Raw genomic sequence first — 72,089 nt, forward strand, 5'->3', positions numbered from 1 at the left:
TCAATGTTTCACATCTGCTCACTGTACTATGTATCAGTTCATAGAAGTTTTCTTATCTTTCTCTGAATCCATACCTTTAATAACTTCTCATAGCACAATAATTTCTCATTGCTTTCATATAACATAATTTGATAACTTGATAACCCATTATTCAAATGATGGACACCGTGTTTCCAATCTTTTTCTGTAATAGAAATTGCTGCTACAAATATTCTCATAAATAAAGGTCTCTTCCTTCATTCTCTGATTTCTCTGGCACTATAGATAAAGCATTGGTTAATCCAGTTCAACTATATTAATGACATGGTGACTTTGGGGTTATAATTCTATGTTGTTTATTCTGGAATGGTGAGAGATCTTCATAGTTCTATTAAAATTGCATCAATTATTCTCTCCTCTCCTCCCATAGTCCTTTAATAATTGTAATTTTCTTTTCTTTTTTATGATCTTTGCCAACTAAATGTGTATGTAGTGAAATTTAAAGCTTTTTCAGAGGAGAGAATTCTGGGAAGATAGCTAAATCAAAAAATTCAAAGCAATCAAAATTGTCCCCATAAAAGATGTGAAATAACTCCTCAGGGTGAATATTGAGTGGTACAAAAAGTAATAATAAGAGCAGGGAAAGAACAAGGGTCCTCCTGGGAGAATCTGAGAATATCTAAAGAAAAGGCTTAGGATGAGGTCTGGTCCCTTTGAAGAGTAAACACCTCCAGTATAGGTCCTAGGTCCACTTAAACTTGAAGCTGCAAGCCCTGGGATTAGCTGGGTTGGGAGTTTGCCTTAGCTCCACATGCAGGAACTTTTACCCCCAAAAGAGTGAAGGATGTTGGTTTTCTGAGCTAGGGAATATTGAGGGAACCTCTGTGGACAAGGAACAACAGACCCAGCTGTGCTGCAGATTTGCAGAGAGGGTTAGAAGGAACTAGCACAAGCCTGGTGAGTACAGAAGCAGTGGGGCAGGGATACCACTGGCTCTGGGAACTTACAAGAGGTTGGAGGATTGGTTCCAATTCCAGAACAGAGAGGAGAACTGAAGTAGGATCTGAGGCCAGAGGTACCAGCCTCCCCCCCATACTTTAGGATAGAAGTGATCATAGAAATTAAGCTATTGCAAATTTAAAAAAAATGGACAGGCAAAGGAGAAAGCATCCAACCATAGAGAGTAACTATGGGAATAGAGAAGACCAGGGTTCATCTTCAGAGGAGGACACTGAAGCAAAGAAACACTCTTCTACCCCAAAGAGTAATGTGAAATGGTCACCTGCTCAAAAAGAACTTATAGAAGAACTTTTAAGAGAATGTCAAACATCTCAAGAGAAAAACAACTGATCTGGAGAACAGATCAAGAAGAAAAAAACATAAGAATAATGAGACTGCCTGAAAGCTATGATCAAAAAAAAGAATCTTGATGAAATAATATAAAGAATAAATAAAGAAAATTATGCTGAAGCATTAGAAGAAGAGGGGAAAGTAGAAATAGAAAAAGTCCACTGATTGCCATCTAAAAGAGATCCTATGGAGGAATACCCATAGGAATACTATAGTCAAATTCCAAAACCCTCATCTCAAAGATAAAATATGAGCAAAAAGAAGAAAAACCAACAATTTAAATATGATGGTGCCACAATTAGAATTATACAAGACCTAGCAGCCGTGACATTAAAGAAAACAGATCTTGTAAAATTAAATATTGAAGAGCAAATGAACTCGGAATCTGGCTGAAAGTATCATGCTAGCAAAGCTAAGCACAATCCTGAATGAAAAGAAAAATGGACATTTAATGAACTGTCAGACTTTCAGGACATTGTTAAAAACAAAACAAAACAAAAAAATACCAACCTGAACTTCATAGAATATTTGACATAAAGAGCCAAGAAAAATGTAAGGTACATGCCAAAGACTAATTCTAATGGACTCAATAAAGACAGATTGTTTATCTTTTATGTAGGTAAAATGTAAAATATGTCTCCATTTATTAATAGTAATTGGGTAGTTCATAAGAAAGATTGGAGTAGATGAGTATGATATGACTTTAAAAAATAAAACCACTTGGAACAGCAAAAAAGAGTAATTATTTCATACAAATGAGGTGTAAGAGTAAGAGCGAACCCAGGGGGCTTAGATGGGGGGAGGAGGGCTGTTACTTCTGGAAACCTATTTTCATCAGGAATGGGTTTAAGAGGGAATAACACACACATATCTATCTATCTATCTATCTATCTATCTATCTATCTATCTATAAGAATATAAAAGTTTTCTAAAGTCAGAAAAAATAATACAATACTAAGGGTATAGGAGGGGAGGAGAGGATAAGGAAGGGCTCTCTAGAGGAAAAGGTGAGGGAATAGGTTAAAGCAGGGTATAAAAGGTTGTTTAGATTAATGGGAATACGAGGATAAGTGAGGGATCTTTGGAGGGGGGTAGATTAAGTGATAGGAGGGCAAGGTAGTGGGCAATAGTAAAGTAGATTTAAAAGGGTAGGAAAGAAGAGATACGTATAAACAAAAACAAAGTTCAGAAGTAGAATTTGTTAAGGAAAGTATATGTCTATATATGTATGTATATATGGGTATATATGTGTATCTATATATAAATATATCCATATATTTATCTATATATATTTATCCATATATATATATATATATATATATATCTATATAATATATCCATACTTAATTGCAGCCTTTTGGGGGTGGGGGGAGGAAGAGGAAGAAAAGGACAAAGTAAAAAGTGCACAGTGAAGAACCAAACAAAACTAACAAGGAAGCCAAGAAAACATGGGCAACTTTCAACACAACACATGTTATTTATTATATAGGCTTTCTTGAAATGGAAATTTATTGTTATATAATTGAATACTCTCTTATATTCTGCTGTGTACATGATATGCCTTTTTCTCCTTTTATTATTTTGTATTTGTTTCAATATTTAGTTTATGTTTCTTTCCTTATCGTGCATTTAAGTTGCAGTTATGAAAAATGAAAAAAACAGATTTTATTTGCATTGCTCTTAATATTAGTGATTTAGGGTAATTTTGAGAATTGCCTATTCACATTCCCTGTCCCTTCCTTCCTTCCTTTCTTTCTTCCTTCCTTCCTTCCTTCCTTCCTTCCTTCCTTTCTTTTTTGTCATCATATTTCTGATGTCATGGTCCTCTGCAAAAATGAAGGATAAGCACAACTCTTCATATGTTGAGAAAAATGCACAACTGCGTTTTTGTTCTTTTAAATTTCCAGTGTTTAGCTCTATGCCTGGCTTGTAAGTGATGAATAGATGAAGGTTAACTATTTAAATCAATTTTCTATATTTCTTGGATTCAATAACTATCAGAAAAATTTGTTGCAAACATGTTTTTTCTTCTCCAGTCAGCTATTGTTCTAACTACCTTCATTTATTAGTTTTTACAACAGCTCTTCAATTTTTACACAATCAAAATTATGTCTTTTAAATCCTGTGATTTTCTTTTCCTTGTTTTGCTAAAAATTCTTCACCTTGCAATAGGTATGAAAAGTATTTTCTTCTGTCTTCTAGGTCATATTTCCATTTTGAGCTTAGTGTGTGATATTGTGTGATACGTTGATCTAAACCTAAACTGTACCTATGCACTTTTTAATTTTCCAAATATATTCTGTTTAATAGTGAGTTGGTGATGTTGAACATTACTTTTGGTAGCCTTAAGGAGACACCCTTTTAACCCATTACAACAGTAAATTGATCATGGCAAGGACCACGTACTACAAACAAGGGAGTGACTTTGTTTATATAGTCACATAATTCCTTTGTGTAATATAGTAGGTTGATGCATAGATAGTTTACATATTCTGTAGTTATTTTCAGTGAAATTTCTTTTTTTAATAATTTTCTGGACTCATTTTTAATCATGCTACTTTCCTGAAGATGCTAATTATTTGTATTAATTTTTAGTTGAATTAGTTGAATCTCTAAGTCTGTAAAGTGAATCATCCTATTATCCTCAAAAGTGGTCATTTAAAAAAATCTTTATTTATCCTTATTTCATTAATTTCCTATTTTTTGCTTTATTTCTACAACTAATTCCATGCATTTGGAAAGACTTCTAGTTTTTTTTATTACTACAGTTAGTGTTAGGTATGGGGTTTCATAGTTATTGTTGACCAGCTCAAAAAACGGTCCATTTATCCCTACACTTTTCAATTGGCTTCAATAAAATACTGATACATTTCTTCAAAAGTTTTTCTATATCTTTTGAAAAAAAACAAGATTTTTATTAGTTTTGCTATTAATAAGTTCCACCATGTTTCTAGTTTTCCTAATATTGAACCAATCAAAAAAGAAAGCTCCAAATGGGGTCACAAAGTGTTGACATGACTGGAAACAACTGAACCATGACACTCGACTAATTTACTCAAGGCAGTAACTTGTCTTTGTGGCAAAGGCTTTCTAATTTTCCTGGGCACTAGCTGTTATTTACCATGGAGCTACTCTCCTCTGAATTTTCTTTGGGGTCATCTATTTATATTTCTTTATGGTCATATGATTATATTTCTTTATTTTTTCAAAGTCTTCTATTTATTCCTATCTCCAAGCTCAATTTCAGATTTGGGACTTTGTACCAAGGTTAGTTTCCTTCAGTCTTTCTTTTTTCCTTTTAATTGTTTTATTATTTAATATTTTTTAGTTTTCAAAATTGATTTCCACAAGATTTTGATTTACAAACTTTCTCACCATTTCTACCACCCCCCACCCCAAGATGGCATATATTCTGATTGCCTTTTTCCCCAATGTGCCCTCCTTTCTGTCATGCCACTCCTGCCATCCCCTTTCCCTTTACTTTCTTGTAAGGCAAGATAGAAATCTATACCCCATTACTTGGACATCTTATTTCCCAGTTGCATGTAAAAACAACTTTTTTTTTAGCAATTTTTTTCCATTTTTTTCTTTTACCACCCTAATTTGTTTTTTTAAAATCCTCCTTTAGTTCTTCCAGGAATGCTTGAGACCAGTTCACATTCCCTTTTGAGGTATCAGATGTGGGTATAGTGTCAATGCTGTCCTCTTCTGAATTGGTATTTTGATCTTTCCTGTCTTCATAAAAATAAACAATGGTCCTCGGTTTTTTCATGTTCTTCTTCATGTTGGTTAGCTTTTTCCTGGTTTTACAATGCATTTCTGCTTTTGGGGCTCAGGGAACTCTGTCCCAGGTTTCTTGTTCTGGGAATTTTGAGCCTAGAAAACTGGCTTTGTGTATTCTAGCCTTCAGTTTCCTGAGGTGTGGGGGAGGGGTTGTCTGGCTACTGGAAGTCTCCTCTTCCTCTGGGTCTGCTCTCCAGCACCGGGGGTCTCAGCTGTTGTCTGTGCTGGTGTCTGCCACTTCCCCTGGCTGTGCAAAGGCATATCTGGGCTCCTGGTGTTGACCCTTGCTGGCTCAAGCTTTCTGGGACTCAGGAATTCCCACTGTTTGGCTACTGAAGCCCCAGTTCTGTCTCCTCCTTCCAGCATTTTTTCTGAGGAATTCTCTAAGTCTGTGAAGGGGGGAGGGAGGAGAGCCATTTCCCTGGCCATTATGTCTCTGGAAGTTCAAGAATGCCAGTTTCAAACCTTTGGACTGCAAGCCTCAGGAGTAGATATCTCACAGCTGCAGGTGCTGTGTTGCTGCTGCCTCCCCTCACTTCAACAGACTCCTGTTCTGTGCTGGGAGGCCTGGGGATCTCCATTGGCTTCAGGCAATCAGTTTTCTCCCAGACTGAATTTCTGGCTGGTTTCTGCAGCTGCTTCCACTTTGGTGCTGTCTAATGTAGCTCCGCCCACCAGGCACTCTCACAGCCTACAGATCTGTCCCATTGACCTTTTGGACTCCCTTGGCTTGGAAATTTGCCCCACTCAGCCTATTAGTGGCTTCTAACTCTCTCAGATCTGCTCAGATTCACTTTTTTGGGATATCTGACAGAACTTGTGAGAGAGCTCCAGTAAAATGCTATTTTCATGCAGCCATCTTGGCTCTGCCCCCTTGAGCATTTGTTTGAGAAGTTTGAGTTCCAAATTTTCTCCCTTCTTCCCTCCCCACCCATTCTCCTTGAGAAGGCAAGCAATTCAACATAGGCCACACATGTATCATTATGCAAAACACTTCAATAACAGTCATGTTGTAAAAGACTACCTGTATTTCCCTCCAACCTATACTTGTGCCCCTTTATTCAGTTTTCTTCCTTGAGCCTGTCCCTTTTCAAAAGTGTTTCCTTTTTATTACCTCCACCACCTCACCCCTCCACCCCGCCATCTCTTCTATGAAACCCCTCTCTTATCCCCTTCCCCCCTACTTTCCTGTAGGGTGAGATACCCAATTGAATGTGTATATTATTCTCTCCTTAAGTCAAATCTGAGGAGAGTAAAATTCATTCATTCCCTTTCACCTACTGTATTAAGAGGGAAGAGTTTATAATCTCAAAGAGGATCATATATATGTCTGAAAGGTTCGGAACCGCTGGATATAAGAAACTCTCAAAGTAGGAGGTAGAAGAATCAAAGCACATATTTAGGCTCCACAGTAACCAACCCATGAACCAGCATCCCCATTTTGATATATTGATCAAAAGCTTCCAGGCCCAATAAGTACGCCTCACAAGAGGAACCAGGAGGCTACAGAGAAGCATGATGGTGTAAAGCAAAATCATGCTTCCCTCTCTATGGTAAAAAGGTTACCCACTGGCCTCAAGTCCTTGTTCAGCTTCCTCCTGCAGTTCAGCTCTGCTACTGGCAGCTCCTGCTTCAGCTTCGGCTGCGGCTGTAGCTGTAGCAGCCTCTGGCTCCAACAGAAGCTGTTTTTAACCATCTGGCTTCTGCGGGGGGTAAGGTACGCCGGGGAAAGCACAGGTTCTTTCAATCAGCATAAGCAAGGTGAAGGGGTTGACCGGGAAAGCACAGGTTCTTTCGATCAGCCTAAGCAAGGGAAGCAAGGTGAAGGGGCCGACAAGCTTACTCCAATCCAACGTACAAACAGTATTCAGTTCAGGGGAAAAAGCCAAACTAGTCAAGGGCACTTGTTGACTAAGTGCTAAGGACTCCATTTTTGGTTACCAACACACCTACCCCTCTTCCCTTCCAATAAAACTGCTTTTTCTTGTGACTTTTATGTGAGATAGTTTACCCCTTTCTATCACTCCCTTTCTCTTTCTCCCAATATATTCCTCTCTCACCCCTTAATTCTATTCATTCATTCATTTATTGCTTTGTCTATCAATTTACTTATATATTTAATGATTTACTTTTTCACTTATTTATTTATTAATAAATATCATCCCTTCATATTCAACTCACCCTGTGCCCTTTGTCTACACATATGTATATTCCCTTCAACTACCCTAATACTGAGAAAGTTTTCATGAATTACAAATATCATCTTTCCATGTAGGAATATTAACAAAACAGTTCATCTTTAGTAAGTCCCTTATGATTTCTCTTTCCTGTTTACCTTTTCATACTTCTCTTGATTTTTGTATTTGAAAGTCAAATTTTCTATTAAGCTCTGGTCTTTTCTTCATGAAACTGTAAAAGTCCTCCATTTTATTGAAAGTTCATATTTTGCCCAGGAGTATAATACTCAGTTTTGCTGGGAAGGTGATTCTTTCTAAAAGCAATCCTAGCTCCTTTGACCTCCAAAATATTATATTCCAAGTGCTTCAATCCCTTAACATAGAAGCTGCTAGATGTTGTATTATCCTGATTGTGTTTCCACAATACTCTAATTGTTTCTTTCTGGCTGCTTGCAGTATTTTCTCCTTGATCTGGGAGCTCCTGAATTTGGTGACAATGTTCCTAGGAGTTTTCTTTTTAAGATCTTTTTCAAGAGGCATTCATTGGATTCTTTCAATTTCTATTTTACCCTTTGGTTCTAGACTATCAGGGCAGTTCTCCTAGATAACTTCTTGAAAGATGATGTCTAGGCTCTTTTTTTTGAGTATACTTTTCAGGTAGTCTAATAATTTTTAAATTATCTCTCCTGGACCTATTCTCCAGGTCAGTGGTTTTTCCAATGAAACATTTCACATTATCTTCTATTTTTTCATTCTTTTGGTTCCGTTTTATAATTTCTTGATTTCTCATAAAGTCATTAGCTTCCACTTGCTCCAATATAATTTTTAAGGTAGTATTTTCTTCAGTGGTCTTTTGGACCTCTTTTTCCATTTTGCTAATTTTGCCTTTTAAGGCATTCTTCTCATTGGCTTTTTGGAGGTCTTTTGTCATTTGGGTTAGTCTATTATTTAAGGTATTATTTTCTTCAGTATTTTTTGGGTCTCCTTTAGCAAGTCATTGACTTCTTCTTCATCATTTTCTTGCATCACTTTCATTTCTCTTACCAACTTTTTCTCTACTTCTCTTTCTCACTTTTACAAATCCTTTTTGACCTCTTCCATGGCCTGAGACCAATTCATATTTTCTTAAAAGCTTTTGATGTGGGCTCTTTGACTTTCATGACTTCCTCTAATTGTTTGTTTTGATCTTCTTTGTCAACAAAAAAAGATTCTGTAGTCTGAGTCCTTTTATGCTGCTTGTTCATGTTCCCAGCCAACTACTTGGCCCTTGAGCTTTTTGTCAGGGTATGACTTCCTTCAGAGTGGCAAGTGCTTTGTCCCAAGCTTCAGGCGTCTTACACTGCTGTTTTCAGAGTGCCTTCTGAACAGCAAGCTCTGCCACACCAGCACTCCTCCTCCTCCAAGAACTGCCAACCAAGACCATGACCCAGATCCAAGCAGGGCAAAGCAAGAGAACCCTGCCTCTGTGCCTGCAAAGAGTTCCCTGCATCCCTATTTTGATTCCCTGCTTGATTCCTCCCACCAGGTGGTCCTGGGGTGGGAAGCAGCTGCAGCTGTAGCTCTGGAAGCTGCCTCAGGAGCTTCCTGCTGTTGCCACTGGGGCTAGGGCCAGACCACACACTTCTCTCACCCAGATCCAGCAGTTTTTCCACTGACCTGCTAAGTTGTCTTTGGCATTTGTGGGTTGAGAAGTCTGGGAACTGCTACAGCTCAGTGATGCATGGCCCAAAGGCCTGCTCTGCTGGATCTATTCATTCCTGGGTGATCCATGCTGGGCTGCTCTCTACTCCCTGTAAGGTGGGATAGACCCTTCCCAGTGACCATCCAGGCAGTCCTGGGCTGGAGATCTGCTTCCTTCTGTTATTTTGTGTGTTCTGTAGTTCTAGAATTTGTTCAGAGCCATTTTACAGGTGTTTGGAGTTATTTGGGGGAGAGCTTAAGTAAGTCCCTGTTTTCCAGCTGCCATGTTGGCTCCGCCCCCAGGCTCCTTCAGTCTTGAAAAAGATCACACCTTGCTTAGTTTTGACCTCCATTTCTTAGTTCATTATTATTGTTCATTTCTCCTGCTGTGTCTGGTCTCAGAATTCTGGCCAACAGTGTCCCTTTTCAAAGATCTGCAGTTAATTGTTTCTAATCAGGATACTTTTGCAGCATTTTGTCATCCCTCAAGCTTTTGTAGTTGGGGCACTGCCATAAGTCTTTGAAACCACATTCCCTTCCCTTCTTTGTATCTCCAGTGAAGGAACTTTTTGGGGTCTCCCAACCTCTTTGGGTATTCCTGATGAAGGTTCTATACTTTAGTTTTGTACTATTCACTTGAGCTAGTTCTGATTTCCTGGTGGGGACTTCTAGGGAATGTAGCTTCTGAATGTATTTAGTAATCTCCACACATTCCAGAAATGCAAAACTGTTTGTCTTTTCATTCATTGATCATATTTTAATCTACTGGTCTTTACAGGGAGCTGGAGAATTTCTGAAAGGGATGACTTCTATGCCTTTTCATGTGACAATTTGGAAGATCTGGGTCATTTTGCTTGCCTCACTTTTTCATCCATAATAAAGTTATAATAATATACTTACTTCCCAAGGTGTTATGAAGATAAGAGATAGTTCTTTGAAAACCCCAAAGTGCTACAATAATGTTACATAGTGGAATATCATGGAGCTTTTTCCAACAGTATATTTACTTCAGAAAGTACATTCAAAGCATGCAAACTTACTCCTCTAATGGGTAGGAGGTATTAATTTCTTCCTTTCTGGACCACCTCAATGTCCAGATGATTATATTCATAGCTTACCATAGTTTCTATAAAGCACATTCCAAGTTACAAGTCCAAAACTCATCTCTGGCTAGAGTTTCATGAATCCTGGCTTCTCAGGGTTTCCATGACAGCTGTACTGGCTGTACCACCCTGCCTGAAATCCTGGCTTCAAGGTCATCATGGCTTTAACTTCCAGTCACTGCAGAATTGCCTCCTGTACCTGAAACTGTGACTAAATAACATGAAGGAGAAACAAATAACTCTACGCTCATTTCTCTGATGAAGTGGGGTGGTAAAAGGGAGGTAGACAGAAAAAGAGATTCCTCTCCATTTGGTTCAGTTCATGGTATCCATAGTAGGTGCCACTAGGAGTGGCAGAAAAGAGAGCATCTGAAAAGGTGGCAAAAATGGGACAATCAGCTGAGTCTCATTACTTTAAAGACACAGAAGAAAACCAAGAAATCTACCACACTCCATCTTAGCCAAGCTAAACATACTCAAAGGAACATAGAATACAATTGTATTTGGAAGAGGAGTGACAATAGTTGTACAATTATTATTGACTTTTATTGCTTAAGTAATTTGATAGTGTAGACAGAAATCAGATATGACACGGAAAAACCAATATGAATAATAAGAAAAAAACTTGAGGACTTAACAACTAAAAAGATGAAGTTTTTTTTTTTACTTTTCATAACTCTAAGGGTAAATACATATGTGAAAACAATTGACTCTGTTGTTATTGGATGTACACTTTAAATAGATTAACACAGCATAATTATATCAAAAGTTGAATATCATTGGTATTTGTGATTCATCAAGAAAAAGTTTTCTAAAATATCCTTATAAAAAGCTGGTATTTTTTTAATAAATAAGCAGTTCATTTCATTTTTTCTCTTTTGTTCTTATTCTTTAGTAGGAGACTAGAATTTTACTCTCTATACTTTAAGAAGATATTCAGAACTTTTTTAATGTTGAAAGATCAGATAGAAAACAAATATAGAGTTCCTTAGCTCTGTTAATTTCAATTCTATTGGGAGTCTAACGGTAATAATTGTAATAGTAATAAGACTTAGTCCTTATATGCTGCAGCATCTCTATGTTTTCCTCACAATAATTAATTAATGTAGCCATGTTCTATTCTCTGACCAGGATTGCAGAGTTTCATGAATCCCTTTCTGGGAGAACATAAGGAATATGTGATTGGGCATATCAGAGCTCTCTTCTGTCTCTTGCTCTATGAAGAGATACAATATTAATGTTTCATGGATAAAAACAACAACAAAAGACAATTCAATTATGTGTTTGATTCATGACTCAAAGAGGCATATGCTCATTTCAATGCATGAGGTTTTTGATGCAGAACTCTAATTAAATCTAATGGGAGATATGTGGCCTAAATGAGAATATCCTTCTTAAAAGAGTGTGTGTTTCAAATGCTGAGAACTCCACCACAGATTGTTGTGCTAATTTGGTGCACCATATGAATAATGGGTGTAGATGGGGGTGTGAGTAAGATATAATAAAGACCTTTACTCACTGGGGTATGGTAGAAATTTTATTTGGGACTGGAAGAAAAACATTACTTTCATTTTCTTTTTCCTGGAAAATAAATATTCAGGAGGATGATAAGACAATATCCAATGAAGAAAAGCCACCTGCATTAAAAGTTGGAAAGCTGTGGCACTAAAGCTCTTATCTATATGCACAGATAAAATTTCAGGATCATAATTGCTATTTGGATAATTTGAACAAAAATAATCTAATCCCAAACCAGTCTCTATGAGTTGCACAATTTTAATTGAAATTGTTAATTTCCTGTATTATATTAATATATATTAATATATTATAATACTATATACTATAATATATTAATATTCCTATATTCCTCTTCATTGTACATTTATTCTGCCTCTATAGATATGACTACATATTACTTTGATTTCTGCCTTCCTGGAATTAAGTCAAGGAGAAATGCATCAATTATTTGACTAAACTGCTCAACACATGCAATCAAATATAATAGTTTAAGTGAAAAAAAATTTGGGGCAGGTTATGTTATTTCAAGAACTACAATAATTTGGTTGGATAATAGATTTATTTCCTAATGTCTTGTGTTTTAAAGCTAAGTAGTTAATCTTTTATTTAACATCATTTTTCTTTTAAAATTTATGTCATTTAAATAATTGTCCAATGAAAATCCAACTGCAATGCCTCATCATGATAGACAGGTGATTCTAGGTTGAAGAAGTTTTATAGGAACATAGTGTAAGTTCTAATAGGCACTGTTAAACTATTTGGTAATATACCTGAAGATCTCATACTTGAGTCATAGCAGGAAAGCGTAGATTAAATATACCATATATACATTGATTAAGAGGGAGAACATTGTAGCCTATCCTTTAGAATATGCATGGTTAGCCTGAGTGGTAAGAGGTGGAGAGCTTCCGGATCACCTAAATCTTTGACATAGGTTAAGGATCGGGAAAGAAAATTAGTCTGAGAGTTTGAAATGAATCTTCTGAGTGGCTATGAACTTTATTGCGATGGCACTGTTTCCTTCTGGGCCTTGATACAATTAGCATAGCATTATCTACAAATAATAGGATTCAAAGATTCTTACCCGCAGAAAATAATTTTTCCATTTGAAACCTGTACAGGTCATCCATCATGACAGTAGCTAGTAACTGAAGAGCATACATTTTCACTTTTATGCCTAGCTGCAGGCTGTTACTTGGAGGATAGTTGAACTATGTTATCCCAGCAGTTGTGTGTATAAAAGAATCTCGCATATTTTGGAATATACATGAGAGACACTTCAGCTGAAGAAAATCTATAGACCATTGTATTGCTTTACTGACAATATTTTAATCATATAATAATGATATCATGGAACCATAATGTTGACTGCATTATTTCATGCAGAAAATAATTTCTGAAAGCCCCATATTTTATTAAAAAAATACTCATGGCCTATAAGTAGATTACTCTGGTGAAGATTTTATGGAAGATAAGAAAGTAGGCTTAGAAATTAGTGTTTGATGATGTCACTATCATTGCTTTTTTTTCTAAGTATAATACCATCTATTATTTTCCCCATAATCTATTGGTCAGATTGGAAAATTTGGAAAATCAATTCCTTAGTACTTTCAAAATTATTTAGTCTCTCACAAAAATTTCTTTTGTATATTTTTTTATTTGACCCAACTGCTCATCCTGGCTTCATCTTCTTGGGGATACTTTCAATTTCCTCACAGCACTGAAATGCTATGTGTTTCATCTCCCCCTCCTCCCTTCACTGGTCTTTGTTAATTTGTAATGTCACATAGTATCTCTGTCTCTCTGTCTCTCTGTCTCTCTCTGTCTCTGTCTCTGTCTCTCTGTCTCTCTCTGTCTCTCTGTCTCCTTGTCTCTCTCTCTCTCTCTCTCTCTCTCTCTCTCTCTCTCTCTCTCTCCCTCCCTCTCTCTTTCTCACCCACAGACACACATATTTTTATTGATGTCTTTCATCTTTTGAATCATTACAATTTCCCCAAATATCACTCTTCCTTCTCCTCCCAGAGGGTAACTACCTATAAGAAATAGTATTTTTTAAAGAGCAAAAAATAAAATAAAAGTGTAAGAAACAGCACAAATTATCAGTTCCTCAAAAATTTGGAAAATATATGCAATGCACAAAGACTGTGGACCTTCTACCTTTGCACAGAACGGGGATATCTTTTCAAATCTCTTCCTTTGAGAAATGCAAGTTCTTCATATTTGGAAAGATTACATTTTGATTTTTTAATGGTTGTTCTTTTCATTCTCATTGCTGAAATAATTTTGCATACTATTTTCCCCTCTAATTTATTCTGCATCAGTTTATGAAAATCTTTCCATGCTTATCTGTATTCATCACATTTGTCGCTTTTGAGAGAAAAGTAATATTACATTACATTCATGTGGTACAATTTTTAGCCATTCCTTAATCAATAGGTATCTAATTTATTTTCAATTAGTTTCTATCACAAAAAAGATTTGCTATAGATATATTTATTTATATGGGGACTTCTTATCAAAGGATCCTTTGGGATTTAAGATTAGTGGTGGAATCTCTGAGTCAAAATGCATAGATATTATAATCACTTTATTTGCATAATTCCCATTTGTTTTCCAAAATGATTGTATATATTTACATCTCCGCCAACAATGCACTAGTGTGCCTATCTTACCACAATCCCTTAAACATCGAACATTTACATCTTTTGAAATTTTTGCCAATTTACATGGTGTGAGATGACTCCATAATGCTTTATAAATGAATTTGTTTACTAAGTCCTTAAGAGCCATGCCTATTTTCTTGGCAAGCAGATCATGTAAAATGTTTTGCTGGTTTAATCTTTTGTTCTTATGACTTTTCTATGATAAATGCTTTATCATTTTTTAAAAAGATTTTATCAGTAACAAATATTAAAATGTTTATAAGCCAACTTTTTAATTATATAAAATGTTTATTTTTAGAATCTGTGTCTTATTTAAATAGGCCAACTTGGAGATGTTATGCCTTATCTTTATTTCTTCAAAAATCTGTTTTAATTTTGAATTTTTCTCTAATCAGTTGATGATGTGATCTCATTTAGAGTATCAGTAATCTGTTATTTCCTATCTCTAATCTTTAATGAATTCCTTCCTTCCTTTTTCTTTATACAATTTGTATATACTTTACTAATTTCTATTCTTGCTATATTATCTAAGAGAATGTGATTTCCCTGAGGGCAGAAACTCTTTTCCTTCTTGTCTTTCTATCCCCAATGCCTATCACAGTATTTGGCATGTATTTGGCATGTAATAAATATTTGTCTAATTTAAATTATTTACCAGAATGGTATTAGAATCTCAAGGTTAAAATGATAGGCCTTAATTTTAGAGAAAATTTTCTGTATTACATTTGGGAAATTGCATGGTATTTTTTATTGTATTACTTGATTTTCACCCAAAATTATAAATGCAGTTTGAAATATACATACACATTTACAAACTTCATTGGCAAATACACATATGCATATGTACAAATATCAATGTAACTAGAAAAAATTACAGAAAAAAATCTGTAAACTATTTCAATACTCAAAAAAATAGAATTATAAGCAATATCTTATAGCTTAATGAATAGGACAAAGAAGATAGAAACTACACATGGTAAAATCCTTAATAACATTTTAAAATAAATTATTTCTCTTTCCTTCTCAAGGAACCATAAAAAATGTTCAGTAAAAATAATGATCATATTTAAAAATACAATTAAATGTACTATCACACATCCATGGTCCCTCATGTCTGCTAAGAAGCAAGGAGGAAACGGAGAATCTCATGATATTTATTCTTGGGGTCATGTTTGGTCACTCTCACTTTTGCATTGTTCAGTTTCCATTATGCGATTATTTGTAAATTTCTTTACTTTATAATTTTCTGGTGACTAATCATTGTATACATTGTTTTCTTAGCTCCACTTCACTTTGCAACAGATAGTATGTCTTCCAATTCTATTTATTCATCATAATCATTGTTTCTGATAGGACACTGATATTCCATTAAAGGGTAACAAAACTGCATACTTTTTAAAAAAATATTTATTTTTAGTTTTCAACATTCACCTCCACAAGATTTTGAGTTCCAAATTTTCTCCCCATTTCTCCCCTCCACCCACCACAAGACATTGTGCGTTATGATTACTAAATTGATTTTCAAACTCATTTTTGAGCTCTTTCTTGGACTGTGAGTAATTTATGTTTTTCTTAGAGGCTTTGGATGTAGCAGCTTTGACTTTGTTGTCTTCTGGTTGTATGTTTTGATCTTCCTTGTCACCAAAGTAAGATTCTATACTTTAGGTTTTTTTTCTGCTATTTGCTCATTTTCCCAGCCAATTACTTAACTTTTTAGCTCTTTCTTAAGTTCTCTGCTTCCAGCATTGAGAGTGTACTGTCACAGGCTTCAGGGATTTTGTGTAGCTGTTTTCAGATATATTTCCCCAGGGACCTATACATTTTCAGTTTACTTCTCTCCTCATCTGTGCTCTGGTCTGTGGTTGACCACAAGCATTTTTTTCTGCCATGGAAGTGGGAGGAGGATTCCCTCTTTGCCACCACCACAAGCTCCTCCATGCCAGGGCTCCTCCTTGCCCCATGACCACCACCTAGAATTGTGATGTAATTGTAATGCCAGCAAAGAAATCATGGCAATCCCATTCTGATTGGCCATTTGATACCTCCTCTGCCTGCAGATTGAGAAATCTAGAAGCAGCTGCTGCCACTGCTGCTACTCCAGGGCTGGGGCCAGATCATGCTCCTCTCTCAAGCAGGTTGCAAGTTGACCTTGCAAGTTGTCCTGCCAGTGATTCAGTCCCTTGAGGCCTCCTCCAGCCCTGTCTGTGGTGCACAGCACATGTTGATCTGTGCTCTTCTCACAGATTGGTGAAACATACCTTTCCTGTTGACCTTCCATGTTGTCTTGGCCTGTAAATTTCTTTCATTGTCATTTTGTGGGTTCTGCTACTCTAGAATTTGTTTAAATCATTTTTACAGGTATTTAGAGGGGTTTGTAAGAGAGCTCAAGCAAGTCCCTGCTTTTACTCTGACATCTTGACTCTGCCCCTGTGCATACCTTTTTACCCAGTAATAGCACTACTAGGTCTATATCCCAAAGAGATCATAAAAAAGGGGAAAAGACTCACATGTACAAAAATATTTATAGCAGGTCTTCTTGTGATGGCAAAGAATTGCAAATTGATTGGATGCCTGCTAGCTGGGGAATGGCTGAACAGATTATGGCATACGGATGAAATGGAATACTATTGTGCTATAAGAAAGGATGAGCTGGCAGATTTCAGGAAAAAAAAACCTGCAAAGACTAATATGAACTGATGCTGAGTGAAATATGCAGAACTGGGAAAACCTCGTACACAGCAACAGCAACATAGTGAGATGATTACCCATGATAGACTTAGTTCTTCTCAGCAATACAATGATCAAAGACAGTTCGAAAAGGCTCATGATGGAAAATGTTAACTTTATCCAAAGAAGATCACTGGAATCAGAATGCAGATTTAAACATCCTATTTTCACTTTCTTTTTTCTTCTTTCTTGTGGTTTTTCTTTTTTTCTTTTTTTGTTTTGATTCTTCTTTTACAACATAACTAATGTGGAAATATGTTTAATATTATTGCACATATATAATCTATATCAGATTGTTTACTGTCTTGGGGAGGAGAAAGAGGAGAAAAGGAGGAAAACATTTGGAGCTCAAAATTTTACAAAAATGAATGCTTAAAACTATATCTATATGTAATTGAAAAAAATACTATTGAGGAAGAAAAAAAGAAAAACATTCCAATTCACTAATAAAATTAAAAAGAGAAATTTAAAAAAATTCTGATCTTTCAACCCATGTCTAGAAAATTGAAAATAGTTAATATTAGAAGGATGGTTTAAAAATGGGTACATGGAAACAGTTTTTTTTGGGGGGGGGATTTCATGACATATTTCAATGATGAGAGCTGACACAATTATATGAAGACAAGAACCATTACCCATTATTTTAGTGGTCAAAGAATCAGAATAGGAAGTTCTAAAATGAAGACATGCTTTCTATGGACAGCTATATTAAAACTCAAATCACTCTGGTTCTCATTAATTGGCCAACCATAGGTCCCAGCCCAAGCCTCACTTAGTCATTGTTTGTAGTCTGGTGGCTCAGAGTGAGTGTAAATAACAATTGTTTCTGTTTTGACCTAAGGGTCTTTCTCTCTCAGATTGATATTTTTTTCTAACAAGGTAAAAGAGGCCATTCTTTGCCTCATTTTTCATCTAGCTTTAATCACTGAATTGGTTTTGCCTCAGAGACTTGGGAAAGATCTTAGCTTAAAAAGGCCGAGGTCCCTCACTGAATCCATGGCCACTTGCAGTGTTCCTGATCCATCTTTCCACTAGACTCAGATGGCTAGAGAGGAGAAGATGAGGCTGATGACTTTTCCTAGCCCTGTCTCAGTTTAATCTAACTCACTTGAAAGTCATAACATCATCTTCCTGATGTTGAGAAGGAAGTACAAACAACAATCTGTGAGTAGTAGAAGTTGCCCCAATGGGGACCCAATTGTCCAATTCCAGTTACGCAACACAGCTCCTTACTTCCCTCCCTCCCACTTCTTTCCTTCCTTCCTTCCTTCCTTCCCTTCTTACCTCCTTCTCTCCCTCTCTCTTCTCTCTCTGCCCACATAGAGAATCATACCATTACCTGTGGATGCTTTGCCCAAAGGAATATTAATTCTGATAGCTGAAACCTTGCAAGATATCTTGGTGTCAGGGAGAATCCCGGGAAGATGGCTGAGTAGGTCAGAGAATCCCAAGCTCTTCAGATTTCCCCCACAAATAAGACAAAATAGTGCCTCAGGATGAACATAGAGCAGTAAAAATATATTATAGTTGGGGCAGAACATTTGTCCCCCTGAGACAAGCAGAGAAGATCCAAGATTTGGTCCCTGTGAAGTATAAATGCCTCCAGGCTAGTTCTGCTAAAACAGCAAATAGTGATTCTGGTGGTTAGCCGGGTTGGGAGGTAACCTCAGCTCTAGCCACAGGAATTTTGAACTCCTGGACAGTGTGGGGAGCCAGGCATCTTTGCATGAGAAGATTGAGGGAACCTCTACTGAGCTCCAACTGTACTGTGGAGATGTGGCCTTGGGTGAGAAGGAAGCAGCACATGCCTAGTGAGTGCAGCAGCAGTGGGGTAGGGATGCTATTGGCTGTGGGCACTTTCAGGAGGGCAGAGCTCTAGGTTTTAGTTCTAGGCCAGAAGGGATAACTGAAAGAGGATCTGAGGCCATAGACATTATCACCCATGCCCCAGGATCAAAGATTATTACAATAAGAAGATCCTATAAATTAAAGAAAGGAGAAAGAACCAAATCATAAAAATTTACTATAAAAATAAAGAAGAGCAGGGTTTGTCTTCAGAGTAGGATATTGAAGTGAAAAAATCCTCTCCAACCCAAAAGAGTAATGTCAAATGGTCACCTGGCCAAAAATAATTCACAGAAGAACTTTTAAAAGACTTTAAAAATCAAATGAGAGAGATTGAGGAAAAATTTAAAAAATGAAAACAATCCAAGAAAAATAAGATTATGAAAACAAAGTCAAGGAAAGATCCAGAATGTTAAGGAAGAAAATTATTCCTTGAAAATTAGAATTGGGCAAGGGGAAGTCAGGGAAGTTATAAGAGACAAGAAATAGCAAAACAAAATATAAAGTCAGAAAGAAGTAAAAGAAATAAAAGACTAAAGGGATCTGGAGGGGGGAGAGGATAAGGGAGCAATTTTAGCATGGGGAGAAAAGATAAGGGAGGGATCCTTGGTAGGGGGGGGGTTAGGTTAAGTAGTAGGAGAGCAAGGTAAGTAAAGTAGAGAAGTTAGGAGGGATAGGAAGTAGGAAATACACACAGATATAAAAAAAAGATCAGGAATATAATTTACGAGGGGAAAAAGCCAGGGTAATAATCATGATTTCAGACAAAGTTAGAGCTAAATTAGATTTAATAAAAAGAAGAAAGTAGGGAAACTACTCTGTATGTCAGCCATATCAATCAATATTTTTTTAGACTATTTAAAATAACTAGACAATATAAAGTTGGGATAAAGATGTGATACAGGAAATGATGAGTCGACAGACTTGGAACAATATGGAAAGACTTAGACCTATGAAGGGAGACATTATCTACCTTCAGAGAAACAGAGAACAAACAAGTATAGGGCAGTCTTACATAGATTCATATGAATGTGCATATGCATATATATATATATATATATATATATATGTATGTGTGATTATAGGTATCTAAGTATATGCATGTGTATGTATGTGTACACACATGTATATATCTTTGTGTATATGTGCATGTGTATATATGGATATTTGTGTGTATGTATGTATGTCTCTAGGTGTATGATTGTGTGCGTGTGTGTATCTGCACTTGATTGTAGCCTTCTTGTGGGAGGGGAATGCGGCTTAGCAGAAGGAAAAGAACAAAGTAAGTAATGCACAGCAGAGAACAAAAGAAAACTAACAAAGAAACAAAGATGGACATCTCAGAAAACAATGTGTAGCATTTATTATCTAGGCTTTCTGGACATGGAAATTTATTGTTGTATATTTCGAATCTTCTCTTATGTTCTTCTGTTCACATGGCAATGTTTTGTTTTTGAGGTGGGGAAGGCAGGGCAACTGGGGTTAAGTGACTTGCCCAAGGTCACACAGCTACGAAGTGTGTCAAGTGCCTGAGGCCGGATTTGAGCTCAAGTCCTCCTGACTCCACGGCAGGTCCTCCACTCACTGCACCACCTAGCTGCCCCACTTTTTTTTTCTTTTACTTTGTATTTAAATTTTAGTACTTATTCTTATTGTGTATTTGTTTTAGTATTTATGTTTAAAATATTTTTTTAAAAGATACCTTGTGGTTTATGGGCTAGATTTCTTTTTCAGGAGCATGCCTTAAACACAAATCACTCTGCTTTTATTGATTGGCCAACAATAGGACGCAGTTCAAGCCTCACTTAGGGGACGTGACCGCAGCGGCGACAGAGGCATCCATCCCTAGGACTGAAAAGCGGCGTCACGCGCGGGGGAGGGGCCAGGGCCGCAGGCGGCGGGTTGACCCCGGCCCTGATGCTGTGTGACCCCGAGTCGGCCAATACCCTCCCTGGGCCTCAGGTGTGTCCTCTGTACGATGGCAAGGGGCCCCCGATGGCGTCCGCAGCTCCTTCCTGGCCCGCCTGGATGACTCCCACATGGAGGGAGCCGGGCCCAGGGCGGGTCTGGAGCTGGAGCTGGAGCTGCAGCTGGTGCACGGTCAGGGTCTCCAGAGGGACCCTCCTCAGTCTGGAGGACAAGGTCTGACTGATCGGGAGCCCGCCCTCGCCCCAGCGGCTGGACTTTGGGCCCTCCCCACCAATCTTTCTGCTGAACATGTACCAGTGGAGGTCAAAGACAGAAGAAAGGCTTCATATATGAAAAAAAAAAGGTTAAGAACAGCACTTTTGGTGATAGCAAAGAACTGGAAACAAAGTTGGTACCCATCTGTTGGGGACTGGGTGAACAGACTGGTTTGTTAACATAATGGAATGTTACTGAGCCATGAGAAATGGCAAACATATCCAGATAATCAGAAAGATCTGTATGGAATCCTACAGAAGGAAAAGTGCCAAGAGAACAACATACATATCGATCACAACAGTAATATAAGAGGTTAAACCCAGCAATGTAAATTGAACACTAAAACACAGCTGAAATCTTTCTAAGTAGTTGTTCAAACGAATCTTGGTCTCAGAAAAGATAAGGAAGCATCAGAGAGGGAGCTGACCATGGATTTAGAGGTTTGCACACATTGTCCTAGGTTTCTTAACTTCCTATGTTTGTTCCAAGAAGAAGGTTTAATTTTCAGTTTGAAAGAAGCAGAGCAGAGGAATATCCAGAAATGACTGTTATCTAAAAAAATAAATAAATAAAAAAGGATAAATAAAACCTTTTTTTTTAAAATTTCTTAGATATTCTTTTACCTGTATATTTGCCATATTTCCCCCAATTTATTTTTTTCTATTTTATTGTTTTTCTCTGCAGAGGTTTTTCATTTTTAAGAAAACTGGCACATCTACCTATAATTACTTCTATTTGTTTAATGACTAAATGTGTATCTCCTCTGTACATTTTAGAGAAATTTATTATTCTGTTATTCTCTATGTATTATTATAGTTTTTCTGTTGGTACTTGATCCTGATTTTAATATGACTTATATTGTGAGGTTTGGATCTAAATTAAAAAAAATACTTTATCCCTTTATTAATTTTCAAAAATAAAAAAGCCTCAGTCATTGTTTGGGCTCTGGTGGCTCAAAGTGAGTATAAATAGCAATTGTTTCTGCTTTGGCCAGAAACCCTGAGGGTCTTCCCCTTCCAGACTGATTTTTTTGACAAGGTAAAAGAGGCCATTTTTTGCCTCATTTCTTACCTGGCCTTAACCACTGAATTGGTATTGCCTCAGACAGACAGAGACCTGGGTCAGAGCTTAGCTTGAAAAGGCCAGTGTCTCCTATTGCATCCAGGGCCATCTCCAGTCTTCCTGATCTATATCTTTTCACTAGACCCAGATGGGTCCAGAGGAGAGAGTGATGCTCGTGGCTTTGCTCAGCTCTGCCTTGCTTAAATCCAATTCACTTACAAGTACTGATATTACCTTCCTGACACCCGGGTGCTCTTTGGGAACAAAAGATATGCAACAACAATATTACATATTCTTTCTATCACTTATAAAATGCAAATACAAAGAGCTCTACCTTTCCACCTTATGCCTATCAGATTGAGAAAGATGAAAAAGAGGATAATAGCAAGTTTTGGAGAAGTCCTAGGAGTACAGGGGAAGTAGAACACTCGATGGAGCTTATATGAACTGGCACAGAGTGATTTATATGAACTGGGGCAGACATATAAATTAGTACAGAGTAAATTGGGCAGAAGTGAGAGAACCATTTATATAGTAACCATAATAATGTGAAGGAAAACAACTTTGAAAGATCTTAGAACTTTGAAATAGTCACTAATTGTGGTCCCAAAAGAGATTTTATATAAAATTATGTATTTTATATCCCATGTTAGAGAGGTTATGGTCTAGACATTGAAGACAGCATGGTCATCTACTTCATCCTGGGCCGTTTCCAATGATCTTAATTTTTTTTCTTGCCCCTGAACTTTGATGACTCTGGAAGAGAGGATGAGGCTGATGATTTTGTGCAAGTCTGCCTCACTTAAATCCAATTCATGAATCAAGACATCACCCCATGAAGCCATTGATCCTCTCAAAAAATGAAGGCTAAACACCTACAAGAAGAATATGGTCTAGAGGGAATGAAGCAGAAATGCATTTTCAAATATTTAGGACATCTGGATTTTCTTTGGTTAGCTATTCAGATTTGTTATAAAGGAGTGCTCTTGCTTGGGGAAAAGGAAAAAAAAGGATTGGTAGACAAAAATAGATTTGGGAGGAAAAGAGCATCAATAAAGCATGTTGAAAGTTCAAGAGGGAAGGCAGGTGGCATGCAGAAGGAATTAAACAAAACACTGAGTGTGTTAGAAGCTCACCATTTTCCCCAGTGTCCTCTTCTTTGTTTTTAAAGTCTTGAGACATTTGTAATTGTTGACAATTGTTCATCATCATAATTTTTAAAGCAGTAGAAACAAAAAAGAAAGATGCACATATTAATATTTTGTAGATTGAATTATTAATATGTCCTAGATAATGATTTGGAATTATACTAACAAAGTGACTAAAACATCCATACAACTTGACCTAGAGATCTCATTTCCAGTAAAACACCACAGTCAACAAATATTTATTAAGTACCTATTATATGTTAGCCTTTCTGTTAAGTGCCAGAGAGAGAAAGAATGACAAAAGCAATCCCTGCTTTCAAGGAGCTTATAGACTAAAAGGGGAGTTAAGTAAACCACTATGTACAGCCACAACACATACAGGACAAATTAGAAATAATCTTAGAGGGAAGGCACTTGCGTTGTGGAAGATTGGGAAGTGAAATGGCAAGCAAAATGGATTTTTGTTATCTTTGTTTTGGAGTGCTTCTCAGCACTAAGGCAAGCATATGTCTTTGATTGAGTCTTGCCTTTGTAGGAAGGCCCACATTCTTTTGTTAGTTAGGTCATGAGAGGTGTGAAACCCTCAAGAGGTGTGAGGCCCTCCAGAGGTGTGAAGCACTCTGACCCTGAAGAAGTGTATATATACTCTGAGGTTAGCATTTTGTTTAGGGCTCACTCATTGGAAGAGTGTTGGTGTGGAGAATCTGTGTAGCTGGGTAGCTGTTAAGGAACCCTCTGGCTTTGAAAACCCAGCTATTGGTGCTTCTTATATATATATGTATATATGTACAGAGAGAGAGAGAGAAAGAGAGAGAGAGAGACAGAGAGGGAGAGAGAGAGAGAGAGAGACACATAGCTTTGGTCAGACAGCTAGAAGCCTGTCTGTTGATTTATGCTATTTGCTCCGCTTATATTTTCTCTGTTTGTCATTTCTCTTTGTATTTGATTTGAAGTTCAGGGTGCTGACTTTTCCCCCTGAACTAAGTGATTGATGTATATGTTTGATTAAAGTGAGATTGTTAGCCCCTTAAAGTTGCTTTCCTTAGAAAAGCAGATCAAAGAACCTGTGCTAGCAGCCCTGCTGTGTGCTGGTGTTATTGGTCTTACACAGCCATAATAGTGGCAAGCAGCATTGTTGTTGCAGGAAGATATTTGGATTTTTTTAACTGAGATATGAAGGAAGCTAGGCAAGTCAAGATATAAAAATGAAGAAGAAGAGAGTTCTAAGCATGAGTGACAGTTAATAAAAATGGTTGAAGGTGGGAGATGGATTGTCTTGTGTGAGGAAGAACAAAGAAGCCAGTGTCACTAGATTGTGCAATACATGGAAGGAAGGAAGGAATGGGTAAGAAGACTGAATAGATCAGAGAGGGCCAGGTTGTGAAGGGCTCTAAATACCCAATAGAGGATTTTATATTTATACTAGAAGTAATAGGGGGAACCTGAACTTATTGAATAAAGGATGACATGATCATTTACTTAGTCCACAAATATTTATTGTCTCCTCTTGCCAAGTCCACAGCCAAATGCTAAGGATACAATAGAGGCAAAAGATAGTTTCCACTCTCAAGGAGCTCACAATCTAATAATGGTGGAAATAATAAAACAGGAAGCTGAAAAGTGTGTGCGGAATTGTTTGAGGGGCAGTGGTAGAAAAGGGTCTTGATTTAATATATGGGGGGCCCTCGGGAGGGCATAATTTTGTGCAAAGAAGTGCATTCTGATAGAAAATGAGGAATTTTTCACTTTAAGAAGATCAATTTGACAACTCAGTGGAGGATGGACTGCAGTGGGAAGACATTTGAGACAATTGATCAACCAAGAAACTATTGTAATAGTGTATTCATGAGGTGATGATGGACTAAAGTGTAAGAGGAAAGAAAAGGATGTACGTGAGCGATATCACCAAGATAAAACCAATATAAAAAGCCTTGTCAACTGAATGTATGTGGTCGGGGAGTAGGATGGTGAAAGAAAGTTAGCATTTAAATATGATACACAGGTTAAGAGCCTGAGTGAATTGGAGGAAGATGATGCATTCAGTGGTAACAGGGAAGTTCAGAAAAGAAAATTCTGATGGAAAGATAATGAGTCCAATTTTGGACATGCTGAGTTTGGGATCTCTATGAAACATCCAGTTCAAGATATTCTATAGGCACTTGCATGTGTACCAAAATATTCATAATCATCATTTCAAATTAGGAAAGAATTGGAAGTACAGTATTTTCCCATACATTGGAAAATAAACAAGTTGAGGTACATTAATGAATCTGAATATTATTGTATTAGAAGAAATAATTAAAGTGATGAACATAGAAAATATATAGAACTTTTGGGAAAGTATATGAACTAACATGCAATGAGAAAGCAAATGTAAACAGAATTATGAAAACAATATGCACAGCAACAATATAAATAGAAAGAATAACAAAAACATAGTATCTGAAACTGAATGCTGGGAAATTATAATAACTAGGATCATGGGCATGGGCCAGTGCACGTAATGTCACATATTTTCTCTTATTTGGATGGACTTTTGTTTTTCTTATTTCTTATTGAAGGGTATTTATCTCTGAAAGGGGAAATGAGAAGAATGAACTTGGAAATACACACACACACACACACACACACACACACACACACACACACACACATATATATGATGTAGAAACTACATATGGCCATAAAATATCAAAGAAAAATCCGTTCTTGCTTATTTTCTAAAACAAGGTATGTGTGAGGGAGTAAATAGTGGATTCACTGATCAATTTGCAGAGTTCCTTGATAAACCATAGGCCACTGTTTGGAGGAAATGGAAAGGGATTTCCTCATGAAATATATGGATGTCCACTGCTGTTATACTGATTAGGTTTCAGAGAGTGGAGTTGCCTCTAGTTTATATCTTGAGAATTGAGTCTACAAGGACAGGTTCTTTCTTTGGTTCATTGCCTCCACCTCTGAGTATTGTTGTAGGAAAAACTTCACATTAAAGTGTACATATAACTCATGTCTAAGGTTCCCAGAACTTCCACATATTTAGTGTATAATGTGGGCATTGCATATTATGCAATCTTTGATTTCACTCCACAGAAAACAAATAAGATATAAAGGACTCACAGAAGCCTATGAGTAGTTAAAAAATGTAGTCCTCAAATTACCACCAGTTTTCCTGGAAGGGAAATGAACTTGGGGTAGCTAAAGGGACAACCTTTGTAATTCCAGAAATTCTTTTTTTTTTCCCCACAGAGTCCTACATAGCTTCCATAGGACATAAAATGCTATCCTGCAGATTAGACTCACAATTTGTAGTCCACATGTTTTGGGGGTTGCTGAATATCTCACCAAATTCTTATGTCTCAAAGGACACTCTACATCTGAAATTTCCCCAAAGTCCTGTGGTTTAAAATCATGAACCATTTTCTAAGCCCTCATATTGGCATATATCCACCATTACTACATGTATCTCAAGGTCAACATTACTCTGCATGGGATGTGGGAGCAACACACATACATACACTCAAGCACACACATGCTACATTCCAGAAAAAAGGGAATCAGGTAAAAAGTATAAAGGAGAATACTGAATAATGAGAGAAAAAACAGGTATGAGCTATTTCTCAAATCATTTTATGTCTAGACAATAAGGATGGTCAATTGGTCTCAATCAGCTAATCAGGAGCCAACCTCAGACTCTGAAATACATATAGTTTGACAACCAGTGTACCTTTCACAAACCATGAGAACGGACCCTTCAGTTTCCTCCAAAGAATCTGTATAATCTCCTCAGGTTGATTGAAACACTCCTGAAATTGGTCAGTGACTACCCTGATCACTCCTTTAGAATACTATTTGAGACAAAATAATGGCAGTGGGTGTTTGTCTTGCTTCAATAATTGCAAAGAAAATAAAAGAATTTGTTTTTCTGAGAGAGGTAATCCTTTTCTTGGAAAGCAATACCATTTTCCTCCTAAGTATTTGTAGTGAATCCACTTTGTCTTCAATAGTAGCATTTACTACCAAGTGTCAAAATGACTTCTTCTAAGTCAATGATGAAAAGTCTACTGAGAATGCTTCTGGAAACAAGACTAAACATGGCAACTCTGAAACTGTATTGCATATGAAAGAGTAAATCTATATTCAGGTGTCCTCAATTGTATTTCTCCCTATGTGCACTTGTTGAACTCCAAGCAGAACCACAGCACATGATGAAACAAAGATAAATTTTAACTGTTTCATTTAAAACCCATTACAGCAGCCTGTCCTTTCTGCCCTACACTGATTGCAAAGAATTGCAGTAAAATGAAAATCAGGTATTGAAAGCTTGAGTTTTTATTGCATTCCTGAGACTAACAATTGCTGCTTCAGTCACCAGATTCTCTAGTATATGAGAGATTGAGACCATAATCAATGAATTCTTTAAGAGAATTACTTCATGGGGACTCAATTTCATTTACTAATCATTCTGGGAAAGAGGGTGGCTATGCTATTAGCTTTATCTCAACAGGAATCACCTACATACAAAAAACTAAAATCAAAAACATTCTTTTGCTTTCTTTGTTACAAGAATATTAGAAGTTATTCCAACAAAAAACAAACATACTAATAATATATTGGCTTTTCCAGCTTTTTAAAAGTGACATCATATCATTTTTTCTTCATTCTTTCTATGGACTGAAATCATCATCAGAAAAAGCAGCATATTAAAAGTCAAAAAGATGGGGGGCGGAGTCAAGATGGTGGCTGGAAAGCAGGGACTAGCATGAGCTCCCTGCCAAGCCCCTCCAAAAACCTATAAAAAATGGCTGTGAACCAATTCTAGAACTGCAGAACCTACAAAATAGCAGAGGGAAGCAGGGCTCCAGCCCAGGACAGCCTGGATGGTTGCTGGGTGAGGTCTTTCGCTTACGGAGCTGGGAGTGGAGTGGAGCAGAGCAGAGCCCAGCATGGGAACGGACCAACCAGACCAGGAACTGAGTGGAACATGTCCTAGCACCCTGAATCGGTGAGCTGCAGCAGTTACCAGACATCTCAACCCGCAAACACCAAAGACAACAGAGAAGGTTAGTGGGAAAAGCTGCTGGGGACAGAGTTTATAAAGGAGTTCGAGGTTCAGCCACTGCCCTAGGGGCACAGGAGGTGGGGCAGCTACAGAACTACAGCTGCAGTTGTCTCTGGCCCCAGGCCCACCTGGTGGGAGGAATTAAGTGGCGGATCAGAGCAGGAGTGCAGAGCCAGCTGAAGATTTAAATCCAGTCCGGGTTGCGGGTTCTAGGGGAAGGAGGAGTGATGGTGTGGTAGAACTGGCACATCCCCCCAGGCTTGGAACATAGTTCTATTAACTCTACAAGCAGTCATACGTCGCAGAAAAACTCAAGGGTCAAGTTAGTTGGCTGGGAATATGGCCAGGCAGCGAAAACTCACCCAGATTCAGTCTCAGACTCCGGAATATTTCTTTGGTGACAAAAAAGACCAAAACAGACAGCCAGAAGAAGTCAACAAAGTCAAAGAGCCTACAACAAAAGCCTCCAAGAAAAACATGAACTTGTCTCAGGCCATGGAAGAGCTCAAAAAGGATTTGGAAAAGCAAGTTAGGGAAGTAGAGGAAAAATTGGGAAGAGAAATGAGAAGGATGCAAGAAAACCATGAACAAGTCAATGACTTGCTAAAGGAGATCCAAAAAATACTGAAAAATATACTGAAGAAAACAACACCTTAAAAAATAGACTAACTCAAATGGCAAAAGAGCTCCAAAAAGCCAATGAGGAGAAGAATGCCTTGAAAGGCAGAATTAGCTAAATGGAAAAGGAGCTCCAAAAGACCACTGAAGAAAATAGTACCTTAAAAATTAGACTGGAGCAAGTGGAAGCTAGTGACTTGATGAGAAATCAAGATATTATAAAACAGAACCGAAGGAATGAAAAAAATGGAAGACAATGTGAAATATCTCATTGGAAAAAACCACTGACCTGGAAAATAGATCCAGGAGAGATAATTTAAAAATTATTGGACTACCTGAAAGCCATGATCAAAAAAAGAGCCTAGATATCATCTTTCAAGAAATTATCAAGGAGAACTGCCCTGATATTCTAGAGCCACAGGGCAAAATAGAAATTGAAAGAGTCCACCAATCGCCTCCTCAAATAGATCCCAAAAAGAAATCTCCTAGGAATATTGTTGCCAAATTCCAGAGCTCCCAGATCAAGGAGAAAATACTGCAAGCAGCCAGAAAGAAACAGTATGAGTATTGTGGAAACATAATCAGAATAATACAAGATCTAATAGCTTCTACATTAAGAGATCGAAGGGCTTGGAATGCGATATTCCAGAGGTCAATGGAGCTAATATTAAAACCTAGAATCACCTACCCAGCAAAACTGAGTATCATGCTCCAAGGCAAAATATGGATTTTCAATAAAATAGAGGACTTTCAAGCTTTCTCAGTCAAAAGACCAGAGCTGAATTGAAAGTTTGACTTTCAAACACAAGAATCAAGGGAAGCATGAAAACGTAATCAAGAAAAAGAACAAGAAAAAGAAATTGCAAGGGACTTACTAAAGTTGAACTGTTTTGTTTACATTCCTATGTGCAAAGATGATGTGTATGATTCATGACACCTCAGTATTAGGGTAGCTGAAGGGAATATGCATATATTTATATATATATATATGAATATATATATATATATCTTTATGTATATATGTGAGTGTGTATGTATGTATATATGTATGTCTATGTGTATATATATACAGAGAGAGAGAGAGAGAGAGAGAGAGAGAGAAAGAGAGAGAGAAAGAGAGAGAGAGCAGGCACAAGGTGAGTTGAAGATGAAGGGAAGATATCTAAAAGAATTAAAATAAAATTAAGGGATGAGAGAGGAATATATTGAGAGAGGGAAGGAGATATGGAGAGATAGAATGGGGTACATTATCTCACATAAAAGTGGCAAGATAAAGCAGTTCTGTAGGAAGAGAAGAGAAGGCAGGTAAGGGGGAATGAGTGAATCTTGCTCTCATCAGATTCGACCTGAGGAGGGAATACCATACATACTCAATTGGGTATCTTACCCCGCAGGAAAGAAGGAGGAAGAAGATAAAAATGGGGGGATGATAGAAGAGAGGGCAGATGGTGGTGGAGGTAATGAAAAACCAACACTTTCAAAAGGGGACAGGGTCAAGGGAGAAAATTCAATAAAGGGGGATAAGGTAGGAAGGAGCAAAATATAGTGAGTCCTTCATGACAGGAGTATTGTGTAAGGGTTATACATAATGATACACATGTGGCTTATGTTGAATTGCTTGACTTCTTAGGGAGGTTGTGTGGGAGGCGAGGGGGGAGAGAATTTGGAACTCAAAGTTTTAAAAACAGATGTTCAAAAACAAAAAAAAAGTTTTTGCATGCAACTAGAAAATAAGATACACAGGCAATGAGGCGTAGAAATTTATCTTGCCCTCCGAGAAAGGAAGGGAAAAGGAGATGGGAGGGGAGTGGGGTGGCAGAAGGGAGGGCTGACTGGGGAACAGGGCAACCAGAATATATGCCATCTTGGAGTGGGGGGGAGGGTAGAAATGGGGAGAAAATTTGTAATTAAAACTCTTGTGAAAATCAATGCTGAAAATTAAAAAATAAAAAAAAAAAGAAAGTCAAAAAGATCTGAATGAATTATATTCCTTTCTGGACTACTTACTATGTAACCTTCAGTAAGTTTCTTAATTTGTTCTGATTACAACTTATTCCCCTTTGCTGAATATTCTTCCATGTCACTCACTAACTGTGTATATACCTTGATTCTCTTTTCTCAGCTTTCTATATCTTCTCTTTTCTATCTCTTTTCTCTTATTTGGTGACCTCCTTAGGTTCCATAGGTTCACTTATCATCATTATTGATGATTCTTATATCCATACATTTAGTCCTCATCAACACTAGTTGGTCATAGCTTACTAGTCAATGATCATTGAAACAGCCTCCAGTCCCCCTGTTTCAAATCTCTCTCCTCTTTGGTTCTTCCTACACACTACTGCCAAAGTGGACATAAGACCATGTAATTTCCTTATTTGATAACTATAACAGTTCCTTATTGTCCCTAGGATAAAATACAACCCCCTATCTTTTCCTTTAACGTTCTTCATAACCTTGTCCCGACCTGTCTTTACAACCTCATTGGACCTGATTTCCCCTTGTACATACAGTCTGCAACCAACTTAGACTGGTATTTCCTGTATTCCTCATACATGATATTCCATCTCTTGTTTCTATGCCTTTATAATACTGCCTCTACTTGCTTGCCTACTATCTCTTCACCTCTGCCTCATAAAATATACCTTTTCCATGAAGCCATTGTGATCACTGCTCTCTTGTCCCCATGAACTGCTAATATCCTCCCTCTCAATTTACCTTGCATTTTGGATATTTTGTATTTATTCTTTTAGGAGCAGTGGATGGAACATTGGGCTTGGTGTCAGGAAGTCCTGAATTCAATTCTGACCTCAGACACTTACTAGCTGTGGGACCCTGGGCAAGTCACTTATCTGTTTATCTCAGTTTCCTCATCTGTAAAAAATGGAGCTAGACAAATAAAAGGCAAATCACTTCAGTATCTTTGGAAGAAAACTCCAAATGGGGTGACAAAGTGTCAGTCACAAATGAATTTATTCTTTTTATATTTCTTTGTATATACTTATGAACTTGTTCTTTATTTTATTTTTTATTAAATTAATCAATTTATTTTTAGTTTACATCATTCATTTCCACAAGATTTTGAGTTACAAATATTCTTAACATCTCTTCACTCTCCACCCCCCCCCATCCCAGAATGGCATGCATTCTGATTACCACTTCCCCCAGTCTGTCCTTCCTTCCATCAACCCCTCCCCACCCATATCCCCTTCCTGCTTACTTTCTTGTAGGGCATGATAGATTTCTATATGTCATTGCTGGCATATCTTATTTCCCAGTTGTATGTAAAAACAAGTTTTAACATTTGTTTTTCAAATATTGAATTCCTGATTCTCTCCCTTCTCCACCCGCCCTCATTGAGAAGGCAAGCAATTCAATATATGTCACAGGTGTATCATTATGCAAAACACTTCCATAATAGTCATGTTGTGAAAGACTGAATATATTTCCCTCCATTCTATTTTGCCCCATCATTTATTCTATTTTCTGCCTTGACTCTGTCCCTTTTCAAAAGCATTTGCTTCTGACTATACCCACCCATCATCTGCCCACCCTTCTATTGTTCCCCATCCCCTTGCCCCTACTTTTCTGTAGGGTATGACACCCAATTAAGTGTGTACATTATTCCCTCCTTAAGTCAAATCCAATGAGAATAAGGTTCACTCATTCCCTTTCACCTTTACTCCTCTTCCCCTCCATGTAACAGCTTTTTCTTGCCTTTTTTGTATGAAATAATTTGCCCCATTCTTTATTTCCCTTTCTCCTTCTCCTAATATATTCCTCTCTCACCCCTTAATTTTATTTTTTAGATACCGTCCTTTCATATTCAACTCATCCTGTACCCTCTGCACTCTGTGTGTGTATGTATATACATTTACACACACATACACACATATGTATATGTACATATATGTACACACAAAATATACTTGTATATGTATATATAGTGTGTATGTGTATATATGCCTATGTCTATGCATATGCAAATGTAAGTGTATGTGTATGTGTATAATGTATGTGTATAAGTATATGTATACATATGTGTATGTGTATATGTATGTGTATATGTCTATGTCTATGTCTATATCTATGTCTATGTCTATGTCTATGTCTATATCTATGTATATATTCTCTTCAACTGCCCTAATACTGAGAAAAGTTTCATGAGTTAGAAATATCATCTTTCCATGTAGGAATGTGAACAGTTCAACTTTGGTAAGTCCCTTATCATTTCTCTTTCCTGTTTATATTTTCATGCTTCTCTTGATTCTTGTATTTGAAAGCCAAATTTCCTATTCAACTCTGATCTTCTCATCAAGTATATTTAAAAGTCCTCTATTTCATTGAATACCCATTTTTGCCCCTGAAGTATCATACTCAGTTTTTCTGGGTAAGTGATTCTTGGTTTTAATCTTTTCGTCTTTGACCTTTGGGATATCATAATACAAGCTCTTTCATACCTAGTTGCTAGATCTTGTGTTATGCTGGTTTTGTTTCCACAGTAATTGAATTGCTTCTTTCTGGCTGCTTGCAATATTTTCTTCTTGACCTGGGAACTCTGGAATTTGGTTACAATATTCCTAGGAGTTTTTCTTTTGGGATCTTTTTCAAGAGGCAATTGGTGGATTCTTTCAATTTCTATTTTAGCCTCTGGTTCTAGAATATCAGACCAGTTTTCCTTGATGAATTCTTGAAAGATGATATCTAGGCTCTGCTTTTTGATCATGGCTCTCAGGTAGTAAAATAATTTTAAAATGATCTCTCCTGGATCTATTTTCCAGGTCAGTGGTTTCTCCAGTGAGATGTTTCATATTGTGTTCTGTTTTTTTTTTTGTTCTGTTAGATAATTTCTTGATTTCTCATAAAGTTATTAGTTTCCATGTGCTCCATTCTAGTTTTTAAGGAATTATATTCTTTAGTGATCTTTTGGACCTCCTTTTCCATTTGGCAAATTCTACTTTTTAAAACATTCTTCTCCTCATTGGCTTTTTGGACCTCTTTTGCCATTTGGGTTACTCTTTTTTGCTATGGAATATGTTTATTTTTCCTTAAAAATATGGAAAGTGACTTAAAATTAAATATTAAATTATGAAATGATTGTCATATTCATTCAGAGATAGATCACCCTCACCAACAAAATCACTGCCTTTGAAGCACAACTAGATCATAATTAGCACAAATAAAGAATCATGTGACAGTCACACTATTACTGATCCCAGTACATATTTTCATTAAGTTAGAACCAATTACCATATTATACATAATCATAACTCTGAATAGTGAAAATTTAAATGTGTGTGACATCTTCATGAGATTTGTTCTTTGAACCAATTAGGACAAAAATACACTTAGAAACCAGTATAGAACCTTCTTCTTTTTCAATAATCAAGATTTTCCATTTATAGCTTACAACACTCAGTTCCACACAATCTTGAGTTCCAGATCTTCCTCCTCCCTCCCCTCTCAAGATGGCATGGAATCTGATACATCCTTTACACACAACTTCACACCTAACTCATCCACACAATAGTCAAGTCATAAAGAAGAACCATGACCAATGGAATGAATATGGAGAAAGAAGAGTCAAGACCAAAAAACCAAAACCAAACAAAAGAGAAAAAAACAAAGGGAAAAAAGAGAGAGTAAACAGTGTGTCTCAATCTGCATTCATACTTCATAGTTCTTTCTCTGGATGTAGATGCCTCTCTCCATCATGAATCCTTTGGAGTTGTCTTTGAATCTTGTTTTGCTGAGAAGAGCAAAGTCTATCAAAGTTACTCATCACAGAAGCCATATATCTGTGGTTGTGTATAATGTTTTCCTGGTTCTGCTTCACTCACTCAGCATTATATCCTGTAGGTTTTTCCATGTTATTATGAAGTTAGTATCATCCCTATTACTTATCACACAATAGTATTCTATTACCTTCATATACCACAACTTGTTCAGTCATTCCCCAATTGATGGGCATCCCCTTGATTTCCAATTCTTTTCTACTACAAAAAGAGCCACTATAAATATTTTTGTACATATGGGTCCTTTTTTCCACTTGTTTGATCTCTTTGGGTTACAACCCTAGAAGGGGTATTGCTGGGTCAAAGGGTATGAACATTTTTATAGCCCTTTGGGCATAGTTCCAAATTGCTCTCCAGAATGGCTGGATCAGTTCACAAGTCCACGAGCAATGTAACAAAGTTCCAATTTCCCACATCGTCTCCAGCATTTATCATTTTCTTGTTTTTTTCATTTTAGCCAATCTGACAGGAGAGATGTGGTACCTAAGAGTTGTTTTGATTTGCATTTCTCTAATCAGTAGTGATTTCGAGCATTTTTTCATTTGCCTGTAGATATCTTTGATTTCTCCCTCTGAAAACTGTCTGTTCATATCCGTTGAGCATTACTCAATTGGAGAATGACTTATATTCTTATAAATTTGACTCAGTTCCCTGTATATTTTAGAGATGAGGTCTTTATCAGAGGCACTGGTTGTAAAGATTTTCTCCCAATTTTCTGCTTCCCTCCTAATCTTTGTTGCATTAACTTTTAATACAAAACATTTCAATTTAACATAATCAAAATTATCCATTTTGTATTTTGCAATGCTCTCTATCTCTTGTTGTGTCATGAATTATTTGCTTTTCCATAAATTTGAAAGGTAAACTATTCCTTGCTCTCCCAGACTGCTTATAGTATTAGCCTTTATTCCTAAATCATGAACACATTTTAACTTTATTTTGGTATACAGTGTAAGATATTGTTCTAAGCCCAGTTTCTGCCCTACCATTTTCCAATTTTCCCAGCAGTTTTTGTGAAATAGCGAATTCTTAGCCCAGAAGCTGAATTCTTTGGGTTTATCAAAGAATAGGTTGCTATAGTCATTGAGTACTGCATCTTGTGTACCTAATCTTTTCCACTGATCCACCACTCTGTTTCTTAGCCAGTACCAGATGGTTTTGATGACTGATGCTTTATAGAACAGTTTCATATCTGGTATGGCTAGGCCACCTTCCCTAGCATTTCTTTTCATTAATACCATAGATATTCTGAACCTCTTGTTCTCCCAGATGATTTTTTATTATTTTATCCAGCTCTGTAAAGTAATTTTTAGTAGTTTGATTGGTATGGCACTGAATAAATAAATTAATTTAGGTAAAATTGTCATTTTTATTATATTAGCTTGGCCTAACCATGAGCAACTGATATTATTCCATTTATTTAGAACTGACTTTATTCGCATGACAAGTGTTTCGTAATTATGTTCATATAAGCCCTGGGTTTCTCTTGGCAGATAGATTCCTAAATATTTTATAGTGTCTACAGTAACTTTGAATGGAATTTCTCTTTCCATCTCTTGCTGTTGGGAATTGTTAGTAATGTATAGGAATGCCGAGGATTTATGTGGCTTTATTTTGTATCCTGCAGATTTGCTAAAGTTGTTTATTACTTCAAGTAGTTTTTTACTCGATTTTGTAGGATTCTCTAAGTAAATCATCCTATCATGTGCAAAAAGTGATAATTTAGTTTCTTCTTTGCCTATTTTAATTCCTTCCATTTCTTTTTTTTTTGGATTTATTCAATTTACTTTTTTATGTTTAAATTCAAATTTATTTATTTAACATATTTAGTTTTTAGCACTGATTTTCACAAGAGTTTGAATTACAAATTTTCTCCCCATTTCTACCCTCCCACTCACTCCAAGATGGCATATATTCCGGTTGCCCTGTTCCCCAGTCAGCCCTCCCCTCCATCACCCCACTCCCCTTCCATCCCCTTTTCCCTTCCTTTCTTACAGGGCAAGATAAATTTCTATGCTCCATTGCCTGTGTATCTTATTTTCTAGTTCCATACAAAACCTTTTATTTTTATGTTTTTGAACATCTGTTTTTAAAACTTTGAGCTCCAAATTCTCTCCCCTCTTCCCTTATCACCCACCCTCCCTAAGAAGTCAAGCAATTCAACATAGGCCACATGTGTATCATTATGTATAACCCTTGCACAATACTCATGTTGTGAAAGGCTAACTACATTTTGCTCCATCCCAACCCATCCCGCTTTATTGAATTTTCTCCCTTGACCCTGTCCCCTTTCCAAAGTGTTTGTTTTGATTACCTCTACCCCCATCTGCCCTCCCCTCCATCATCCCTGCCTCTTTTATTCTTTTTTTTAATCTTCCTCCCTCTTCTTTCCTGTGGGGTAAGATACCCAACTGAGTATGTATGGTATTCCCCATCAGGCCAAATCTGATGAGAGCAAGGTTCACTCATTCCCCCCTCATCTGCCCTCTCCCCTCCTCCCACAGAACTGCTTCCTCTTGCCACCTTTATGTGAGATAATCCACCGCATTCTATCTCTCCCTATCTCCCTTTCTCAGTATGTTCCTCTCTCATCCCTTAATCTGATTTTATTTCTTTTAGATATCTTCCCTTCATCTTCAACTCACCCTGTGTCCTCTCTCTCTCTTTCTCTCTCTCTCTCTCTCTCTCTCTCTCTCTATATATATATATATATATGTATATGTATATATATATATATATATGTACGCACATAGATATGTACATACATACACATTCACTTATACATATACATAAACATATACATGTACATATACATATACATACATACATACATATATATATGCATATTCCCTTCAGCTACCCTAATACTGAGGTCTCATGAATCATACATGTCATCTTTCCATGTAGGAATGGAAACAAAACAGTTCAACTTTAGTAAGTCCCTTGCAATTTCCTTTTCTTGTTCTTTTTCTTGATTACTTTTTCATGCTTCTCTTGATTCTTGTATTTGGAAGTCAAACTTTCAATTCAGCTCTGGTCTTTTGACTGAGAAAGCTTGAAAGTCCTCTATTTTATTGAAAATCCATATTTTGCCTTGGAGCATGATACTCAGTTTTGCTGGGTAGGTGATTCTAGGTTTTAATATTAGCTCCATTGACCTCTGGAATATCGCATTCCAAGCCCTTCGATCTCTTAATGTAGAAGCTATTAGATCTTGTATTATTCTGATTATGTTTCCACAATACTCATATTGTTTCTTTCTGGCTGCTTGCAGTATTTTCTCCTTGATCTGGGAGCTCTGGAATTTGGCAACAATATTCCTAGGAGATTTCTTTTTGGGATCTATTTGAGGAGGCGATTGGTGGACTCTTTCAATTTCTATTTTGCCCTGTGGCTCTAGAATATCAGGGCAGTTCTCCTTGATAATTTCTTGAAAGATGATGTCTAGGCTCTTTTTTTGATCATGGCTTTCAGGGAGTCCAATAATTTTTAAATTATCTCTCCTGGATCTATTTTCCAGGTCAGTGGTTTTTTCCAATGAGATATTTCACATTGTCTTCCATTTTTTTCATTGCTTCAGTTCTGTTTTATAATATCTTGATTTCTCATCAAGTCACTAGCTTCCACTTGCTCCAGTCTAATTTTTAAAGTAGTATTTTCTTCAGTGGTCTTTTGGACCTCCTTTTCCATTTGGCTAATTCTGCCTTTCAAGGCATTCTTCTCCTCATTGGCTTTTTGGAGCTCTAGTGCCTTTTGAGTTAGTCTATTTTTAAGGTGTTGTTTTCTTCAGTGTATTTTTCAGTATTTTTTGGATCTCCTTTAGCAAGTCATTGACTTGTTTTTCATGGTTTTCTCGCATCCTTCTCATTTCTCTTCCCAATTTTTCCTCTACTTCCCTAACTTGCTTTTCCAAATCCTTTTTGAGCTCTTCCATGGCCTGGGACCAGTTCATGTTTTTCTTGGAGGTTTCTGTTGTAGGCTCTTTGACTTTGTTAACTTCTTCTGTCTGTATGTTTTGGTCTTTTTTGTCATCAAAGAAAGAATGCAAAGTGTGAGACTCAATCTGGGTGCGTTTTCCCTGCCTGGCCATATACCCAACCAACTAACTTGACCCTTGAGTTTTTCAGTGGGGTATGACTGCTTGTAGACTAAAGAGTTCTATGTTCCACATTTGGGGGGGGAGGTGCCAGCTCTGTCACAGCAGCACTCCTCCTTCCCCAAGAGACCTCAACCCAGACTAGGCTTAAATCTTCAGCAGGCTTTGCACTCTTGCTCTGATTCACCACTTAATTCCTCCCACCAGGTGGGCCTGGGGTGGGAAGCAACAACAACTGTAGCTGCCCCACCTCTGCTGCCCCTGGGGCTGGAAGTCGAACCGCGAACTCCTTCCACTCCCTCCTTCTACTCCGGAAGCTTTTCCCACTAACCTTCTCCACTGTCTTTGGCGTTTGTGGGTTGAGAAGTCTGGTAACTGTCGCAGCTCACTGATTCAGGGTGGTAGGGCACATTCTGCCCGCCTCCTGGTCTGGTTGGTCTGCACCCTCACACTGGGCTCTGCTCCACTCCACTCCCAGCTCCCAGCTCCCAGCTCCGTGTGGGATAGACCTCACCCAGAGACCATCCAGGCTGTCCTGGGCTGGAGCCCTGCTTCCCTCTGCTGTTTTGTGGGTTCTGCAGTTCTAGAACCAGTTCAGAGCCATTTTTTATTGGTTTTTGGAGAGACCCGGCAGGGAGCTCACGCTGTTCCCTGCTTTCTAGCCGCCATCTTCAATTCCTTCAATTTCTTTTTCATCTCTTATTGCAACAGCTAACATTTCTAGTACCATATTGGATAGTAGGTGTGATAATGGACATCCTCGTTTCACCCATGATCTTATTGGGAATGCATCTAGCTTGTCCCCATTACAAATAATGCTTGTTAATGGTTTCAGTACATGCTATTTTTAATTTTAAGGAAGGCTCCATTTATTCCTATGCTTTCTAGTGTTTTTAATAGGAATGGGTGTGGTATTTTCTCAAAAGTTTTTTCTGCATCTTTTAAGATGATCATATGGTGTCTGCTAGTTTTGTTGTTGATATAATCAATTATGCTGATAGTTTTCTTAATATTGAACCAGTCTTGCATTCCTGGAATAAATCCTACCCGGTTGTAGTGTACTATTCTTGTGATAATTTGCAGCAATCTTTTGGCTATTATTTTATTTAAAATTTTTGCATCAATATTCATTAGGGAAATTGGTCTATAGTTTTCTTTCTCTGTTTTGCCTCTTCCTCTTTTGGGTATTAGTACCATATTTGTGTCACAGAAACAATTTGATAGGACTCCTTCTTCACCTATTTTCCCAAATAGACTATAAAGTGCAGGAATTAATTGTTCTTTAATTATTCGATAAAATTCACATGTAAAATCATCTGGCCCTGGAGAATTTTTCCTAGGGAGTTCATTGATGGCTTGCACAATTTCTTTTTTTCTTTGATGGGGTTATTTAGGAATTTTATTTCCTCTTCAATTAACCTGGGTGATATATACTTTTGCAGATATTCATCCATATCCCTAAGGTTGTCAAATTTATGGGCATACAATTGGGAAAATAATTCCTAATCATTGTTTTAATTTCCTTTTCATTGGAGGTGAATTCACCCTTTTAATTTTTGATGCTGGTAATTTGATTTTCTTCTTTCTTTTTTTAAATCAAATTGACCAATGGTTAATCAGTTTTATTGTTTTTTTTTCATAAAACCAACTCTTGGTTTTATTTACTAATTCAATAGTTTTCTTGATTTCAATTTTATTAATCTCTCCTTTGATTTTCAGTGTTTCTAATTTGATATTTAGTTGGGGGTTTTCAATTTGTTCTTTTTCTGGCTTTTTAAGTTGCATGCCCAATTCATTGATCTCCTTTTTCTCTATTTTATTCATGTAAGCATTGAGAGATATAAAACTTCCCCTAAGAACTGCTTTTGCTGCATCCCATTAGTTGTCGCATGCTGTCTCATTATTGTCTTTCTCTTGAATGAAGTTATTAATTGTTTCTATGATATGTTCTTTGGCCCACTTATTCTATAAAATTAAATTATATAGTGTCCAATTAATTTTTTGCTTAATTTTCCATAATTTTTTATGACAAATAATTTTATTGCATCATGATCTGAAAAGGATACTTTGACTACTTCTGCCTTTCTGCACTGGATTGTGGGGTTTTTATGCCCTAGTACATGGTGAATTTTTGAGTATGTGCCATTTACCACTGAGCAAAAAGTATATTCCTTTTTAGCCCCATTTAGTTTTCTCCAGAGATCTATCATGTCTGCCTTTTCTAAAATTCTGTTTAACTCCTTAACTTCTTTCTTGTCGATTTTGAGGTTGGATTTATCAAGTTCAGAGAGGGGGAGGTTGAGGTCTCCCTTTATTATGGTTTTGCTGTCCATTTCTTCCTGTACCTCCCTTAACCTCTCCTCTAAGAATTTGCATGCCACGGTATTTGGGGTATATATATATATATATATATATATATATATATATATATATATATATATATATATATAATGGAATTTCTTCATTGTTTATGGTGCCTTTTAGCAGGATGTAGTGTCTTTCCATATCTCTTTTAATTAGATCTATCTTTGCTTTTGCTTTGCCTGGTATTAGGATTGCTATCCCTGCTTTTTCTACTTTAGCTGAATCACAATATATTCTACTTCAGCCTTTTACCTTTACCCTGTGTGTATCCCCCTGTTTCAAATGTGCTTCTTGTAAACAGCATGTCATAGAATTATGGTTTTTAATCCATTCCTCTCTCCATTTCTGTTTTATGGGAGAATTCATACCATTTAAATTCCCAGTTATGATTACTATGTGTGCCTTTTTCTCCATTCTATTTTCCCTTGTTTATTCTGTTATTTCTCCCTTTCCCCTTCCACTCCTCAACAAAGCTTTGCTTTTGACTGCCACCTTCTTCAGTTTACCCTCCCTCTTGATTCCCCTCTCTTATCTTCCCATTTTCCACTTGCTACTCCTTCCCTCCCTTCTGACCATGCCCTCACTTTTCCCCCTTTCCCCTCCTACTGCCTGTAGGACAAATTAGATTTCTATACTTATCAGGGTATGTTATTCCCTTCTTGAGCCAAATCCTATGAGAGTAAAGCTATGATACTGCTCTTCTCCCTCCCTTCTTTCCCTCCACTACAGTATGTTTTTGTGCCTCTTCATGTGATATAATTTACCCTTTTCTACTACCTCCTTACCTCTTCTCCCAGAACCATCCTTTTAGATTTCTATAATTATATTTTTTATCCTTATATTAGTTATTTTACACTGACATCCACAATCTATGAATATCCCTTTCAATTGTCATAATAAGTATACTATTCTCAAGATTGACACATATGTGTATGTGTATGAATATATATCTCAAATATATATAAAAAATCCTATATAAGGATGTAATTAATTGGCCTTATTGATTAACTAGGATTCCCCCCCCCCCCCATTTACCTTTTTATATCTCTCTTGAGTTTTGTATTTGGAGATCAAATTTTCCATTTAGCTCTGACCTTTTCATCAGGAAGGTCTGGAATGCCCTCATTTCATTGAATGTCCATATTCTTGCCTGGAAAATTATGCTAAATTTTACTGGGTAGTTGATCTCTGTTTGTAATCCAAGATGCTTTGCCTTTCAGAATATCTTATTCCAATTTCTACTGTCATGTAATGTAGAAGCTGAAAGATCCTACATGATCCTGACTGTAGTTCCATGACATTGGAATTGTTTCTTTCTGGCTGCTTGATCTGGTAGTTCTGGAATTTGGCTATAATATTTCCTGGAGTTTTCAATTTTGGATCTTTTTCCAAGTATGATTGATGAATTCTTTTGATGACAGTTTTACCCTCTGGTTCCGGGACCTCTGGGCAATTTGGTTTAAGGATTTCATGGAAGATACTTTCCAAGCTCTTTTTTTTTGCATCATAGCTTTCAGGTAGACCAATAATTCTTAGATTGTCTCTCCTGGATCTATTTTCCAGTTTGGTTGCTTTTCTAATCAGATATTTCACATTTTCTTCTGTTTTTTCATTTTTTAGATTTTGTTTGACTGATTCTTCATGTCTCATAGAGTCATTAGCTTCTAGTTGCCTGATTCTAATTTTTAATGTTTTGTTTTCTTCCTTTGTGTTCTCTATATCCTTTTCCATTTGGTTGATTTTACTTTTCAATGAGACATTTTCTCCATTTATATTCTGATTTTCCTTAACAATTCCCCAATTTTACCTTTTAAAGATTGGTTTTCCTCAATGACTTTTTTTTCCATTTTATTCATTTTTTCTTTTACCTCCCTAATTTGGTTCTTAAAGTCCTCCTTGAGGTCTTCCAGGAATGCTTTTTTGTCTGGAGACCAATTAACGTTCCCTTTTGAGGTTTCAGATGTGGGTGTAGTGTCCATCCTGTCCTCTTCTGAATGGGTATTTTGGTCTTCCCTGTCTCCATAATATGAGTCAATCATCTTTGAAAGCTTCTTACAATTCCTTTTCTTGGTGTTGTTTTTGTTTTTCCCTCCTGGTTTTTGAAGTGTATCTCTGTTTCTGAGGCTCAGGGGGCTCTGTCCCAAGTGTCTTGTGTTGGGATCTAGCTTTATGTGCTATGGCTTCTGGTTTTGTGAGGTGTGAGATAGGGGTGGTCTTACTGTTGGGAGACTCCTCTTGCCCAGGACTGCTCTACAGCAGGGGTGGTCTCAGCTCATGTCTGTGTTGGTGTCCAACACTTCCCCTGGCTGTGCAAAGCGTTGATGTTAGTTAGCTCCACCCTCTGAGGCTTAGTTACTCTCCTTGTTCTGCTAAGGTGAGGGCTGCTGGGACACTTCTCTTCCTGCACTAGTCTCCTTCCACCACCACAGGAAGGGCCCTCTCCCCCACTTCTCTCACTACTGAAGTCCCTCTTCTGGCTCCTCTGTTTCTCCTGAGGCTTTATTCTCCAGGTTTATTCAAGGGAGGGATAAGAGCCATTTAACCTGCACTTCCTGGCTACTGGGAGTCCAGGAAGGTGAGTTTCAAACCTTTAGACTGTGGTTTGGATGTGTCCGGGCTAGCTGTGCCCATGGTTACAGGCTCTGCACTAGACAGACTTCTGTCCTGGGCTGAGAGGCCTGGGTCTTGATTGAGACCGTAGCCAGTACTTCTGCCCTGGGCCTGTTCCTGCTCTGGCATTTTGCTTTCCCAGCACTCTCCCCTACTGGCTTGCTGGCTGGATTCCTCTGTTGTTCCAGGTTGGTTTGGTCTGGTGCTGATCTGTATGCCCAGTGCTCCTACTTCTCTCAGTCAACTAGTAGCTTCTAACTCTCTCAAATTTGCTCAGATTCACATTTTTAGATTTATCTGAGAATTTGTGAGAGAGCTCTGGTAGTTCCTTTCACAGTGCCATCTTGACTCCGCCCCCTCAATTTTTAAGGGTGCTATTTTCTTCAGCAATTTTTCAGTCTCCTTTAGTAAGCTGTTGACTTGTTTTTCATAACTTTTTTGCATCACTCTCATTTACCTTCCCAATTTTTCCTCTACTTCTCTTACTTCATTTTCAAACTCATTTTTGAGCTCTTCCATGGACTGTGACTATTTCCTATTTTTCTTGGAGGCTTTGGGTGTAGGAGCTTTGACTTTGTTGTCTTCTTCTGGTTGTATGTTTTGATTTGCCTTGTGAACAAAGTAAGATTTTATAGTCTGAGCTTTTTATGCTGTCTACTCATATTCCCAGGTAGTGATTTGACTTTTGAGCTCTTTGTCAAGATAGGCTTCTGCTTCCAGAGTGGAGAGTGTTCTGTCCCGAGCTTCAGGGGATTGGTGCAGCTCTTTTCAGAGATACTTCTAGGTATTTGTAAATTTTCAGCTCTTCTAAACTGGTATGATCCAAGAAGAAGTGTTTACTCCTCTTCTGGCCTGTACTCTCATCTGTGAGTGACCTTTTATGCCTTGGGACTGTGAGGAAGATTCCCTCTCCACAGCTGCCACAAGCTCTACCACACTGGTGCTCCTTCTCACCCTAGGACCACCACCCGGGACTGGGATCCAAATCCAAGTAGGGCAAAGCAAGAGAGTCCTGCCTCAGCATCAGAAAAGATATCCTTCCAACCCCTGCCTTTCAGATGCTCAATCCCCTTACTGTATGTGGGCCTAGAGCTCCAGAAGCAGCTGCTGCTTCTGCTGCTGCCACTGTCACCACTGCCACATCTGCTGCCCCAGGTCTGTGCCCTTCTACTACCCAGGTCTGACAGAGTTTTCCCTTTGACCTTCTATATTGTCCTTGGCATTTGTGGATTAAGAAGTTGCCAGTGATTCAGTCCCCTGAGGACTGCTCCAGCCCTGTCTCTGCTGGCATGGGCCATGCTGGACAGTGCCGTGCTCCCAGCCTGGTGCAATAGACCCTTTCTGTAGATCTTCAAGGTTGTCTTAGGCTGGAGATTTGTTTCGCTCTGTCTTTTTGTGGGTTCTGTAGCTCTAGAATTTGTTTAGAGTCATGTTTACAGTTATTTGGAGGGGCTTGGGGGAAGAGCTCAAGCAAGTTCCTGCTTTTAGACTGCCCTCTTGGCTCCACTAAACTTGTTCTTTAATCAGTTAGGTGGCATAGAGAATAGAGCACAGGACCTGAAGGAAGGAAAACCTGAATTTGAATCTGTCCTCAGTCACTTAACTAGCTTAGTCAGTTTGAGCAAGTGCCTTAACCTCTCTGTGCCTCAATTTACTCATCTGTGAAAGGGGGAAGAATATTAACATCCACCTTTCAGGGTTTTTGTAAGGATAAAATAAGATAATATTTGTAAAGGACTTTGCAAACCTTAAAGTGTCATATAAGTTCTAATTGCTGTTTCTCTTTTGGAATACAAGCTTTTTTGTGAATAAGAATTATTTCATTTATTATATTCATGTCCCTGGCACCTTGTACATTGAATGGCACATAGAAATATTTAACAAATGTTTATTGATTGATTGATGATATCCAACATAACATATGTGATTATACAGGATTATATATTTAGGAACTTGCAGAATAGTTAGGCACCATTTATATCATCTGTAGACGATCATTTGTATTATTTGTACACACAGAAAAGAAGAATTATCTATTGAGTAGGTTGCAACATATTACTGATTAGGAATTATCTTTGTGACATGCATAGCATAAAAATGTGACAATCCATAGCAGGCCATTCATATAGTGAGAGATGACAACAACTGAGGGTGAAGTTGAATTTTCCAACACTAGAGAAAAACCACAAATGTTTTGAGTGGATTTCCTTTCTTCCCCTCATGGATAATTTATCAGAAGGTGTGGACCAAAGTTGGATGAGATAAGAAAGCACGAATAGGTTCCAATTTGTACTGACATCTAAGATAAATAGAAGAATCAATAAAAGATTGTTAGAATCGAGAGAAAGCTTTGAAATCCAGTCCCCTTTGTTTCCCATTTTAAAAATAAAGAAACTAGAACTCATTGAGGTGCTGTCAGTATTTCAATAAACATCAAACATCTACTATGTTCCAGGCACTGTGCTAAATGATAATTGCTGAAGGATGCAAAGGAAGCAAAAGATAGCCCCTAGTCTCCAGGAGCTCATATAACTAGTTAATGACAAAGGCAAGATTTTTAACTTAGTTTTTAACTTTAATTTTTTTCCCATTACAACATATTTTTGACTCTCAAAACCTTGTGAAATACAAAAATATTTATTCCCCCTTGACATTAAATTAAATAAATTAAATAAAGGCTCAGAGTCTTAGTAACTTGTTTAGAGTCACATAGCTCATAAGTAGCAAATGCCTGAGTGCAGCTTTCCTGTCACTAAGCCATGTTGTTCTCTAATTTCCTAAATTTCAGTTTACAAAGAGTTTTCCCATGATTCTTTTCAGTTGTTGATATGTTGCTTTGTGTCTGTTCTCATGTCATTTTTCCAGTCAGATTGTAAACTTGTTGAGGGCACAGGGGCTATTCTCTATTTCTGTAGTATCTCCCCTCAGTATAAGGTTTAGAATCCAACAAGTACTGGATAGATGCTGTTAACATTCAGCTGACTGACTGCTATCAAAATCCCTCATTTCAACCTTTGATTGAGTATCTCTGCATATATATAATATAATATGTGTATATAATATATATATATATACATATATATACATATGTGTGTCGGTGCACATGTGTGTATGTGTGTGAGTATATGTGTGTGCATGTGCATGTCTGTGTGTGTGTGTCTGTGTGTGTATCTGCATGTGTATATCTATAGTTCTTGCATTGGAATGAATTTCATTGTGCTCTACTTCTTGCTCTTGAGATAACATTCTGTGTTAAAGCAGATGGAAAGGCACAAATTAGGAACACAGCTTATCTTCCTATAAGACTAAACTAAACTAAACCAAATATTTTGAGAAGAAAAAAATTTCCAATCTGCACTCAAGGTATAAGTGGTTATACATATGAAAGCAGTCATTGTGTGAAACTAAATAGTAATCTATTGTTGGGTTTATCTCTCCCCCACTTTCCATTTTCCTTCTTAAATGACCCTCCCCTATGCTATCTTGTTTTCAGTCCTCATGTGGGCCACCTTGTTTTCTCATTTTCCTTTATTCCTTCTCTGCTATTACCAAGCTTTGAAGATATTGTATTCATGCATTTAAAGCCCTGTATCTCCTGCAGGTACATAATATATATTCTCAACAACTAGAAAAGAAGTTGATTGCAAATAGGGAGATAAATGTGGAATGCTTTTATCTCTACCTTGGTAATGTAAGAGAAGTCACATTTTCTCTATGGAGAAATTACACTTTTCAATGAGGACTAAACTGAACTGATTTCATCAAAGCTAATTCAGACAGTCATGGCATGTGTAAACCTGGCCCTGTTAACCACATTAAAAGCAAAACAAATAAATAACAACAAAAAATCATAAACAAAAAATCCTTAATATTTATTCCCAAGGCAAGTTAACAAATTAACTGCAATTTTGCCAAGAATGGTGTGATTATTTCTTCCAGATGAAGTTAATTTACTTTATTCATAGGCCACAGATTAACTGAAGTTATAATGCAAGAGTTTGTACTATTATAGATTGAGGCAGCACTAAAATCTGAAGCAATTAACTCTCTTAGACATAGAATGTTAGAGTTGAAAGGGACCTTGGAGATCATCAAGTAAAGTGCCATGATTTTAAAACTCTGAAAACTGAGGCTCAGATAGGTGAAGCAACTTGTCCAAGATCACAGAGACAGTAAATGAAAGATACATATATTTCCAGGTCTACTCTAAATTCAGTATTCTCTCTTTTATATTATGCTTCAGAAAGAAAATTTTAAAAGGAAATATATTATTCTTATTAGGTATTCAACATCTACTTGATATAAGTAAAATTTTAATAGAAAGGAGAAAAGAAAATATAAAGCATATTAAGACTGGGATTCTAAGACATTAAAGGATGGATAACACAGTTTATAATTTTGTCCTTCTCTGCGGTATTTCCTTTTTAATAGAAAGTAATTCCCTAATTAATATACACAAAGGGAATTTTGAGGATAAAGAGACAAATGGGAATGGAACTTTGGGGCAGCAAATGCTTACTCTTTATAAAGCCAGCCCTGTTGAAAAAAAGTAGTTAAAAATAAATGGAATGAAAAAGAGCAGGTTGAATTGCCTCGCTACAGACAACTCGAAAGACAGAATGTATAGTCTCTAGAGAGCATTAGGTAAAGAATACATGAATAATAAAACTAAAAATGAGATAAAGAAAACAATAAAATGGAGTTTTTAAAAGTCTTTAGAGAATCAGTATAGTGCAGTGGGAACTATAATAACTTTGGAGGAACAAGATATAGATTCTAATCCCAGCTTAACCACTGTACCTGTGCAACCTTGGAAAATACAGTGAAGTCAGTTGTATACAAGATTGTTTATAGGCAACACTTTTAGTAGCAACAAAGACCTGGAAGTGACATCAGTGTTCATCAATTGAGGAATGGCTGAACTATTTGTGGTCTATTTTTGTCACTGAATACTATCATGTTGTGAGAAACAATGAATTGAACCATTTTGAAGATAGCAGAGTAAAGAAGTATTCACCTGAGCTTTCCTACCATTGCCCTCCAAACAATTTCAAAAACATTTAAAATAAATCCTCAAAGTAAATTCTGGAGTGGCTGAACCAGGAAAAGGTCAGAGTGAGACATTCTTCTATCCCAAGAAAACACAGGAGATTAGAATGTTAGGTCTGTGACATGGTGAAAGAAGCTAACCCAGAGTACACATGGATGAAACATCAGTGATGGTGGAGACAGAAGCAGCAAAAGCTTTGGGAGCTACCAAGCCAGAGACAGTTAGGGGAACTGGCAACTGCATAGAAAGGTGCTATGGAGTATCTGTGTTCTATCACTGGGTGTGGGACCAGGTACTGTTTGGCAACTCCATTGCTTATACCCACTTCTGGGTGATAGTTCAAGGGCAGAGAGGAACATTTTCAGTTAAAAGCAAGTGGAAGCCTTGAGGAACAGTATTGTTTCCTGCAACAAGACATTAGGAAACCTGAAAAATAGTATCAATTACAATCTCAAGAGATCAGCTCTCTTCCAAGTTAAGGACCAGAATGCAGACCAGGAGAAGAATAATCACATCTCTCCATGGATCACGTCACCTTAGAAACACTGAAAATTTACAAACCATCAGAATGAGACTGAAAAGAACAGTGTGAAAAAGCCTGAAGCTTGAGACAGAGCTCCCTCAACATCCATGTCTGCAAAAGAGCCCAATATTAGCATGCAGTTCCAAATAGAAAAAAAAGTGTGGAAAAATTAACAAAGAACAACAGCAAAAAAAAGTTATATATAAAGTTACTGTGGTGACAGGAAAGATGAAGACAGAAATTCATAACAAATGAAATAAAAACAGTTATAAGCAAGACTTCAAAGAAAAACTATGAATTGGACACAAGACCAATAAAAATTCCTGGAAAAACAAAAAAAAATTCTTTTCAAAATCAAATAAGAGTGGTAGAAGGAAAAAAGCCAAAGAAATGAAAGTAAAGGAATAACATTACAAAAAGACAATTAATAGCTTGGTAAAAGAGACACAAAAAATACTGAAGAAAATGACTTAAGAAACAGAATTCGCCAAATGAAAAAGGAGGCGCAGGCATTCACCAATAGAAGAGAAATGACCTGGGATAAGCGGGAAGGGAAAAAAAGGGGAAAATTATCTGACATAAAAGAGGTGTTCATGAAAGAGCTTTTACAGAGGATAGATAAATAGTATTGGTGGGGCAAGCAATACCTAAACTTCACTGACACCTAAGTTGGTTAAAAGAGGGAAAATATATCTATATAATCAATTGATAATAGAAGTCTATTTTAGCCAATAGGGAAGTAGGAGGGGAAAGGAAGAAAGAAAGGGAGAGGTCATGAAAAGGAGGGAAGATAAAAGAAGGAAGTATTCAGAAGTGTGTGTGTGTGTGTGTGTGTGTGTGTGAGAGAGAGAGAGAGAGAGAGAGAGAGAGAGAAGAGAGAGAGAGAGAAAGATAAACAAAAGAAAATAGGATGGAGGGAAATGCAGAATTAGTAATCATAACTGTGAATTTGAATGAGATGAACTCACCCTTAAAATTGAAGTGCATCTCAAAATGGATTAGAAATCAGAATCCAAAAATATGCTGTTGTATCAGTAATTAAGGTGGGACTTTCTTTTACTCTTTTCTCTTTTATAACTTATTTTACCAAGTGCTCTTGATGAGTCTGGCCTTTGTTTCTTTGAATAGATCAGGAGTCTTTAAGGACCTCCTTGCCTCAGGGGAAAACCTAGCTTACATGGGTTTGAGTCCCGTGTTCTTGATGCTTTTCAGTCACGTGGGTTTGAGTTGCATGTTGTGATGTCCTTTTACTCTGAATAGAGTATATAAACTCAGAGGCTGGCATCTTTCCTTTGGGGCTCTCACTCACTGGAACAGTGGCATGTAACTTGAAGAGATTCTGGGCAGCCATTGCCAAGAGTTCCCCCCAGCTTGTAAATCCAGATACTCATGCTTTCCTGGTAACTATGAATTTATTTGAATCAGACAAGGTCTGTCTGTTGATGTTTGTAATTTCAATTTGTATTTGTTCTGAAGTTCAGAGTGCTGGCTTTTCCTCCTGAACTAAGTGAGTTATATTTGATTGTGTGATTAAAGTGAGAGTGTTAATCCCTTAAAGTTACTTTCCATAGTAAAGCAGATCAAAGAACCTGTGTTAGCAGCAATTTTTGCTGGTTATGTTAGTCTTACACCCCAAAACAGCTGCTAGCCAAATTGTTGCTACAGCTGTGTACAAGAAACACACTTCAAATAGAGAGGCACACAAAGATAAAAGAAAGAACTGGAGCAGAATCTATTATGCTTGTATTGAAGTAAAAAAGGCAAGGGTATAAATAATGACCTCATGCAGAGTAAAAGACTTAATTAAAGTAGGGAAATTTTATCTTGCTGAAAGGAACCATAGACAATGAAATAATATCAATCTTAAACATATGCACAAAATGACAAAGCATCCAAAGTCCTAAGGAAATACTAAGTGTGTTACAGAAATAAATAGGCAATAAAACTATATTAGTGAAGTACCTCAACATTCCCCTCTCAGAGCTAGATAAACCTAACCACAAAATAAATAGGAAAGAATCAAGGAGATGAACAGAATCTTTAAAAATGGATATGGTAGAATTCTGGAGAAAAGTAACCAAGAGTAGAAAGGAGTATACATTTTTCTCTTTTTTACATAGTGCCTTCACAAAAAATTAACTTTGTATTTGGGCATAAAAACCTCATGCAAAAACCAAATGCAGAAAAGAAGAAATATTAAATATACTCTTTTCAGACCATAATGCAAATTATCTTCAAAAAGGGTAATGGAAGCAAAAATTAAAATTTTATGAGAAACTAAAACAATCTAATCCTAAAGAATGGATGATTCAAAGAACAAATCATAGAAAAAAGCAACGGTTTCATTAAAAAGATGACAACACTGAGTGAATATTCCAAATTTTATGGGATGCAGATACACTGGTACCTAGGGGAAAATTTGTATCATTAATGCATACATAAATAAAAAAGGAAAAAACAGATCAATGAATTCAACTAAAAAAAAAGTAGAAAAAGAACAAATTAAAAAGCCCCAATTAAACACCAAAGTGAAAATTCTGAAAATCAAAACAGGGATTAATAAAACTGAAAGTAAAAAGAGAAAGAAACATTAAATTAATAAATAAAATCGAGATAGTTTTATGAAAAATAGATAAAATTTTGATTAATTTGATTTTTTTAAAGACAACCAAATTAACCATATTAAAAATTTAAAAAAATGAATGGACCACCACTTCAAATGAAATTAAAACAATTATTATAAGGTATTTTGCCCATTTATGTGCCAGTAAAACTGAAAATCTAAGTTAAATGAATGAATATTTACAAATGTGTGTGTGTGTGTGTACTGCCCAGAATAACATAAAAATAAATAGAATACCTGAATAACCCTATTTTAGGAAAAGGTATTGCCAATGATCTCCATAAGAAAGTATTTCCAGAGTTAGATGGATTCCCCAGTGAATTCTATCAAATGTTTAGGGAACATTCCCCATACCATATAAACTATTTGAAAAAAATAAGCAAATAAGTTTTACCAAATACTTTTTTATGACACAAATATGGTGTGGTACATAAACAAGGAAGAGGAAAAACAGAAAGAAAATCATAGATGAATTTCCTTAATGAATATCAACGCAAAAACTGTAAATGAAATAATATCAAGGATATTAAAGCAATAAATTATGAAAATCATACACTATGACCAGGTGGGGTTTATATGAGTAATGCAAGATTGCTTCAATATTAGGAAAACTATCAGCATAATTTACCATATAGATTTTGTTATTGTTCAGTCGTTTCGGTTGTGTTGGGCACTTTGTGACTCCATTTTTTTTTTTGGTCAAAGATATGGGAATGGTTTGCCAATTCGTTCTCCAGCTTATTTTACAGATGAGGAACTAAAGCTAACAGAGTTAAACGACTTGCCCAGGATCACACAGCTAGTAAGTGTCTGAGACTAGATTTGAACACTTGAAGATGAGTCTTCCTGATTATAATCCTAGTAACATATCCACTGCACTATCAATAACAGTAAACAAAAATCATATGATTATATAGATGGACATATATTTTGTCAAAGATTTTTCTGTATCTATTGAAACAATTGCTGGGAAAACTGGAAAGTAATTTGGCATAAACTAAACATAGACCAACATATTACACCCTATACAAAGATAAAGTCACAATGGATAAATGATTTATACGTAAAATCTGATATCACAAGTAAATTAGGAGAACATGGAATAATATGCTTGTTAGATATAACGATATGGTGACTGTTTCTGACCAAAAAAAAAGAGAGATTATGGTAAGTAAAATAGATAATTTTGATGACATAAAAATAAAAGTGTTTGCATACATCCAAACACACAAAATCTAATGAAGCAAAATTAGAAAGACAAAAAGGAACTGGGGAAAAATTTGGAACAATTTTCCCTGATAAAGGTCACATTTCTCAAATATATAGGAAATTGAGTCAAATTAGTGAAAAAAAATAAATGCTATTCCACACTTGATAAATAGTTAAAAGATATGAACAGGCAGTTTTCAGAAAAACAAACAAACAAACAAAAAAACCCCAAAAAAGCCAAACCTCAAAGCCATATGTAGTCACATCAAATTCCTCCAAATCACTACTGATTGAAAAAATGCAAATTCAAACAGCTTTGGAATATGATGATGCACCCCTCAGATTGGCTAACATTACAGAAAAGTTAAATGAAAAATGCTAGAGGGATGTTAAAAAAATTGGAACATTAATGCACTATTGGTGAAGTTGTGAACTCGTCTAAGCTTTCTGGAGAATAATTTGGAAGTAAACACAAAGAATTATAAAATTGTGCATACACCTTGACTTAGCAAGACCACCATTAGGTCTGTATCTAAAAGAGATCAAAGAAAAGGGAGAAAAACCCATTTGTACCAAAAATATATATAGCAGCTTTTATTTTACTGGCAAGGAATTAGAAGTTAAGGGGATATCCATTAATTGGGGAGTGGCTGCACAAGTTGTGGTATATGATTGTGATGGAATACTAGTTTGCTATAAGAAATGATATACAGGATGGTTTCAGAAAAAAAAAAAAAAACTTAGGAAGACTTCTATGTACTCATGCAAACTGAATTGAGCAAAACCAAAAGAGCATCATTGAACTGATGAATTCTGAATGCATATTGAAGTTTCCTTTAAAAAATATTTTATTTTCAATTCAGTGAACCAAAAGAAAATCCATAACGGTACAACAAAAAAGATTATTGTCCATGAAACTGCAGATCTCCATATACAACTTGCTATTCCCTCCAAATATACAACAAAAGTATCATATAAATTTCTTTTTTTTGTTTTTTTCTTCCCCCCCGCCTTAGAAATTGCTGTCATTAGACATAAAAGGATATATATATATATATATATATATATATATATATATATATATACACACACACACATATATATGTATATAAGTGTGCATACATATACACAGACATATATAATACGTAAAATTATTCTGTACATACTTTGATTTCTTAGTTCTTTCTCTGGATGCAGATAATATCTCTCTTCATATCCCTTTATTTTTAATTTATGAATTTATAATAGTTAAATATGCCTTAGTTGATCCAAGTTGTCCTTAAAACAATACTGCTGTTACTCTATACGATGTTCTCTTGACTCTATTCATTTTGCTCTCCATCATTTCATGTCAATCTTTTCATGCCCTTCTATGATCAACGAGCTCATTATTTCTTATAGCACAGTAGTATTCCATCACAGCCATATAGCACAACTTGTTCAGTCATTCCCCAATTGATGCCGATCCCTGCATTTTCCAATTCTTTGCTACCATAAAGAGAAGTTCTATAAAAATCTCATTCACATTCAAAGGCATAATTATTATTTGTGAATTTCCCTCCATCTTATTTTTGCTCACTATGTTTTTTTCTCAGACTATTTTTTATCCTATCCCTGTTACCTTTTCTTCTCCCTCTACTTACTTCCCCACACCCCACTTCACCCACCCCTTCAAAATTTCCCCTACATTGTCCCCAACCTCCAATATCCTAATCCACAAACCCCTCGAAAAGTTTTCCCCGCACCCTGTCTCTTAGTTTTTTCACCATTCTTCCTGTTCAGAAAATTGTTATACCCTTCCAGATGTACACCTTGTTTCTTCTTTTACTAGTGTGAGAGTAAGGATCCAACATTACTAGCCCTCCACCCCCACTAGCTTCCTCTGTATTATTTCTTCCTTTCATGCCTTATTTTTACAATATAAATGTTCTTTTGCTTTTTCCTGTCCAATTTTTTTTTTAGAATCACTCCTTCATACACAACTCAGCCCCCACTATGTTTCTTTCCAAATGAATTAGTAATGATGACTGTTTTAAAAATACTGATAACATTTTCTCATACACTCATTTACATATATATGTACGTGTATGTATATATGCATGTGTATATATGTATATGTGTGTATGTGTATGCATATGTATTTTAGGCAGAGGCTGCTAGGTCTAGTGAAATCCTGACTGTATTTCTGCCATATTTATTTTTTTCTCATTTCTTTCAGTATTTTCTCCTTAACCTGGAGTTTTGATGCTTGTCTATGACATTCCTGTAAGTTTTTCTCCTGGGATTTCTTTCAGGAGGTGGAGTAGATATTTTTTTCTATCTCTACTTTACCCTTTTATTCTAATCCTTCAGGGCAATTTTCCTTAATAATTTTCTGTAATATTGTATGCTACCACATATGAAGTCAAAGATGACACTGAAAGTATAAACTTGAGAGACTGGGAAGATTATCTCTACAGCAATAGTAAAGTTGGGAAGAGGGGATTCTTTTTATGTAATCACAACTTTCAGGTAGTCAGTCAATTCTTATACTGTCTCTCCTCCACCTGTTCCCTAGATTAGATGTTTTTCTAATGAGATGTTTCAGATTCTTTATTTTTTTCTAATTTTATTTCTTATTGGTATCTTATAATGTCATTTGATTTTTCTTGTCCAATTCTAGTTTTCAGGGAGTTATTTTCTTCATTAAAATTTTGGATCTACTTTTCTAGTTGATTAACTTTCTTTTCATAATTTTCTTTCAAGGCTTTTTCCCCTAATTTTTCCTCAATTTCTCGTATTTGATTTTTATTTTTAGAAGTTCTTCCAAGAGTTCTTTTTGGGCTTGTGACAATTTGACATCACTCTCTGGGGTAGGGGTGGCTTTTTTTTAATCTCAGTATCTTTTTCTGAAAATGAACCCAGATCTTTTATGCTAAAATAATTATCTATGGTTGGTTCTTTTCCCTTTGTTTACTCATTTTCATTTTTATTTTGTTTTATTCTATTTTAGCAGGTTATTATTAATCATGCTTTAATTCTGAGTTGTGGGTAATGCTGCCTTAGGCATCCTTAGGTTCTTCTCACTGTTATTTTCTGAATTTTGTCTAAGAGGCCTTGACCTCAAGGACTCCTCTCCTTCCTTAAGCCACAATTAAGGCTCTATGACACACTGTCCCCAAAATGCTTTTCCTCCCTGTCATACATCACTCACCTGGTGTGTGCTTGCCCATTCTATCCAACAGCCACAGTCTGAGATCACACCTGGTCAGCACCACTAGGCCTGGCTTCTGGAAACAGTGAGAGTCCTTCAATCTTCCCTCGCTCAGTTATTGGCTGTTCCTTTAATGAAAGTTTCTGAGATAAATGTCCCTGAGGTGAAATTTCTTGAAGCCCTGAGTGAGGTGAAAGTTGAGGTGAAACTTCTTGAGACCCCTTTTGCCTCCTAACAAAGCTTCTCCAGGGCCTGCTATTTGTTGGTTTAGTGGAGTCTGGCCTGGAGGTGTCTATACTTCATTAAGCCAAACCTCAGCCCTAGAGACCCTGTCTTGTCTGAGGTCCTCTCACATTGTCTTAGGTGGGCAACTGCTTTATCCCTTTATTTTTACTATTCTATGTTCATTTTGTGGCAATTTTCTGTTTGTGGAGGAAATTTGGAGAACCTGGAGAATCCTGACCAACTTTGCCATCTTCCTAGAATCTCCTTAATCATTTAATTAATAAAAAAATTGTATCAAATTTAGAGAAACTTGGGGAAATGTGGACTGATGGAAAACAGTAAGCAGAAGAAGGGTAACCATTACACAATGAGGAAAACTAGGTAAAGGAAAATAAAGTGAAAGAATTCTCAACCACCATCTACCAGTCAGGTTATTAGGCAATTATCATCGCCAGACAATGTACGAAGTTTTAGAGATACAAAGAAAAGCAAAAATAGTTTATGATCTCAAGGAGTTTCATTCTAATGTAGGATTTAACATACAAATTACTAGATACATATATAGAGTAGATGGAAGGCAATCTTAAGGAAGGAGACACTAGCATTTAGATGTATTAGAAAAGGCCTCCTGTAGAAGGTAACATTTGAACTGAATCTTGTAAGAAGCCAGGGAATCTTGGAGTAAGAGGTAATTAGAGAGAGAATTCTAGGAATAGGGGAGAGACAACACAAAGTCACAGAGATGAAAGAAGTTAAAAGTAGGCCATTAGAGCAGGATTATAGAGTACGTGGCGGCTGGCAAAACATAAGAAGACTGGAAGTTTGAAAGGGCTGAGTTATGAACAGCTTTAAATATAAAAGAGACACATTTATATTTGATCCTGGAGGTAATAGAGAGTCACTGTGGCTCATCAAGCAGTCGGGGTTCAATGTCAAGTGTAAGTTTTAGAACAATAACTTTGGAAGCTGAATGGTAGATAGATTGGAGTGATAGAAAGATTGTGATAGGGACAGACTTTTGACAAAGAGACACTGTTTGAAGCATATTGTGATAGTCTAGGAAAAATGATGAGGGCCTAGTATGGGATAGTGGCTATTTGAATGTGGAGAATGAAATGTACCTGAGAAATGCTGTGAAAATAAAAATGACAAGATTCATCAAAGGATTAGGTTGTCTAAGAACATACGGTCAAAGATAATACTGAAAATATGAGCTTGAGAGACTGGAAAGATTATTTCTACCATAATAATAAAGTCAGAAAGAGGGGAGTGATTGCAAGAAAACACTGAGTTTTGCTTTGGACTTCTTGAGACTGAGAAGCCTACAAGATATATGATCAACATACCTATTCTCCTAGAGCCACTCTGACAGTTGTCATTTTTTCATTTTTTGGGTCATATTTCCCAATGATGGATATGTTTGGAAATTTAGAGTTATTTTCATTTGTACTTCAATTATTAGTAATAATTATAATCATTTTCTCACAGAAATGTACATAGTTCATTTTTTCTTCTTTTGAGAACTGCCTACTTATGGCCCTTTACTATTAATTTAATGGGGAATGCATCTTGCTCATATGTAGTTAAAGCAATTGTCTATACATCTTGGATATCAAAATTTTATCAGCGAAAGTTATCGCACAAAAAATATTTCTCAGCTACTCTTCCATTTTAATTCTAACTGCATTGATTTTGTTTGTACAAAAACTTCCTGATTTTTTTTTTGTAATTGTAATCTGCCCATTCTTTCTCCTGTGATCTCCTCTATCTCTTATTGGATAAAAAATTCTTCCCAATCTATAGCTGTGAAAAACATATTTTTTGAATCTCCAACAACAGTGGATATTGGAAATTTATTGAATGCTGAAGTGACATAGACCAGCTTTTAAGAAAAATTACTTTAGTCACTGTGTGCAAAATGGATTTGAATGAGGAGAGATTTGAGTCAGAGAGACCAAATAAGAGTAGATTGCAGTTAAGGAGAAACATACTAATGGCCAAAAGGATGCTAGAAATATGGTAGAAGTATAAGTTAGAATATAGGATGATTAAATGAATATGTATGGTAAAGATACTATGACTTTCTCTTCCTAGATTTCCCAATATCTATTACTTCTTGGGTATAAGCAATATATACAAGAACGCAGATGATTTATACCCTGCTTATTGTATAAGATTAGAATTTGAAATAGCCTAATAATTAACAATCACAAAATGTAACAATTACCCAAAGGATAGTTCAAGTAGTGGAGAAATATATGTCATAGATAACTGGCATGGTGCTGTATTAATTGAGCTTAAATCTAGCCCTGATCTTCTGGATATCCATGACAAAAGCAAAAAACATGCTTGAGTTTTGTAATTCACATATGACAAATGTCACATGAACCTTCCCTTGGAAAGAAAGACATTCCTATCACTGAATCCTAAGAGAAATTTGCACACAGTTACTCACATAAGGTATTAGCTTATGTGCTGGACAACATCTATAATTATAGTTTCTTAAAAGAAATAAAATTATTATTTAAACATATGTGTATTTTCTTAAATCTCTAAAAATGTTATAAGCATAACACTGAATCATTAGGCAGTAAATTAGATAGATTAACTGTCTTGAAGCCCTTGTGGTAACCTTGGAAGCATTATTATGAAAATTCTACACTATCCAAAAACTTGTAGGCATAACTCATGGCTAGAGAATACAAAACATATTTTGGAATCAGCTTTACAAATTATACACGTAAATTTTTTTATGTGATGTGAGTTCTTGTGGAAATTATATTTCTGCAATAAAAAAATTGCTTCAACTCTTCTTAGTCTGAATTCTTAGTATACATAAGTTATTCTATCTCTGGAATCCTAGAATATAACAGAGATCTGCTTAAAACAACATTTTGTTTTTGTTTTCTTTTTTAAGATTAATTTATTTACTCAATTTTCATTTTCAACATCAATTTCCACAAGATTTTTAGTTACGAATTTTATCAGTATATCTACCTTCCCCCACCTCAAGATGGCATGTATTCTGATTGCCCCTTTCCCCAGTCTGCCCTCCCTTCTATCACCCCACTCTCTAACCATCCCCTTCCCCCTTACTTTCTTGTAGGGCCAGATAGATTTCTATACCCCGTTGCCCGTATATCTTATTTCCCAGTTGCATGTAAAAACAATTTTTAACATTGGTTTTTACAACTTTGAGTTCCAAATTCTCTCCCTTCTTCATTCACCACCCACCCTCCTTGAGAAGGCAAGCAATTCAATATAGGTTATACATGTATCATTATGCAAAACACTTCCATAGTAGTCATGTCGTGAAAGACTAAATATATTTTCCTCCATCCTATCCCGCTCCACTAATTATTCAATTTTCTCCTTTGACTGTGTCTTATTTCAAAAATCTTTTCTTTTGACTACCCCTTTTTCTAATCTGCCCCCCTTATATCATAATCCCCCTCTTATCCCCTCCCCCCCTGCTTTCCTGTTGGGTAAGATACCAATTGTGTGTATATATTATTCCCTCCTTAAGCCAAAACCAATGAGAGTAAGGTTCACGTATGCCCTTTCACCTCTTCCCTTCTGTTATAACAGCTTTTCTTTCCTCTTTTATGTGAGATAATTTGCCTCATTCTCTCTCTCCCTTTTTCCTATTCCCACCATATATTTCTCTCACCACTTAATTTTATTTTTTTAGATATCGTCCCTTCTTGTCCAAGTCACACTGTGCCCTCCGTCTCTCTGTCCCTGTCTCTGTCTCTGTCTCTGTCTCTATCTCTCTCTTTCTCTCTCTGTCTATGTGTGTATATGTATATGCATATATGTGTATTTATACACACATATATACAAACATATATTATATATGTAAATACATGTATGTGTATATATGTATGTATATATACATATATAATATATGAATATAAATGCATATATGCGTACATATGTATGTATGTATGTGTATTCCCTTCAACTATCCTAATACTGAGAAATGTCTCATGAGTTACAAAAGTCATCTTTCTTTGTAGGAATGTAAACAGTTCAAGTTTAATAAGTCCCTTATGATTTTTCTTTGCTGTTTACCTTTTCACGTTTCTCTTGATCCTTGTATCTGAAAGTCAAATTTTCTAGTCAGCTATGGTCTTTTCATCAAGAATGCTTGAAAGCCCTCTATTTCACTGAAAATCCAATTTTTTCCCTGAAGTATTATATTCAATTTTGCTGGGTGGATAATTCTTGCTTTTAATCCTAGCTCCTTTGACCTCCACAATATCATATTCCAAGCCCTCTTGTCTCTTATTGTAGAATCTGCTAGATCTCATGTTATCCTGATTATGTTTCCACAATATTTGAATTGTTTCTTTTTGGCTGCTTGCAATATTTTCTCCTTGGCCTGGTAATTCTGAAATTTGGCTACAATATTCCTAGTAGTTTTTTATGAATCTTTTTTCAAGAGGCAATAGGTGGATTCTTTCAATTTCTATTTTACCCTGTGGTTCTAGAATATCAGGGCAACTTTCTTTGAAAATTTTTTGAAAGATGATATCTAGGCTCTGTTTTTTGATCATGATATTCAGGTGGTCAATAAGTTTTAAATTCTCTCTCCTGGATCTATTTTCCAGGTCAGTGGTTTTTCCACTGAGATATTTCACATTGTCTTCTATTTTTTGATTCTTTTGTTTCTGTTTTATAATTTCTTGATTTCTCACAAATTCATTAGCTTCCATTTGCTCCATTCTAATTTTAAAGGAATTATTTTCTTCAGTGAGCTTTTGGACCTCCTTTTTCATTTGACCAATTCTGTTTTTTAAGGCATTCCTCACCTCACTAAGTTTTTGGACATTTTTGCCATTTGGGTTACTCTATTTTTCAAGGTATTATTTTCTTCAGTATTTTTGGGGTCCCTTTAGCAAGCTGTTTTTCATGATTTTCTTGCATCACTCTCATTTCTCTTCCCAATTTTTCCTCTGCTTCTCTTACATGATTTTCAAAATCCTTTGTGAGCTCTTCTATGGCCTGAGACCAATACATATTTTTCTTGGAGGCTTTTGATGGAGAATCTTTGATTTTGTTATCTTCTTCTGATTGTATGTTTTGATATTCTTTGTCACCAAAGTAAGATTCTATAATCTGAGTTTTTTATGCTGTCTGTTCATTTTCCCAGGCAATAACTTGACATCTGATCTCTTTGTCAAGGTATTACTGCTTCCAGAGTGCAGTGTGCTCTGTCCCAAGCTTCAGGGGTTTTGTGCTGCTGTTTTCTGAGCTACTTCTAGGCACCTGTAAATTTTCAGTTCTTCTGAGATGATATGAGTCAATGAGAGGTTTTCACTCTTCTCTTGGCCTGTGCTCTGATCTGTGAGTGATCTCAAGCACTCTTTTCTGCCGTGTAACTGCCAGGAGGACTCCCTCTCCACAGTCACCACAAGCTCTGCCACCCCAGCAATCCTCCTCATCCTAGGACCACCAACTAGGACTGTGACCCAGATCCAAGCATGGCAAAGCAAGAGAATCTTGCCTCAGTGCCAGCAAAAAGAGATCCCTGCACTCCTGCTCTAATTAATGACTTGATTCCCTCAACTGTCTGTGGGTCCGGAGCTCCAGAGGCAGACATTGCTGCTGCTGCCACTACTGTAGTCACCTCTGCCACCCCAGGCTTGGCCAAACTAGTCTCTTCTTTCACCCAGGTCCAACAGAGTTTTCCCACTGACCTGCGAAGTTGTCTTTGGCAATTGTGGGTTGAGAAGTATGGAAATCACCACAACTCAATGATTTAGTGCCCCTAGGCCTCCTCTGGCAAGTGTCTTCCCAGGGCAGTGTGATAAACCCTTCCCAGTGACCATCCAGGCTATCTTGGGCTGGAGGTTCCTTTTACTCTGTCATTTTGTGGGTTCTTGTTATGGTAATTAGAGTGAGACTTTTTTTTACTGTTTTCTCCTTTGGAAGGCTGAAATAATCAAGAACTTTTGATGAATTTTGCTTTTCAAATGTAATGGCAAGCAAAGTATACTTTTTGTTGTCTTTGTTTTGGAGTGCCTCTTGGCACTAAGGAATCTTTGAATTGGGAGTCTTTGATGACCTGCTTATGTCAAAGGAAGACCTAGTTCCTGCCTTTTACCCTAAGCAAGAGTTTAAGTCACAAGAAGGGCTAAGTCTTGTGGGTTTGAGTCTCATGGTTGTGATGCCCCTTGACCCTGAAGAAATGTATATAATCTCAGAGGTTTGTGTTTTGCCTTTGGGGGCATACTCATTGATAGGGTGTTGGTGATGAGACTCTGGGTAGCGGTTGAAGCAGCCCCTGTGGCTTTAAAAACCCAGATGTTGGTGCTTCTCTGGCAACTATGTATTGAGATGTTGTACAGACAGCTAGAAGCCCGTGTGCTGGTTTGTGTTATTTACTCTGTTTATATAATTTCTGTTTGTATTTGCTCTGAAGTTCAGGGTGCTGGATTTTCCCCCTGAACTATGTGAACGTTTATTTTTTTAATTAAAGTAAGATTTTGAACCCCTTAAAGTTACTTTCCTTAGTAAAGCAGATCAAAAACCTGTGCCAGCAGCCCTCCTGTGTGCTGGTGTTAATGGTTTTATACCTCCACAGCAACTGCAACCAACAATGTTGTTATAATTCTGTAGCATTTGTTTAGAGGTTTAGATTTTTACAGGTGTTTGAAGGGATTTGGGGGAGAACTCAAGCAAGTCCCTGCTTTCATGGCACCGTCTTGGCTCTGCCCCTTAGAACAACTCTTTGAAGCAGGAACAAAAGCCTCTCCATTATCTGGATTATAAGGGAAAGTGAAGGATTCCTTGAACCAACTGGATGAAAAGTCAGGAGAGAAGATGGTAGAAGGTTGGGGGATAGGAGAATGGTACAAAAAGAAGGAAGAGAAGAAAAGGTTCACTGAATGCTTGATAATATTTCATAGGCCTGAGGATTTTGTCATAAAGGTGATACCTGAAACTTCTCTGATGGCAGAAGATTCTTATGCTTCAAAGAATGACAATGTAGATCTATATCAGGAGGTCTGTCAATCAATATTAGAAGAAAAAGAGATGTGTCATGCTGTTGACTCCTTGCTGAGTGGTACTGCTTTAGATACTGGTAGATCTGGCACAAAGAATAGAAAGATTTATTGTTTCCTCAATATTTATGCATGAGAATTAATGGAGAATTGTAAAACTTGTTACATCGAATGATGACCACGTTCTGATGATCCACATGTCAACAACTGATACCACTGAAAACCTAGAAAATATGTCTAGAAAATATGAAGCACTGGAAAACAAACTGAAAATGTTAGGGACCTAGAAGCATTTTTCACCATTGATTTCAAGAATTTTCAAAAGAGAAGGCTGGTTAAGAAGATGTATGACAATGGAATTGGGATTTATTGACCACAGTTCAAAATACAGAAATTATATTCTCTTAGTCAGGAGTAGATTGCATCTAGTGAAGACTAAAACATATGTTCTAATAACTTACTTTTATGTAGTGCTTTAAGGTTTGCAAAGTTCTTTCTTTGTAATGAACCTGTGGCACTCAGAGAGGTTACGTAATTCACTGTGGGTCATATGGATAGTCAGGTCATATCACTTAGCACAGAGCCTGGCACATAGCATACACATAATAAATGTTTATTGACTGACTCAACCGTCAGGGACAAAATTTAAAGCCAGGGCTCCTGACTCCAAATTTATTGTTTATTCCACTCTATCACTCTGTTTTTCATTCAAAGCCCAGAGCTATATCCAATTTGCATTACCAGTGGCATCAAGATTACCTCTAAGCAAGGTAAGTAACTTCTTAGCATGTTATCTGAAGGAGGTGTGCAATGAAGGACAGTCTTTAATATAATTTTTTACAAATATGCAAGATTTTGTTTTTAAATAATTTGTACAGAAATCGATATTAGTTCTTACATGACCTATACTTCCCAATATACCCTTCCCCACAGAACTCTCCCTTATAATAAAAATGATCAGCAAAATTAAGACCAACAAAAAAGCCTAACATTTTATGCAATGTTTCCCACTCAGAATTCCTCACTATTGTAAGAAAGATGAGGAGGTACCTTCTCATAGCTCTTCCTTGGAGTGAAACTTGGCCATTTTAATTTTATGATATTTAGTTCAATTGCTTTGTTGTTGTTTCAATTTAGTCTAGAGTTGACATTAACACACGGAGCAATATTAAAACCTTCCTTACGGCTCACAAATAACTAGGCGCTACCTCCAGGCCTTATCTCAATCTACTTACTTTCAGATCTTCTACAACTTTGCTAAACTGCACTATTCAGGAGTTTTCATATTCTTCCTGGTGCCTCTCTCTCATCTCTATTGAAGGAAGTCCTACACATCTTTCACAGCCAGCTTCCAATGCCAGTTCTTCCCTGGTGTCTGCCCTTATCACTGCAAGGGTAAGAATCTTCTTCTGTCTTTGATCTCTCTTAACCTTCTCTTTTCATCTAGCTGGGGGTCGGGGGGGGGGACGTGCAGCCCCAAGGCCACATGTGGCACTCTTGGTCCTCAAGTGTGGCACTTTGAATCCAAACTTCACAGAACAAATCCCCTTCTCTTTCTATTTCTTTATTTAATATTTTTTAGTTTTCAACATTGATTTCCACAAGATTTTGAGCTACAAATTTTCTCCCCATTTCTACCTTCCCCCTGCCCCAAGACAGCATATATTCTGATTGCCCTTTTCCCCAGCCTGCTTTCTCTTCTGTCACCCCACTCCCCCTCCTTATCCCTTTTCCCCTTACTTTCTTGTAGGGCAAGATAGATTTCTATACCCGATTGCTTGTATATCTTATTTTCCAGTTGCATGTAAAAAAACCAGCAACTTCTTTTTGGGCATTTATTTTTAGAACTTTGAGTTCCAAATTTTGTCCCCTCTTCCCTCCCCACCACCCTCCTTGAGAAGGCAAGCAAATCAACATAGGCCACACCTGTATCATTATGCAAAACACTTCCACAAGAGTCATGTTGTAAAAGGCTTACTATATTTCCCTCCATCCTATCCTGTCCTACTTAATTCAATTTTATACCCTTGAGCCTGGCCCTTTTCAAAAGTGTTTGCTTTTGATTACGACCTCCCCCACTCTGCCCTCCCTGCTATCATCCCTCTCTCTTATCCCATTCCCCCTACTTTTCTGTAAGGTAAGATACCTAATTGAGTGTGTATTTTTTTTGGGGGGGCAGGGCAATTGGGGTTAAGTGACTTATACAAAGTCATATGGCTAGTACATATGTCAAGTGTCTGAGGCCAGATTTGAACTCGGGTCCTCCTGACTCCAGGGCTGATGCTCTTCTCACTGTGCCACCTAGCCCCCCCAAGTGTGTATGTCATTCCCTCCTCAAGTCGAGTCTGATTAGAGCAAGATTCATTCATTCCCTTTCCCCTGCCCCCTCTTCCCTTCCAAAAGAACTGCTTTTTCTTGCCACTTTTATGTGAGATAATTTAACCCATTCCATCTCTCCTTTTCTCCTTCTCCCAATATATTTCTCTCTCACCACTTAATTGTAATTATTTATTTATTAGATATCATCCTTTCATATTCAACTCACCCTGTGTCCTTTGTCTTTATATATATAATATATATGTATATATGTATGTACGTATGTATGTATATTCCCTTCAACTACCCTTAATAAAAGGATTTGTTCCATAAAACTTGGATTCAGTCAAAATGCCTCACCCAATGACCTAGAAGGCCACAGATGGCCTCAAGGCTCCAGGTTCCCCACCCATGATCTAGCCTATGTATTTAAGATAATCTTTTCTTTTCTTTTCTTTTTGGTACTAGTAGACAGAAAAAACCTTCTTGTTAGGTACAGAGCTGAAATTGGAGAAAGGAAGACAGGAATTCAAGTTCTGCTTCAGTATACCTACTATATCATTATTGCCATGTTGCTTAACCTCTCAGTAATCCAAGAAACCTTCTACCATCCTGAACTACTGATACGCTGAATTCTGTAGTCCTACTCTGCGAAATATCTGTGATATGTGACACTGTAACGTGGTGGCTAGAATTATAATTCAAATATTTATAATCTTCCATAAAAAGATTACAATTCCCGTATTAAAAGTAACATACCTCCAAATATTCTTATGAATTTGTATTAGCAATTAGATTTGAAGATCTTTCTCACCCATTAATAGGCCATGTGACCCACTTTCCTCACAGGAAGCTTAAGACATATGTGATAGGAGAAGCTTCCTGACAGGAAAAATAAGTTATGTTGTAGAAAATGCTGAGAGAGAGAGAGAGAGAAATGTTATGGCTACTAATGGCTGCTAACAGCCACCGTCATGATTGTTAGAACTGAATAGGTTAACTAAGTTGTACTGTGAGTTTGTGTTTGGGGAGACCCCAGCAGGGGATCAGAGAGGTTTCGGGATGGTGAGGTTCCATGTTGTGATATTCTTTATTGAATGTTTTGGATTCCTTGCTGTTATGATGAAGTGGACTGACTGGCTGTGGGAGCTGAGCATTTGGTTATGGGATATGGTTCTCTGGTGTCTGAATAAATTGTTTACTTCTACCTTCTATGTAGAGAGTCTCATATACTTGGCAATGCAGAACAACACAGGCATTTCAACAATTGTCATCGATATTGTTATTATTGCCTTACTGTTTCAGGATTCCACAAATACACTGGAATGGCACTGACCCATTATTATAGGTAGGACTATTGCCCACAATCACCCGAACATAACTTAGATCAATAAAAAAATTAGGAACAAAATTTTTAATAGATTTCAGCATGCCAACCTACTTAGGTGATGTAGTGCATAGAATGCTGGGCCTGGAGACAGGAATACCTGAGTTCAAATCTACCCTCAAACACTTACTGGCTATGTGACCTTCAGCAAGTCACTTAACTTGTTTGGCTTAATTTCTATAAGTGTAAAAATGAGGATAATAATTGCACCTACTTCCCCGGGTTATTGTGAATATCAGATGAGTTAGTATTTGTAAAATGCTTAGAATAGCACTTTGTAGATAGTAAGAGCCATGTAAATGATAGGCATTGTTGTGTGAGTGGAAGAAAAGAATTTAGATACTCTATCAGTAAGAATCAAACTCACATGACAAAGGGATGAGAGTACATTTTCCTGTTGTTCAGTCTACTCCCGGAATTGGCCCCAAAATATTTTAAGTGAGCCCACAGAAGATGTTTACATCCTCACACTTAGTCCATTTCAAAAAGCAATTATTTTACTCACCTTTGCATTTGTCAGTGGGCCATTACGTAAAAAGAAAAGCGTTAGGAAGATTAATGGTCCCAGGATTGTTTATATCTAAACTGCATTCAATGCAATAGAAAAATTAATAACAACAACAATAACCTCTGCATTGTGAATTCATAGCATGTTTCTGAGTAAAAAAAAAAAATTAGGCTCAAGTCCTATCTAGGATATACACTGATTGTGTGACCCTGAATAAGTCATTCAACCACTTAGTGCCCCAGGCATCTCTTTAGGGCAAAACTGATCTACATTGGTAGGGAAATTTCCTCAATGAGTCACTAAAATTAATAAAATAACCCTCCTCCTTTTTACTTATGTCTTAAACAATGCAAAAGTTAATAATAGTATAATTATGGAGCACATTGGATTGATAAGGTATAAGGATTGGATCTGTGATTGTATTGACCTAGGAAACTTTAGATGAAGAAACTCCCCTTGCCAATGCAGATTGGCACAATCTTAAAACCTGACTTACTCAGAGCATGAAAAAATTAAATGATATGCTCTGAGTAATTTGCTAAAGACAGAGCTTGAACTTCAATATTCCTGGCTCCAAAACCAGCTCTTTATCTTCTATGCCACATTTCCTCTCTAATAAAATACATTTGGGTTTTTTTTAAGCGTTTTCTTTTCCTAACAAGTCTGTGAGGTAGATCCTGTAAGTTTTATTATCCCTATTTATACAATGAGGTAATGGAGAGCTTGTAAGCTGGGACCAAAACTGAGCTCTCCAGACTCTAAGCTTATTCACTAGAACATCATCACTGTTTTGAAACACAAATTGATTATTCAGGTGGTCTATCTAGCATATCAACTATTCTTAAGCACCTCTACTAAGTTATTTGTCTACAGGAGAATTAAAGAATTTTGGAACTTACATAGAAGGGTGGTTAGTGGATTTTTTTTCTCTTTAAATTTTTTTCTCTATATATTAAAGTACAGTCTCTATATAAACTACCCTATTATGGTAACAATCTCCTCTCCCATTTCCTTTTGGACATATTAGTAAAAACCATTGGCCATGCTGGGCACATGGGGTGTTTGACTTCCTCAATTCAGTGATGTAAAACAAAAGCTTACTTTTGGGAAACAGGTCTTGGTTTTGAAGTATAAGGCAAAAAAAAGAGTACATAAAGACCACCTGACACATCACTGATTTTTGGCAGGTACAGCCAGTTTCAAAGAATATCCTGATTGTTATGTGGATATTTGCAAGTTCAATCCCTTTAATTCTATGTAAAACTATGCAAAGAAGCAATGTGGCTGGTAACACTGATAACAGTTTTGAACAGAGAACCTATCCCCTTATTTTCATGTTAAAGCTTAAATCAAAATAAATTTGTTCTTCATAAACTAGTCATAGAAGATGCTTTTGTTTTGCCTTATCCTCAAAGTGCCAGTTGCCTGTAAGTTGTGGCCTACTTTTCTTTTTTTTTTTTTTATTCTCAGATGACCTTGAAGAATATTGGCAGATTTGAAAAGAAAGATTTTAGTGGCCCAAGATGAAAATGTAAACTCTGGCTTTTAGGTATTCCATTTCTGTTTTCTATAATCTGAAACCAGTGTATATTCCAAATTTTGTATTTTTTTTTATTTAGAATCATAGAATGGTAGAGCCAGAAGGGACATTGAGAGATCAAAGACTAAGTGTGACTCATTCTTTTTTTTTTCAATAAAGAAACCTGAGGCTCAGAGAACTGATGTGAATTATCCAAGGACACACTGAATGTCAGTGGAAAACTAAGGTGTAGGACCTGACTTTCCTTATTTTAAGTCCATTCAGTCTTCTTTTACTATACCATTCTATTTTTAATGAAAACCCTTCCTTCCTGCTTATTGCTGGAAGACTGAAGGAAAGGTTAACTCACTTTCTATTTGAAATTATTCATGAAGTTTACCTTGGAACATCTGAGAGAGAGAAAGAGAAAAAGAGAGAGAGAGAGAGAGAGAGAGAGAGAGAGAGAGAGAGAGAGAGAGAGAGAGAGAGAGAGAGAGGATAGACCATTTTTACTCTACTGAAAGTGAAATAAAGAAGTCGACTTTGGTCCCTTGCTGCTTTTCCTTTATCCAGGTGAAATAATACAGGGAATACACAAACCTACCACTCATGGAAACTTTTATTTTGTCTTCTGCAAAGATTTTCTGCATGGTGAATAATCTATCTCTACAATTCATGTTTTCAATATCTTTAAGATATATAGAGAACTTTTAAAAGTACATACAGGCATCATGTAAATTTGGTTGAAATTGTTAACTCTACTCCCTGCTAATGTCTGGAAACACTTGAAAAAAAAACAACAACAACATTGGATTCTGTTCAATATACTTTTAAAGAACTGTCCTAATAAAAATAGCTGACTTTCTGTAGTATATAAAGGATTATAAAATATCCTAAATACTTTATCTCATTTGATCTTTATCTGTATCTATCCATAAATATATATGTGTGTGTATACATACACATATATGTATATATGTGCATACGTGTGTGAGCATATATGTGTGTATGTGTCTATATATGTATATGCTTATGTATAAGTATGTGTGTACACACACATACACATACATGCACACTCACATACACACTGTAACAAAAATGCTACTTGCTGCTACTGTGGCTGTGTAAGACCAATAACACCAGCATACAGGAGGGCTACTAGCACAGGTTCTTTGATCTGCTTTTCTAAGGAAAGCAACTTTAAGGGGTTAACAATCTTATTTTAATTAAACATACATATATCATTCATTTAGTTCAGGGGGAAAAGTCAGCACCCTCAACTTCAGAGAAAACACAAACAGAAGTTACCAGCAGAAATTCTATAAACAGAGCAAAATAACACAAATCAGTGGACAGGGCTTTGAACTGTCTGACTATACCAATACATACAATTACCATGAGAGAAGCACCAGTATCTGGGTTTTTAAAGCCAGAATGCTCCAATGTCTACCCAGAGTCTCATCTGGTCAAATCACACAACAGCCTTCCAGTGAGTGAGCCCCAAGAAAAATGCGAACCTCAGAGTACATATATACTTCTTCAGGGTCAGAGGGCATCAAAACCATGTGACTGAAGCCCATGTGACCTAAGCCTTCCCATGAATTAGCAGGTCATCAAAGATTCTTGATTCAATCAAAGACTCTTGACTGAAACAAAGGCAAGACTCAAAGGTACTTGATTGCCTTAGTGCTGAAAAGTACTCCAAAGCAAAAGACAACAAAAAGTCCCACTTTAATTGCTTACACAGACACACACACATGTACACACACACACACACACACGTGGGTGTATATATATATATATACATATGTGTGTGTATGTGTGTATATATGTATGTGTATATATACATATATGTGTGTATATACACATATATAGTGTATGTATACATGTATCTATGTGTATATGTATATGTGTGTATGCATGGAGAGAGAGAGAGAGAGAGAGAGAGAGAGAGAGAGAGAGAGAGAGAGAGAGATTGCAAAACTCCAGTTGCTACTTATTACCTCCAGGATCACATGTAAAGTATATTTTTGCCAATTGAAATATTGTATAATCTTGTCCATTCCTATTTTTCCAGTTTCTTGTACTTTAATACTCCCTTCCACCCTAGTACATGTCTATCTAGAAACACCTAACTTCTTGTTATTCCTCACACAAAACACTACATCTCACAATTTTATGCCTTTTTAGTGACTGTCCCGCATGCCTGAAATGTTTTCCCTCCTCAGGTCTGTCTACTGCTTTCCCTGAATTACTTCTAGATAGCTCAAATCAAACTCTCTTTAGGATACTTTTCCATCAAATGATCACAAATATACACACATATCTATACATTTGTATATATACATACATATTTGTGATCCTTATTTTTGTATTCTATTTTTTGTACTTTAGTATATATGATATATAATCCATATACATATGTGGATATTTGTAATATTTAGTTGGAAAGATGACCTACTATAGTTTCTCCTTCCACTTCCTATTTGCTACTCAGAACAGTATCTGTTTTAGATTATCGTTTGAATTGGTGTGGAGGTAGATTGGTTGCACAGTTTCCTCCTATTTTGCCATCTTGGCTATATCACTTGGTATCAGATCTTCCTGTATAAGGGGATAACATGATCAGGCATGCACTTTACAAATATCACTTCTGAATGTCACTTTGACATCTATATGGTGTATGGATTGTCAAGAGAAGGGACTTGTGATGGCAGAGAGACCATTTAAGAACCAATTGCAATAATCCTGTGGAACAGTAATGTTGG

This window comes from Trichosurus vulpecula, chromosome 1 (assembly GCF_011100635.1).
Source record: "Trichosurus vulpecula isolate mTriVul1 chromosome 1, mTriVul1.pri, whole genome shotgun sequence".
Taxonomy (NCBI): domain Eukaryota; kingdom Metazoa; phylum Chordata; class Mammalia; order Diprotodontia; family Phalangeridae; genus Trichosurus; species Trichosurus vulpecula.